At 47.6% G+C, this 65,119-nt stretch overlaps 1 protein-coding gene across 1 annotated transcript; it reads left to right on the top strand.

Annotated features, from left to right (window-relative positions):
* The first annotated feature begins 15,461 nt into the window (after nt 1-15,461).
* Nucleotides 15,462-53,898, top strand: HERPUD2 (HERPUD family member 2). The gene is made up of 8 exons (XM_036739190.1): nt 15,462-15,815; nt 34,360-34,437; nt 36,351-36,464; nt 39,726-39,880; nt 46,838-46,960; nt 51,640-51,963; nt 52,452-52,566; nt 52,957-53,898. Exons 1-8 carry the CDS (start codon nt 15,663-15,665, stop codon nt 53,116-53,118), a joined length of 1,224 nt encoding a protein of 407 aa, XP_036595085.1. The 5' UTR covers nt 15,462-15,662; the 3' UTR covers nt 53,119-53,898.
* The last annotated feature ends 11,221 nt before the right edge of the window (nt 53,899-65,119 follow it).

The following is a 65,119-nucleotide window of genomic DNA, read 5'->3' on the forward strand; positions in this document are numbered from 1 at the left end:
AGGAGCAAGATTCCAGGCAGCAGAGAACATCAGCTTGGCAAGTGAGAGTTGGTCTGAAGCATATTCCTCCCAGAGAAAAAGGCCTGTCAGGTCCCTGAAGGGTCAGCAGTGAGCAGCCTTCATGTTCCCCATGTGTGCTCTGCTACTTCTGTACTCTGTGCCCACTCTTCTCACTGATTCTATGTGCATTTCTTGGAAAAAGTGCCCCAAGTTTATAGGGGAATGTTTTCTTTTACTAGTCTTACTGTGTTTTAATAAAGGCCTTTGCTAAGAGCTAATTGTATCTATAGGATGGTTGGATGGGAAGCACACTGGTAAAGGCTCATGAACCATCATTTTGAGAAGTTTGGTCCCAAACTTCCAGACCATTTAGCTGCCTCAGAGAGGCAGGCAGCCCAGCTCCCACACATCTACTGCAGCAGAAACACAACAATTCCACCAAACTGAAGAATGACCAAGAAATCTGAGAAGAAACTACAGTGAGTGAGTTCTTGTAGCCCAGAAGCACACCAACAGTCAGCCAGAAGTCTGTGGACAAAAGGAAAGGGGACCTCCAGCAAAACCAGCACCTGCCTGTACAAGTAAGACAGTGACCAGATGAGGGCCAGAGACATGACTAGTTTGCAAGGCTCTGTATCTGGAGAGTGGAAGACACCTTTAAGAAAGCCCTTGGTTAGTCACAAGTCCACAGCATGGCTCTGGGAAGCTGCCAGGTACAGGTTTGACAAGTAAACTCAACATGTCCCAAACTGAACTAATTATTTCTAGCCCCAGCCCCAGCCCCAGCCCCAAATCCTCCCCTCTTCCTAACTTCACTATTACTGTCCAGGGCACTACCTCCCAGACACCCAGACTCACAACCCAGGGGTCATCCCCAAATCCTCAATCTCTCCCTTCTCCCAGCCCATAACTAATCAGTGGACGAGTCCTGCAGTTTCTTCCTTCATCAAATCTCTTGCATTCAAACCCCTTTTCTCTTCTGACACAGTCACCCCCTGATGTAGGCCTTTATCACCTCCCTCCTGGATTATGGGAGGAGTTGGTCTCCCTGCTTCAAATCTCTCCACGTTCCAACCCATTCTCCAGGAAGCTGCAAATTAACCCTCCTAAAATACAACTCTGACCCACATCATGCCTATTCAATAAACTCCAGGGGTCAAAGCTTGGCAACAGTTTGGGGTTTCCCTTGCCCCCAACAATGAGAAAGTGATCAGAAGTTAGATTGTACCTGACCATATCCCCTAGAGCAAGACTATTTAAGGAAGCAGATCAGTACAATTACAGCCAAGTAGCCCCTGTTTCTGAGGAAAGCAGAGTGGTCTCCAGTCCCTGCTTTCTGCTTTCCCTCCTGATGCTAGGAATGAAAGCCTCCTTTGGAAAAAGGAGGAGGACAAGAGGGAGAAGAGGCTAGAGATGTCTCTGCTTCCTCCTTTCCTGCCACACAGTGATCCTCCATTCTGTAGGCATAGTTCCTTGCCACACATGAGGCCTCAATACTATGACTACCAAACCAATGACTGACCATGTTTCCAGAGCGTCTATGACAAACCACCCCTCCTAACAGGAGTAGCAGACTCCCTTCTACGAGGAGCTCAGAAAGACACAAACATTTCTGGGCATGGCTAATGTAGGGATTTACTTTTTGCTTGACTATAATAATTGTTACAAATATTTGTTGTTGGTGTTGTTTATTTTTAATTGGGGTAATGTCGTGTTGAAACACAAAAGGAAAGAGAAGAGAAGGGAGGGTCATTGGACCATTTTAAAGTTACATTTTTTTCAGTTAATGAAAGTTACCTTTTCTTCCTCCCACCTCCTTCCCCTCTCCGGCTCTGAAACACTTTTTCTAAAGTACACAGATGGGTACAGAAAGAGACTCAGCAGGAAGCACAGGCAAGGTAGTCTGGAAAGTTAATGGGCTGAATTTATTACATGTTTTTAAGTGACACAGAATGAAATCCACGGCTTCACATACTATCCTCCTTTTGTGTTATATTTTGCATATGGACATTTAAAGTTGTTTTTTTAATTCATAATTTTAAAAAAGTAAAAACAGAAGAGAGGTCTTGTCAGCCACCCCTAGACCCCAAGGTCATCGCTTCCTTGGAGACCTAAACTGCAAACCTCTGTGCTGAGTTTGAGAAGTGACCCAGAGCAAGAGCTGCAGGAGGTTTAGGTTGGAAGGGGGCTCAGGGGCCTTCTGCTCCAACCTATCTACAACCAATTATTGAGTTCAGGGAAGAGGAGAGGAAGAAAAATGGATACATTGCAAAAGGGGAAAAAGACAGTTGCACATGCAGGAGTCAGAGAAGGACATCACTAGTAACAGAGAGGAGAGGGAAAAGACAGACAGTGAGAAAGGGAAGTATACACACATGTCCAGATACTCCCAAAAATTCATTTGTAGAGGCACAGAGGAGAGCTGAAGGGATGGAGGGTGATGGGCTGGGTAAGGAGCGCCTTGGGTTGTTGGCCCTAGAATACTCTCTCATTTTCCTTTGGAATTCTCACCATCTCTCCAGCATCAGGAAACTGGTGGTTGTTTTTCTTCTTAAACTTTATTAATTTTAAGATAACAGCTTATTTTTCCATGGAATTATAAAGTGTGACAGACAGACAGACAGACACACACACACACACACACACACACACTCAAGAGGGAGAGGGAGAGGGAAATTTGACAAATTGTCTCTGACAAATGTGAGAAAGAAGGGGAATACTGTCCACATAAGAAAAAAAAAACTATTTCAGCGTTAAAGGTTCAGAATGGTCCCCCCACGCCACCCCATCCCGGCTCTGCAGGATTCCGAAATACGCTTCGCCTCCAGCTGCGCAACGGCGTCAGCGCCGGGAACGGAGCCCCAGAGACCTCCAGTGGTGGCCAAGGCTGCTTGCAGCAGCCCGGGCGCGGTCCGCCCCTCATCAACCCACGCCTCCCCTTGGGTGTCGCGCGTGTGGCGGTGCCTTCGGCGGCTGTAACTGCTCCCCCCGAGTTTAGGGCTGTTCCGCCGGGCCGGGCCGGGCCTCACCATCCGTATGAAAGAAGTATTTCATGTTTCATCTGGTTAGAAGAACGACGTGCACTAAATACCTCCTGTGTCTTAGTCCAGAGAAGGAGAATGCAGGAGATGAGCTGCTCCGAAGGAGAACTGGGTGGAATCTGTAGGATTTGCAGTGCGTCGAACCTTGAAGAGACAGCAGCTCCCTTTCTGAAGAGCTGTGTGTCGTGGACCCCTTGGAGTCTGGTAACGCCTACGGACCCGGCTTTGTCCAAATGAGGTTTTTAAACCCACAAAATGACATCCCTACAATTATACTGAAATAACGCCATCCCAATATGTAAACACAAGCCTCAGATGCCAGGGTCACAGTTCCTGTTTTAAAGTTCAAAGGTTTTCCTTGGGAAAATCGTCTGTATGACGTCTGTTCAGAGGTTTAAGGGAGTGTTTGAACTTGAAAAATCAGTCTGGACCCTGTCCAGGTTGGCAAAAGATAGTGGCCAGAGGGCTGGGACTTGGAGAAAGGAAGACCTGGGTTCCAGTTCTGCTGACTGGGTGCCTCTGGGCACATCCCTTCACCTCTGTGCTCCCAGGAAACTGGAAGCTTCTGCATTTCCCATTCCAGTCTGCATTGGTAGGAGGCGGCTTTATTACCACTCAGTGAAATCCTAAGTCAAGGGTTTCTCTTCTCTTCTCTTCTCTTCTCTTCTCTTCTCTTCTCTTCCTCTCTCCCTCTCCTTCTCTCCCTCTCTCCCTCTCTCTCTCTCACACACACACACATACACACACACACAGACACAACATATACACAAGCATATTTGTGCCCAACCATCCACATACACACGATTTACCGTCGATATGGGACGAGTGCGTGTAGGGTGCCATTGCCCTGTGTCACATAGGGATGATCTAACTCAATCTCTTCATTATATAGATGAGGAAATTGGGGTGCAGAGGGATTGAAGTCACTTGTCCACTGTCACCTGGGGCAGTGAATGGCACTGTCGGGATTCTAATCCAGCTCCTTTGACTCCACTCCCCATGGAAAGGCTGTGCACCTCAAGGGGCAGTAACTCTCACTGGCTAACAGCCCCAGGGTCCTCCTTTTTAAGCCTGGTACTGAAGGAATCTTGAAGTCAGCTCATAGACTCATTAGTAGTGAAATACAATGTAAGCCTATTTCATGCGCTCTCCCAGAGAAAACGGCTGCATGAAAAAGTCCTTTTCTCCATATGGCAGTATGGGCGAACTCCGCATTTATCTTTCAGCACAAAAGTGAGAAAAGACAATTCTGATGGCCAATGAATTATTTAAATTTTCCATTTGACTCGGGTTGTCTAAATGGCAGCATTAGAAAATCAAGCCAATGAAGGCACCCAGAAGTGAATTTCAGTGTAGATTCTACCCTGGGGAGACTCTAGGACTTAGGAGATTCAGGCTAAGATCTGCAAGGGCCACAATCAAACCTTAGATCTCCTTCCAAGACTGAGCTAAGTCTAGTCAAGGATATGGAGAAATTGAAAAGGTCCTCCCCTCAAATCTTCTGAAACCCTACCATTAGAAATTCATTCTTTCTCTTAGGTATCACCTCTCCTGTCAGATTGGCTAACATGACAAAACAGGAAAATGATAAATGCTGGAGAGGATATGGGAAAATTGGAACATTGTTACACTGTTGGTGGAGTTGTGAACTGATCCAGCCATTCTGGAGAACTATGCCCAAAGGGCTATAAAAATGTGCATACTCTTTGACCCAGCAATACCACTTGCAGGGCTGTATCCCAAAGAGATCACCCAAGTGGGAAATGGACCAGTACGTACAAAAATATTTATAGCAGCTCTTTCTGTGGTGGCAAGGAATTGGAAATCAAGGGGACGCCCATCAATTGGGGAATGGCTAAACAAATTGTGGTACGTGAATGTAATGGAATACTGTTGTGCTATAAGAAATGGGGAACAGACTTCATTATAACCTGAAAAGACTTATATGAACTGATGCTGAGTGAGGGGAGCAGAACCAGGAAAATGTTATACATGATTACAGACACACGGTATCTGTAAGGACTCATTTTGATAGACTTGGCTCTTTTCATCAATGCAAGGTTCAAAGACAGCTCCAAAAGACTCATGATGGAAAAAGCTATGCACATCCAGAGAAAGAATTATGGTGTCTGAATGCAGATTGAGGCGAACTTTTTGCTCTTTTTTTTTCCTTCTTTTTTGGTTTTGTTTCTTCTTTCTCATGTTTCATTCCATTCATTATAATTCTTCTTTACAACTGGACTATTATGTAAATAAGTTCAATGTGAAGGTATATGAAGAACCTATATTGGATTACATGCCATCTTAGCGGGGAGGTGAGGGAGGGAGAGAAAATTTGAAACTCAAAAACTTGTAGAACTGAGTGTTGTAAACTAAAAATAAAGAATACATTTTAAAAAATAAATTCATTTCTTTGAGATTATTCCATATTAAGATACAAATGCCCTAGGGAAGAATGACTATAAACAGTCATTTGTACTTTAGTGTGAATTTGTTTATAAAATCCTTTCCCAACTATGGTTAAATGAAAACAGGTGAGAGTGTAGACAGACTAGAGAGGGTCATGGGGGTGGTGCATATAAAGATGGCGGGGACACCTGAGGAGGAAGAAGGGGTCACAGTTCTGTGTGGCCTAGATGTCTAAGTACCAAGAAACCCAGACTCATGCACAAGATGCTCAGTTGGCTTATGCATCACCTGAACATGCTGAAATTCCAAATTTGTTTACATAGAATCTTGGACTTTGAAAGAGGCTTTAGAATTCATTGGTCTGACATCTACCCTATTTTAACTGATTTCCAAGGTAAAGAGTCTCATTTCATATGTCATATGAAATGGACAATAAATTAATGCATCACAGTGGGGACAGAGAGTATTCCCTCTCCTAATGATTGTAGGTTAATTCATTTGTTCATTCCACCAGCAGCTACCGTGTGTGGGGCACTAAGTGAAGTCATGGGGATACTAAGACAAAAGTAAAATGGTTCCTGACCTCAGGTTCTATTGGGGAATAACATGAATAAAGATTAAAGATGAGTAAATGAGATGTATGTGATACATGTCTATGTATGAGAGACAAAGAGAAGGGGGAGGGGGAAGGGAGAGAGATGGAGACAAGAGAATGGGGAGAGAGGAGAGGAAGGGGGAGGGAGGGAGTGGGGGGGAGAGAGAGATAGACAGAGACAGAGAGCTGGACCTGAAGTCAGGAAGACATAGGTTCAAATCCTACCTCACTTACTTAGTAGCTGTGTGACCCCCAGGAAGTCACTTAATCTCCTTCAGCTTTAATTTCTTCATTGGCAGAATGGGGTATTTGTAATAATGGCATCTCCTCTTTGTAAAATTTTGTGAGGCTCAAATGAGATAATACCTGACAAGTGTTGTGCAAACCTTAAAACTCTATGAATATGCTGACTGTTATCCAAGTAAATGCAAAGTGATTGGAAGGAGGCAATGGCGCCCCCCCAAGGCAGGGCAGGGTATCAGGAGACGCCTCGTTTAAAAGGGAGCCCTTAAGCAGAGCCTTGAGCGAACAGAGACTCCCTGAAGCAGAGAGAGGTGAGGAGGAAATACACTCCCAGAAGGTGTGGAGGCTTGGAGACAGATGGAGCAGCGAGCAAACCACCTGGGCCGGTATATAGTGTGAGGAGAGAAACGGGCACAACACCTAGGAAGACCGGCTGATTCAGGGTGGCGAAGGACTTTAAATGACAGGCAGGGGTGTTGGTATTTGGTCCCTAAGGCACTACGGAGCTATGGAAGCTTCTTGAGCAGGCACGGTCAAACCTGGGCTTTCAGAATTCAGTCTGGCAAGTATGGGAAGGATAGAGGCTATTGTCATAGTCCAGGTGAGGGATGAGGAGGCCTCCACTAGAGTGCTGGCTGGCCATGAGAATGCAATGAAAAGAAATGGGGAGGTCTATAGGCATCCAAGTCAGTAGAGCTTGAAACACTGGCAAGGATATTCTTGACGTTGAGGAGGTTTAGGAATTGTTTGGACAGGTTCTCAACATGAATGCTTAGATCCCCAAGGATGATGGAGAAAATGGTGAGCCAAGTCATTGCATTTGGAAAAGCAAAAAGGATGGGAAGAGGGTTGTACAAGCACATGGGTCTTGGATGGCGGAGGAACGAAGAGTTTGGAAGTAGCTTTGGTGAGTGAAGGAATGGGTCTGTTCTTCCTCTTGCACCCAGCTCCCCTCCGTGGGGGCTCATCACCACAAAGCCCCATAGTTAGTAGGTGCTCCTCTATTTGTGCTTGTCCACTGATGAGTGAATGAAATGAACCCTTGCTCTTTTCATTAGGTTTAAGTATAAAAATGACCGAATCCAAGCTCACAGCTTTGGAGTCATCCATGCCCCCCACCCTCCTTCTGCTGCTATTAATGTCCTTTCACATTACTAGGAATCTAAGTTTGCATGCATGAGGTAGAACTCTGCTTTTAAAATTCTCTCAAGTTACAAAGCCCATTTCAAGGTTTGCAAATCTCATTATCTCTTCTGGAGACTTTTAAGTTGCAGATTCTGGCCACATAACTAAGCTGATGCCACCCTGTAGAACCTCAAGACTGTGACCCACATATCCCTCTTTTCTCAAAATTATGAATTGTACACTTAGCCTCCTAAAGGCCCAGTTGGGATTCTATGAAGGTAGAAAGTTGGCAATTTTTCCTGTGAGTTGGATTCTGTCTTTCCAATAGGAGAAAGCCAAAGTCTCCTCAGCATAACTTATTGGGTTTCAGTTTTCAGAAAATAGTGATGCCTCCAGCACAGAGATTCTCAAAGTGTGTTTGAGGACCCCTGGAGGTACCCAAAGCCCTCTTGTTGAGGTTTAGTGGTGCTGGGACCCCAAAAGAGTGGCATGCAGGTCCTGCCCAAATGAATTCGATCCAAGCTTCCTCTCAGCCAAAGACACGTTTTATTAGAACACCAATAGAAGGTGGGCATGGTTCTAAAAATCTGCCTTATTGTCCATGCTCTTAAGGAATCCAAGCATTTGTATTGCTAATGAAAGCAGGCCAGATTGAATCTGAGCCCTTAATGGAGGCAAAATGGATCTTATATACAGAAAGACTGTGGGAAGGATCTAGGAGTGGCCAAGTAGTCTGGGGTGACTAGGAGGTAACAGGGAAGGGCCCTTGACCACGTGGCCAAGGGAGAATGAGGTGGGTAGCAGCCTGGGGTAATCCCAAGGTAACAGAGAACAGAGGGCTGGGCAACAGAGAATTGGGAGATTGAGCACAGGCCACAAGGAAAGGCCAGTTGAGAGGATTACTGGGATGCCTCGGGTGAAGCCTGAGACTTGACCATATGGGAAAGTTCAAGGAGAGTTCCAGAGCCTGTACCCCGTTGATCTCACATAGCCTGTAAGTGCAAAACTATTTTCCTAGCAATACTAAGACATGCTCATTTTGAAGGCTGTGATTATTATCCACATAAACTAAAGCTCTTTGGGGGGCCTTAATAATTTTTGAGAGTCTAAGAATCTCAGCACTATTGCTCTTGAGGGCCACATTTTAAAAAGGCACTTGTGCTTTGCTTGTGGCATGTTCCTGCTCAAGAATGGAGGCTGTGCCCCATATACATGTCACAGCTCAAGGCTGCAAATAGAGAATGGTACCAACCAGGGCCTGGGAAAGAGCAGGGGCAGGCTAGGGAATGTAAGACATAGGGCTCTGTAGGGGAGCGAGGGGCCAGAAACAAGGAAAGACTGGCTGATACAGCACTTGGCCATAGCTGAGACCCCCACCATACACTTGCATGGGTGTTGCTGCCACTGGCATGGCCCAACAGGCTTTGGCCACCCCTAGCCTGCTCCTTGGACATGGCTGGTTTTCACTTTAATATTGTGTTTTTTTAAATTCGTCAAGGATTTGGACAGAGGACGGGACAGGAGGAATAGAGCAGCTGGCTGAGTTTGGAAGGCGCCAGACTTTGACAGGAAACAAAGCCTCATCTTTTCACTAACAGAAGTGTCTCAGGACTGGTGTATCACTGAACACTAGTCTCAGGAAGAATTAACTGAAGGGCCGAGGGGAGGAGGAGCCAAGCGGCACCAAGGGACCACAGCACTTGACAAATGAGAAATTATAAAGGAGATAAGGAGTAAGGGATGCCACCAAAGAAGCCCCCAAGAAAGGAGATGGGCTCAGAGGTGAGGACACATAGCTGAAGTAGTCACCTTGTGAGCTACACTGGCATCCTGGAGATGCCTCTGGAAACTAACAAGGGCACCCCTGGCGGCACACCTTTGGGAAGACATGGGCAACAGTGGCCCAGGACAAGCAGGCATAGAGGTGTGGCAATCTGCAGGGCTGCAGGACACAGTGCACGTAAATGACATCACTGATCCCTCGGGGTATTGTAGTATCAGGATTTTATTTTTAAAAAGCAACTTTGGGGGCCTAGAACAGACTCATACCAGTCTATTCACTAGTAACTGATGCTCATCACGACATCCCCCAGGTGTGATAAAGACCTGAATAAAAGAAACTGTTGTTTTCAGCATCCTGGGCTTACTAAGGCAGGGAAACGCATTAATACATTTTGGTTACTTTTTCAAAACTGGCTGAAATAAAAAGGGTTATGGTCTTCATGGGTTAAACCTCAATTCACCAGAAAATGACACCCCATGCCCTAAGGATTCCATTTAACTCACGTTCCACAGTATATCTGGTAGCCTGGTATCAGGAAGAAATTTTTTTTTAAAAAAGGCATGTTTTCTTTTTCTCTCCTTGGGACTTGCCTTGCCCTAAAGTCAAGGGGCTTCTTGTTTTAATGTATTATGGAAGAAGCCCAAAGAATTCTTCCTGGGCCCCAGGAACAATACTTGCTCACAAACGTCTGCTACTAGAAAGCCGCTGTCTTAGTGGCTGGAGCAGCCAGGCTTTGGGGTCCCCTGGGAGAATCTCATGGGCTTCTCCCCCTTCTAGGAGAAGCCACCAGCCCTGGAGCGCTACAAGCTGGCTGTGCTGACGGGGCACATCTCCTCGGCTGGTGAGGCCCAGGGAGGACAAAGGCCTCCGTGGCCCAGCTGCCTCATCCTCCTGCCCAGTAGTGGCCTAAGTTTCAGGGGGAGGGGGAGAGGGAGAGAGAAGAAGGCACATACTTGTTTCCCCTCATCCACAGGCGCAGCTGTGCACACCTGTTTGTTCTCCCACCACCCGAGCTTCACATGAGCCGCAGGTCCTGCTGGCCCATGCTCTGGAAAGCTTGTCGCTGCTCCAGCAGGTTGTCCTCCACGGCAGCCCAGCTGCAGCCCAGGCTGGCTCACCGGTGGCCCTTCAGGCATACTGAGGGGAAACCTTCGGGTCCCGCTGCTGCTCCAGTCTCTGCTTGAGGAACACGGGCTCCCGGTACTTCCAGGATGCCTCCAGCCACAGGCCCTGCACTTCCAGGTGGGGCGGCTCCTTGAGCAGGGCCCACAGGCAGTCCAAGTCCCCAGTGTAGTTACCCTAGCAGCAGCTGCCGGGTGGTTCACAGGCTCTGCTGGAGGCCTCTGCTGCCCGCCATTATGCCAAGGCAGTTACTTTGTAGCTATTGGCATCAGCCATCCTGGGGAGGGTAACTGAGACCTGTAGCCAGGCCAATTCCATGCCAGCAACACACAGCGCCAGTGGAAAGCTGGATGGGCGCACTCAAGGTACCTATGCTGTCCCTACAAAGGCCACCACGGGGGAGGGGCACTTCCCTGGCACAGCTTTTGGAAAAACTGTGGCCACCCAGCCAGCCCCCTCCCACCTCTTGCTGACCAGACTTGTGGGTCGGGCTCCATCTGATGGAGACGTGACCAATGCAGAGGCTTGTTTTGTTGGCCTGCACATTTGTTGGAAGGATTTTGTTTTCCTTTATCAAGGAGAGTGGGAAGGGAGAGAAAGTCTATTTTTGAAAAAAATTATATTCAAATGTAAAAAAACACAGACATTCTCAATACGCTCTCCCCTCCCTCCTCTCTCCCAACAAAGAAAAGCAGAGAAGTGAAAACTATGGCCTGTCCAGAGGCGTTCACAGCTTCATGACACTTAGGTGCACACACAGCTCACAATCTAAACAGAAGCTTGCATATTTATGAAATTGCCCTCTAGATGGCAATGGCAGGAGAAAGAATGAATAATCCTGATGGCAAAACCAGCATTCTTTGCCCTAGGGAGTGGCTGGACTATGAAGATGAGATGGTCTGCTTATCAGCAAGGGGCTGGGCTAGTGCAGACTGTCCTGACTGCCAAGGATACCCAAGGTGTGCAGCCTGGGGTACAGACAACATCTAATGTCAGGTGTGGGGGTGGGAGCTTCAACCTCGGTACAGTTTGGGGCCTCCGGCATCCTCTGGGGTGTTTCTGAAAAATCTGGCAACTCAAAAAGACAAGTTCAGGGGACCCGTGACAGTGCTAACACACCCCTGGAGAGGCGTCCTCTTGAAATGGTTATCTTCAGACCTGGTCTGTTTTTTTTAGAAAACAAAACAGTCTCCCAGACTAACAATGCTTTTACAATGCCAAAGGTGCTGAAAAATTTGAGATACTTGCCAACTAACTAGCTATGAATCACTCCATAACCAGTATGGCCCTAATCTTGTCAGCATCACCTCCTTACCTGGGCAGCATCTGAACCCAGCGCCTTCCCTTCACCCCTGAAGGTCCTATGGCACAGTACCTCTGTCTCTTTCTGCTCCTCTTCCACCCAGCCCTTTCCCTTTCCCTAGCTCCCTCCCAGAGTTGGCTTGTACTCACTCTGTATGTGCTTTACGTCCATACTGTCTCTCCAGATTGAGGGCAGGGCCTGCTTCATTTTTGTCTGGTCAAGTGAGTGATAAAACAATGCAACCTTGAAATCCCCAGAGTTGGGTCTGTCTTTATAAATTCCTCAGCCTCTGGCCCCATACTGTGCACACAGCGAACACCTAATGTTTGGTGACCAAATCTAAAGCATCATTTAGGGTTTACCTGCTTGATATCTAATGACATGCTGAACCACCAAGTCACAAGCAGAGAAAGTTTCCAGATTTCCAAACTGGGAAGTACCTCAGTTCCTGAGACTTGAACCCAGTCCAACCAGTCTTCACAGGCCACCTTTTGTCTACTGCCCTGTGCTGAATCCCAGCACTTTAGAATTCTTCTGGTCCGACCCTTCTTTTCACAGCCTTCTCACAGCTGTCAGCGATATCCCTAAAGCTATTGCTTCTAGGATCCAATATTAATCTCCTTGTTTGGAAAGCTCACTAACTTTAGAGTTAAATCCTCCCGTGTAATGCCCCTTCTCCTCTGTGAGCCTCAGTACCACATCTGTAAAATGGGGGAGGGGGAGGAGACTCCACAGGCTCTTTCAGCTCTAGAACTAAGATCCTCGCAACCTACCATTCTAACCTTATTCTCTATTTGTCCTTTCCCCTGAGTCTGTGGCCCAGCCAAACTGGCCTTCTGGGCTTCCTCACTGATGACCCTCCCCCTCTTATCTCTCTGACTTTGCCTGGAATGCAATCATTCCTCACCTCCCCTCTTTGAATCCTTTATTTTCTTCGACTCAATTCAAGCAGCACCTACATGAGGCCTTTTCTGCTCCCCATTAACTCCCTCCCCTTCTTCCTCCTCTCTGCCTCTAAATGGGTCCTGTCAGTGCATTTATTCGGGGGGGGGGGCAGTTTACTCTGTTCCTCAGAACAGTCTGTGTCTCTTTCAGCATTTTTGTCTAAAGGGCTGTGTTTCTTCCAAAATTGATTTTTATCAGTTACCTATGAAAATATTTTTCTGCCCCTCCATACTACATGAGAAAAGAGAAGGTACCTCACATCTGTGAATTCCTTTTCTAAAAGCTAGTGGTGTCTGGCTGACATTATTAATGGGGAGTCCACCTATGGGGGCTCCTGAGCAAAAGTACTAGAAAACTCAGCCCCTTCTGGTTACCTACCATAGACCTCGGAGAGTAGGACTAGTTGGCTGCCTTTTGGGGACTGCAAAACACCAGGGCAAGTGCAGGTTGGGGGGATAGTTCTGGAAGGAGCTGCTGCAGAGGCAAAACACTTTTCAGATTTTAACATGGTATATAAAAATTGGTTAACGAAAGGCAGCAGCTCTGGAACCCCAGCCATCGCGGAGCCTACCCATTCACTCTAATCAGGGGAACCCTCTTGAGAAGTCTAGTCTGGAATCTCTCAAAGCCACCAGTGCTCCTGGATGCCATTTGGCAAAAGCCAACTTGTACCCACTCTTGGGGCTATAACTACTGATTCTTAGTTAACTGCTTACCCAGCATTCCTTGGCTCCAGGGAAGGGGGATGGGTCCTATTGCAGGCATCAGTCCCGCTCCTCCACTGTTTGTGCGGAGGCCACTCTCCTTTGTCTCCCAGGTGTCCTTGGTGCTCTTGACTCTGATCCCCAGACACCCAGGAAGTGGGGAGAGGGAGCTTCCTGTCATGCCTGACTGCCGCTCCGTGGCCCAGCAGTTCTCATTCCCTGGGTCTTTCTTTGGCAGCCCCCAGCGGCATGGTCTAGAGTGTCTTTTCAAGTGGGACATTTTATGAAGTTTTCTTTTGTTTGTTTTAAAGTTCCGGGCACTTGCTCTCAGTTTTGTGGTTCTGAACACGGAGTCCACAAGCACAGATGAAATAAAGGCAAGATGAGTCTGGCCGTGCAGGCAGGTGCTACCTAAAGTATCAGGAGGTGAACCTCTCTGCGCATCACCCACGCTTTGCTCCGCTGGGAGCTCGAGGTTACCTTCCTCTCTTTAGAGCGCTTACCAGTCTTCTCTCACACATCCTCTACCCTTACAAAGGCCAGCAACACCCCTCGTCTAACAGCTTCTTACTCGGTCTCCTTCCCTACAATCCATTCTCCACAGCTGCCAAGATACTTTTAAAACACACAACTGACATGTCAGAACCTTCACTGGCTCCCTACTACCTCTGGGAGAAAATCTCACTCTCAGCCTGGCCTTCAAGGCCCCCACCTACCTTCCAGTCTTACTTCGTACCAGTCCTTTTCAGGCAAGGCAAGCTGGCCTTTGCCTGCAGGACACTCCATCGCTCCATTCTTCCTCCGATGAAGGGATTCCTGGGTCTCAAGGGGGAGCTCTTCCGTCTCTGCCTTGTAGAACCCCAGCCTTCCTTTAAGGCACAGCTCGGGTCTCTCCTCCCGACGCCCAGTTACCAGCACTCCTTCCTCTCCGGCCGCAGACAGTGCGATGCTGGCACTGCCCCGCGGCACGTCCCCTGGGAGCGCGCTGCTGGGAAGGCTGGCCTGAGGACTTCTCTCCCGACTGGCCGCCCCCCTCCCCCGACGCTGTTTCTGGAGGGGTCCTAGCAGAGCTGCTCATTTCCCCTCTTTCTGTCCCAGGCCCGCTCACCTCTCCCGACCCCCCCAGGCCCTCGCAACGCCCCGCTTCAGGCTCGTGCCTTGGGGAGGACGACCCGTGGTCGAGTCCTGCATCAGACTCCTTACTAGCTTCGCGCCTAACCTGCCTGCCTCAGTTTCCTCGTCTCTGAAACGGGGCGGACAGGCCCGGGGATGGAGCGAGAGCCGAGTGCAGGCGATGTCTGTGATGTGCCTCCCTGAGCTCAGCGGGGGGCTGCCCCGAGGCACAAGGTCGGTGTCACCCGCGGCCCCAGCTCCGCTGGCATCCCCCTGGCGCCCGAGAGCTGCCACCTGGAGAGGGAGACCCGGAGACGCAGCCCAGCCGACACCGCTTTTCTCCGCCCCTAAGGGGAGGCAGGCTCCCACCGAGGCCTCCCTGCAGTGACGCACTTCCGCCCCCCGAACGCAATCCGCCCCCCTTCCCTCCCGGGGTGGCCCCAGCGCGTTCCCGGCACGCCAGGGGCAGGAGTGCGCCCATTGGTCACCCTCCCAATGCTCCGCTCTCTCCTTTTTGCGCAGACGCAGGCACCCCCCCCACCCCCCGCCCCGCTCCGCTCCCTCCCTCCGTCGCGAGAGTGCCGGGCGGGGCCGGGCTGCAGCGGTGGAGGCGGAGCCGGGCAGAGGCGGCCGCCAAGCCGGCGTCTTCCGCGAGGAGGAGGCCCAGGCCCCCGAGGGCGAGGTGCCCTCGCCGCCTCCCCTGTCTGCGGGCGGCCTCGGGGCGGCGCCCGCTGGCTCTGACCGAGGCCGCGGGCCACTTCCTGGGCGGAAGCCTCCGCCTTGCCAACGGCCGCCCTGATCGGCGCCGCCGCAGCCTCTGCCTCTTGGCCCGGCCGGGCTTCCGTCCCCGCGGACCCGGCCTCGTTCTGACGCCGCCGCCGTGGGCTCTTGGCCCGGCCGGGCTTCCGTCCCCGCGACCCCGCTCGGACCGCCCGGAGGGAGCGAGAGGCCGGCGCGGCACCCCACCCTCCCCCCCGCCTGAGCCCGGCCCGGCCCTGCAGGCCCCGGCCCGGCCCCCTGCGTCGTCGGCGGTCGCCTTGTTGCGTGGCCGGCGGGGACGAGGGCCGGGCCGGGGCCCCGGGGCCTCTTCCCTCGCCCAGCCCCCGTCCGTCCCCCCGCCGGAGGCCGGGCCGGAGCTGGCGGAGACTGCCCCACTCCGCCCCCGCGGCCCCGCCCGCCCATGGCCCGCCGCTGCTGCGCGTCGTCGGCCCATGGATTTGTGACCGAGCCGGCCTCGGAATAATCCGCGCCCACCGCGCCCGGCCCGGCCCCCGCCGCCATGGAGGGCCCGAGCGGGTCCGAGACGCTGCCCGTGACCCTGGTCATTAAGACTCCCAACCAGCGCTACAGCGACCAGACCATCCGCTGCCCTGCCGAGTGGACCGTGGGCCGCCTCAAGGCGCACCTGGCCGACGCCTACCCCGGCAAGCCCGTGAGTCGGGGCGGGGGGACCCGCGAGGTGGAGGGGCGTGACCGCGGGCAGTGCCAGGGTCCCCATCTCCCAGGTGAGGACGCTGAGGCTCGGGAAGGCGGGCGGAGGCGCTGATGGACGGCCTCTCCCTGAGCCTCGTGGGGGAGGAGGGGCCGAGGGCGGGGTCCGCGAGAGCCTCCCCCCGGGCCCGCCCCCTCTCCTCGGGCCACCTCCCACCGTGGGCTTTGGGGCTGGGGGCGGGGATCACGCGCGGGGAGCCGGTCGCCAGCCCTCGCTGCGAATGGGGTTTGGGGGCGCAGAGCCGTGGGAGAGGTTCTGCGGGCACGCGGTGCCCGGTGTGTGCCAGGGTCTCCCTGCGTCCGGCAGGGATGAGGGAGAAAGACCGGGGACGTCCTTGCGATGGGGCAGCCCCGGCTTCGTGGGGGACTGCCCCCGACAGATGTTTGTCCCGTAAAGACTGCGATCTGGGGGCGTTCAGCGAACCGCTGCCCGCAAGGAGCCTCCTGCCCGAACCCCGGCCGGCCTTCCTGCTTGCTTTCTGCCCCTCGGGTGCCGCTCTCTGGGTCCTTACTCGCCGGCCACGGCCGCTTTGTTGGGAATTTAGAATTAGAAGCGAAGCCTTAAGTGACACGTTCTTGACCCGGCGTCCTCGAGCCTGGCTTTTGAAACAGTGTGACACCTGTATTTTCATGTAACTTTTCTTCTTTCACTGTATGTATCTAAAGAAGACAGGCGCGTGGGCTTCCCCAGCTAGCCAAAGGCCGGGGACCCAAGCAGTTAAGACCCCCTGCCCCTAGTGAAGAAGGAGCGCTGACCAGTCCTCACCAGCGGCCCTCCGTCCTCGTCCAGGATCTTGCCTTTGTTTGGGTTGTGGCCTAGAGTGGGGGGGAGGGGGTGGCCAAGAGGAGCACGTGGACTGAATACCAGGTGGTCTCAAGCCGCCATTCTACAACCCCCCTTTATCTCTACCTTCTCTCTTATTTTCCCAATCTTTACTGAAACTTTACTCTCCATATTTACAATTTCAATCTTTCCTTAGTCTTGACCCAAATTTCAAATAAATAAATTACATACTCACCCAGCTTTCCTTTTTCCCAGCTGCTTTCTTTTTACCTTAAAACTTAAAAATGACCAACAATTTTTAATCACATTCTAAGCAGACCACTGAGCCTCTTTAAAGTGGTCATCCAATTTTTCATACAGACCCCTTTACTTCTCCTCTACAGTTTAAACACTTGCCTGATGTTACATAGGCTAACTCAATACAAAATATACAGATTTTTCCTCTAGAATCTATCCAACCCTTAATTCAGAGCCCCCAGCCCTGCCGACTAGCAGTTTCAGCTCTGATTCCTTATCTAACTATTTTAATACCAAAGGTCTCCTAGAGTTAAACATTTTTACCTGAACATAGAACAAAAAGGCACAGACAAAACATTAGACAGACATTTCACATGAACAATTTAGAATTTGAATTCAGACTCACTTCCAATATTAAACCAAATCACTTTCCTTGGGTCGACCCACGAGTGCTTTTCTTCCAAGCACTAGGAGAAATCCATTCTCCCCACTTAGGTGTACTTTCCCTGGGTCGACTTATTGTCTTCCCAGCTAGCCAACATTCTTCCTAATGGGCGGAGGAATGTTAGGAGGATCCTTTCCATCCTCCCCAGGTACCTTTTCTTAGAGCTCTTATTTCCCGTTCTAGGCAAACCTTACTTCTCAACCTAGAACCCCCAGACTTGACAAGGCAGTACTACTACCCGTTTGTTCCTACCTTGCTCAGGTGACCTGACTTTCGCAGTCTCCGGCCGTTCCCTTTGCGTTCGTCTGCACACTCTTCTTATTCAAACAAGGTCTCGGGTCCTTCAGAGCCTCCAGGAGGTTTTCAGCTTAAGACAGTGGGACTGCTCTAACAGTGAGCGGGAGCGCTCTTCCCTCTGCCCTACCTTACTCACCCTTCCTGGGGTCTTCAGAATCCCGGACGAGCCCCCAAATTGTGAGAAACGTGGTTCTGGGGATCACTGGACTTCCTAGGCAGGGCCAAAGTCCTGAAGAAGAACCCTGTGATAATCCCTAGGGAAGGCTATACAGACCACAGGACTCCCAGAGGAAGACCAAGTGGTAGCCATCCCTTAATCTGTGGGGATCACAGGGCCTCCTAGGGGTCAGACCCTAAGGAAGACCCAAGTGATGGCCCCTTAGGATGGCAGTAAGATCACAAGGCTCCCGAGACAGGGCCGGAAGTCCCATGTGATGTCCCCTTAAGAAGGCCATGCAGACCACAGGGTTCCCCAAGGGAATCCAGAGTGGTAGCCCTCTTAACACCGCAGTGGGGATCACAGGACACCCCAAGACAAGATCCAGGAGTAAGCCTGGCGAGCTTCCGCTGCCTGTTGCTTCCCTTCACTTGACCTTAGGAAAACCCATGTGATTTGCCCATTCACACCCAAAGAACTCAGGACCAGAGTGGGCAGAGGAAGGCATTTTATTACGCTCCCTGGGAGAGCGGGTGCAGTGCTCGCGGGAGCACTCACACTGATACAGCTGCAGGAGCAGGGGTAACCATTCCCTCCACTCCTGCTAGAGTCATGGTTAGTTTACAATCTTTGTTTTTTACATAGTTTTCCTAGGTTATACAGTTTATATAAATAGGATAATAAGGATACAGAAGCAAAAGTGAAGTTAATTAGATTTTCCTTGTCTTAGTTTAGGATTAAACTATATTCTTTTACTTCCCCTACTTTCTCTCTTTAACATATACAAATGATGCAAATCAGTAGGCCTGGATTCTTGACCAAGACCAGACCCTAGATAAGCTTGAACAGGTTCAAGTGGGTTTGGCCTCTCTAATTCCCCAGACTGCCTTCTCAAAAAGTATGCACATGCATACAAGCCTCTGACCTCTCGCCTGACTGACCTTGAGGCCTGGTCTCTGCTAAAGCTGGGGTGGAGGAGGGCAGGGAAGCACACCTTATAGTTCTGTGGAAACAAAACTCCTCCTCCCATTTCTTACAGGACTCTTCCCAGGTTTCCCTTTTTACCATCTCCCATGACCTGGCCCTGCTCCCTTATGTTCCTGTGTCCCATAATTTGTTTGACCAGGCAGCCCCTTCGTTTTTTAGTTCTTTGCCACAACAGAGCAGCTCCAAATACTTTGGTGAGTCTCCCTCCTCCCCCCAATCTCTTTGGCGTATAAGGAGACCTAGTGTGGTATCCCTGCCTTAAGGAGTAGGCCAGGCTGAGCGACTTTTGGCTGGATCCACTCCCTGCCCCGCTGACAGTGCCTTCCTGTGCCTGTCTTCCACGGACCCTCCAGCCACTGTCCTTTTCCCTTTTATCCAATCTGATGGCTCAAGGGGGCCCTTTATTTTGATTTGCATTTTTCTGTTAGTGTCAGTTCCCAGCCTTAGACACCGTTTTCTTCACCAGCTCTTGGCTTCTCACATCTTTTTCTCTTCTGAATCCTTTGCCTTCATAGGATCATACATTTAGAACTGGAAGGAAAGGGCCTTTGTGGTTACTCTGTCTTTTTACCGATGAGGAGACTTAGGGGGGTCCAGAGGAGTTGAGTAGCTGCTAGGGCCTTAGGGGACGGAGCTGGGATTTGAACCATCTGGTGGCCAGTCTAGAACTTTTCCTCTTGTGACAAGCTGCCTCCTGATGCTTTCTGCTGGTAGAAGTCACGAAGCCACTACCTGGCATCCCAAGGCCTTTTGTTTCTTGCAGAAGACTTTCTCAGCCAATTAGTCCATTGGCTTTTTCTTAAGCCTCTCCTCTGGGCCAGGTCCCAGGCTCCTCCCCAGTGATACAGAGACAAAAATGGAGCTTCAGTCTGTCCCAGACAATAGTGAATCAGTACTGGGAAGCTCTACATGCAGTCATTTGTGGGGGCAGCGGTGGGATCTAGGGCAGAGGGCCTTGGCCATTTTTGTGTCTGGGACCCCATTAAGCCTGTGGTTCTTCCCAGAGTCATGTTTTTACATGCTGATTACAAGGGAAACCAATTATGTTGAAATGTAAATCACAGTATTTAAAAAACCATTCATGGACCTCCATCATGAACCTCTGACGTAAGGGGTCAGGAAAGGCCTCCTGTAGAGGAGGCAGCTGCTCACATTGGAATCAGGAAGACCTGATTTCAAATCCTTCCCCAGCAGCTTGCTAGCTCTGTGACCCTGGTGAGGTCCCCTAACAGGCTCTCACCCTCAGTTTTCCCATCTGTAAAGTGGGGATAATAAATACTTGCTTATCAGGGTTGTCAGGATCTAATGGTGTTGGCAAGCTTTAAAAGTTCTATATAAGAGCTAGCCGCCATCATTTTATTGTTCGATTGCTTCTGCCATGTCTGACTTTCAGTGACCCCAGATGGGGTTTTCTTGACAGGGACACTGCAGTGGTTTGCCATCTTCTTCTCCAGCTCAATTTACAGATGAAGAAACTGAGGCAAACAGGGTTAAATGACTCACCCAGGGTCATTAGTAGGTGTCCGAGGCCAGATTTGAACTCCGGAAGATGAGTCTTCCTGGCAAGTTATCCACTGGGTCACCTAGCTGCCAAGAGTTTAGTACTTAATTCACATCCTTCCTCTCTTCTTCATCCTTCTCCCTATCACGCTGATGATCCCTCCAACACCCTGGTCTCCCAGTGACGACTTCCTCATCTTGACCTTAGGGAACACAAAGGGAAGGCCAAGCCCAGGGTGGTGACCAAGTGACGTGATTCCCACGATCAAGGATCTGACTGTGATATCTTGTGCTGCCGTTTTCCCTCTGTGCCACGGTTGATCTGAACCTCTTCTTGAGCTTTCCCGTGACTTCTGATCCCTCTACCTCTTCAGACCTCTTGTAGGCCCTCCCCCTCCTGGCTTCCTTTCCCTTCCCAATCTAGAGTCTGGCCCACCAGCCCCCTCCTCTGAGCCCACTCACTTGGTCTTGAATGGCAATAGAGGAAGTGATAGTTTGCCTGGTTTCCAGACAGGTTTGTTCACGTGGCTAACTCTCACTGCCACAAGGCAAGGCAATCCTTTGACTCTTCTGGTGCTCTCCCCAGAGAGGCTGTTCAAGATTTTCTCTCCTCTGCTTCCTGCCCTCACACCAGAGGACCTCAGCTCATGCTGCCCTGAGAACATAGACATCCTCCTGAGCCTCTCCCCTTCCTTTGGGGGCCCTCCCCAACCACCTCCATTGTCTCCTTTATCCCAGTCTCTGATGAAGAAGCCAAAACCAGTGTCTTTCTTACCAGGCTGGATCAGAGGGAGGGGTCTGGGGAGAGGGGGTGCGCTGAAGGTCCTTCTCAGGTGAGAATTACTCACCTGATGAGACCTGTGAGGAAGTGGTTTCTGGGACCTGTGGAGAAGTCAGGAGCATAGGTGATCCTCACAAACACAGCAGCCTCTCTACTCTTTGATCTTTTCGTCTAGTAGCTTTTCCCTGCCTCTGGACAAGCCAGGTCCTCCACATTGTTAAATTACAACTTGATGGGGCCGTTCCCTAAAACTCCGGTTGCTTACTTTCTTCCCTTTCAGGGCCAAAAACATAGAAGCAGCTGTCCACACTCCTCGCCTCCATTTCTCGTCATCTCACTTCTTTATCAGCCTTTTGCAGTCTGGCTCCTGACTTCATCTCTGCTCTCTCCAAAATTACCAGTTATCTCTTCCTTACACAGTTAGATTGTACATTTGAGTCCTTCTCATCCTTAGCCTTTCTGCTGTGTTTCATATTTTTTCGGGTCGGGGGGAGGCAAGGCAGTTGAGGTTAAGTGACTTTTCCGAGGTCACACAGCTAGTGCCTGTCAAGTGTCTGAGGTCGGATTTGAAATCAGGTCCTCCTAACTCCAGAACTGGTGCTCTATTCACTGTGCTAACTAGCTGCCCCTGTGTTTCATAATATGGACCACCCGTGCTTCCTCCTGGTTACTGACTCCATTCTGGGATTTCATGACACTGCTTTCTCTCTCTTGCTTCTCCTTTCTGTCTGCCCCCTTGTTCTCAGTCTTTGCTGGCTCCTCATCTATGTCTTGCCCCCTAACTGTGCATCCCCAAAGGCTCTGTCCTAGGCCCTCTTCTCTTTCCCTGTTGTCTCCATGACTGTGTTCATTGATCATCTCCATGTAGATGACTCCCCACATCTGTACAGCCCATCATAGCTTCTTACTTGAGCTCAATATCCCCGGCTCCCAATTGGGCATTTGGAACAGGATGTCCTCTAGGCATCTACAACTCAGTGTGTCCAAAACAGAACTCCTTCTTTTTCTTCTTCTTCTCAGACCCACCCCTCTTGTTTACTTCTTTTTTTTGTGGAGGATACCATCATTCTTCTAGTCATCTAGGTTTGTAACTGGACCGTCTTCCAGGGGGTACGGAGAAGTCCTTCCTCCTCCTCCAGATATAATGGGGAGAACAGCAGAATTGCACGTAGTCTGAAGTGTACTGTTCTGGAACCCCACCCTTCTGTCTAGAGAAGGGGATGTTGAGGGAGAAAAACCAGGGATTCAGGGATCCCCAAACTAAAGTTCCCAGGACTGGAGTTCCTGGTTGAGGGGGAGTGCCCCTCAAGGACCCGAGTACTGGAGAGGGTTGGGGCTTCTGGAATGAAATCACGATCTCAAGCATTCTTTAAGTCAAGTTGGCAAAGATTTATTATGCTTTACAGTGGGCAAGAGTTCTTAGGAAACCTGCAACCTTTCAGGGGTTCAGCAGAAGTTTTTATGAAAGGTTTAAGGGGGAAACATGTCAATTAGGTGTTTTGGGGTGGGATTAGGAAGTGGTCAAAGGGTGGTCAGTTCTTAAAGGAACATGCATATTTAATATCTACTGCGCAGGCATATTACCCAGAGTTCACTGGGAAATAGCCCAGGGTGGGGGGCGGTTTACTAGGGGGTGTGGTTTTTACTGTGAAACCTCAGTCACTAAGTTAACTATCGTTCAGGGCTAACAAGCAATCTGTGTGTAGCTTCTCATCTAATGTCTTGTTAGACAAAATACTGTACCTAGGATGCATATTAGAAAGGTCAGTAAGTAGCAAATATGGTCATGACTCAGTATACAGTTAATTATCAGCATCCTGGAATCAATCTATAGATAGGCACAGCTGCTTACTGAGGAAGAAGCAGAGATAAGTTGGGGCATGCTGCCCTTTAGCTAGAGAGAAACTGCCTGGGGCAGTTTTTAGAACTGGATGTGGTTTTGGAATTGGGGTTCAGGCACAGGCACCCAAGCAGAGGCTGTTAGAATTAGGGTCCAAGCACAAGCGCCCCATCAGGGACACTAGAGTTCCCTCCTTGTGTCATTGAGGTATCTAGCCTCTTGGCAGAAAGGGAGGCTTCCTGAGGAGTGTCCACTTGGGAGTTGCCTCATGGTTGGCTTCCAGTTGAAGAGTTCTGCTACAAATCTAGAGACAGCTAATTGCCAGCTATGTCCTGTTTCTTCAAGATAAAAAGCTGACAGTTTCCAGGGCGCTACTGAGATAGGACACATCCAGTGAGAAGGGCACAGACCTGTTGGCCTAGCTCCAAAGCTTGTTGGCCGTCTAAACCACAGGTTGGTGATGAAGCATGTTGGGGAAAGTGGGGTCTTGCCCTTGGGGGAGCTTCAGGGCTCCTGGAGTACTTGGTGTTTCAGTTTTTGTTCATGGGTAGAATTCCAAGGCCTTGACCTTTTAGGCATTTTCTGCAAGGAGTGAAGTAAAGGTTGTATCATACTGAATGATGTTTGTTGTTCATTTGTTTCCGGCATAACTAACTCTTCATGGTCCCATTTGGGGTTTTTTTTTGGGCAAAGATACTGGAATGGTTTGTCTTGCCTTCTCCAGCTCATTTTACAGATGAGGAAACTGAGGCAAACAGGGTGAAGTGATTTGCCCAAGGTCACCCAGTGTCTGAGGTCACATTTGAACTCAGGTCTTCCTGACTCCAGACCTGGTGCTCTATCCACCACACCACCCAGCTGCCCCTGAATAACCATATTGTATGTTGAATGCCTTTGTAGGATTTGGGGATTCTGATGCTAGGTACACTTTGGGAAAACCCTAAGCATGAGCTGTTCCTGAGTTTTGTTTAGAGATTTCTCAGGAGCTTTCCCCCAGGGTGGAGGTAGATCCAGAGAGGACACCTGACCTTTTTTCCCTGGATGAACTTAATCCAAGTGATTTCACTCTGCCTTACAGCCTGAAGAGGGGGGGAGGGGGGGGTCTTCACATCCTTTTATACCCCTCTTCTTTTTTTGAATCTTTTTTTATTTGTTTTTTTTTTAATTATAAATTTATTTTTTGTTTTTAGTTTACAACACTCAGTTCCACAAGCTTTGGGCTCCAAATTTTCTCTCCCTCCCTCTCCTTCCCCCTCCCCCCCAAGATGGCTTGTAATCCAATGTAGGTTCTACATATACCTTCACATTGAACTATTTACATAATAGTCCAGTTGTAAAGAAGAATTATAACTGATGGAATGAATCATGAGAGAGAAGAAATGAAACCAAAAAAGAAGGAAAAAAAAGAGAGCAAATGGTTCCCCTCAATCTGCATTCAGACTCCATAATTCTTTCTCTGGATGCGCATAGCTTTTTCCATCAGGAGTCTTTTGGGGCTGTCTCTGAACCTTGCATTGATGAGAGGAGCCAAGTCTGTCGAAGTTATTCCTTGCAGAGACCATGTGTCTGTAGTCATGTATAATGTTCTCCTGGTTCTGCTTCCCTCACTCAGCATCAGTTCATATAAGTCATTCCAGGATGTAATAAAGTCCATCTGCTCCTCATTTCTTATAGCACAACAGTATTCCATCACCTTCATATACCACAGCTTGTTTACCCATTCCCCAATTGATGGGCGTCCCCTTGATTTCCAATTCTTTGCCACCACAGAAAGAGCTGCTATAAATATTTTTGTACATACTGGTCCATTTCCCACTTGTGTGATCTCTTTGGGATACAGCCCTGCAAGTGGTATTGCTGGGTCAAAGGGCATGCACATCTTTATAGCCCTTTGGGCCTAGTTCCAAATTGCTCTTCAGAATGGCTGGATCAGTTCACAGCTCCACCAACAATGTATCAATGTTCTAATTTTCTCACATCCTCTCCAGCATTTATCATTTTCCTGTTTTGTCATTTTAGCCAATCTGACAGGAGAGATGTGGTACCTAAGAGTTGTTTTGATTTGCATTTCTCTAATCAATAGTGATTTAGAGCATTTTTTTCATATACCTATAGATATCTTTAATTTCTTCCTCTGAAAACTGCCTGTTCATATCCTTTGGCCATTTCTCAATTGGGGAATGGCTTGTGTTCCTATATATTTGGCTCAGTTCCCTGTATATTTTGGATATGAGGCCTTTATCGGAGACACTGCTTGTAAAGATTCCCAATTTTCTGTTTCCCTCCTGATTTCTGTTGCATTGGCTTTTTTTGTACAAAAACATTTCAGTTTAACATAATCAAAATTATCCATTTTGCATTTTATAATGCTTTGTCTCTTCTTGGGTCATGAATTCTTCCCTTTCCCATAAATCTGAAAGTATACCCCTCTTCTAAGAGAGAAAACCCCCAGCCCAGGGTGTAGGAGAATGGATGCCCACACACTGCTCTCCATACTACGTCTGGCCCAGCTCTGGTTGCCATCTTTTCCTTCTTCAGGGATAGGTGGTAGTGTCTCAGTGTCGAGATTCTGCCCTTGGAATCTGCAGTTCTGTATCTCTTCTGTTTGTCCTTCTTCTTTCAGCTGTGATCTTACCTCCCTGCTGGATCTCCTTCCAAACTTTTGACAGACTTGTTCTCCCTCCTCCACTGCATTTATTAAGCACCTCCTATGATGAGTTTGGCCTAGGGCTAAGCCCAGGATGTACAAAGTCCTAGATGAAGTAGCCCTTGCTCTGGTGAAGTTTAAAATCTGCTGAGTGGGAAGGAGGGGCAGCCCAGCCACAGATTAGGACTTGCTGCCGAATTCCGCCTAAGTTATTTCTGGGGAGGGGGATCAGGAAGGCCCTCTGAGTTAGGATTGAAGAAAGGGAGGGATTGGCAGAGGTGGGGATGGATTCCGAGCCCCAGGCACAGCCTGGCCAAGGCAGGAGAAGGGAGGAGCAAGGTAGCCAGTTTGGCTGTGGGGGGCAATTCTGGGTGCGTCATTCTGGAAAGGCAGGTGGAAGCCAGATGACAATGGCCTTTGAAAAGCCAGACCCAGCCCTGTGCATTTGAAACATGAGTTTGGCAGCTATGTGGAAGCATCCAGGAGGCAGTGTAGGGATGAGGATGGAAGCACACTACAGGCTCTGGGAAGGGGTGAGTGGAGACAGGCCTAAGGAATGGGGAGGACTTGAACATGGAGGATTGGGAGGGGGGAGGGAGGAGCAGGAGTTGGTCAGGAACAAGGGGCTTGCGGGCAAAAGGGAGGGATGTGAGAGCCTTGGAGGAGCTAGGTGGGCTCCATAGAGCTTGAGAGCTGCTTGGATATTGAGAGAGAGGGAGGAGTCTCTGAGGGACATGGACGAGAGGAAAGATGCAGCCATGCTCCACAGAAGCAGTTCCGCTTGGAGGAGGAAGAGAAAGAATTCTGTTTTGGATGTGCCGGATTTGAGGTGCTTGTGGACGTCTGGAAATGTGGGGCAGGATGGAGCTGAGGCTTGGTCGAGGTAGATTTGGGATTCATTTGAATAGAAGTCGGCACTGAACCCACAACAGCTGTGTTAATGTGGCAGCTGGAGTGGGAGAAGGAGACAGAAAGGAAGAGGTGGGAGAATGGGCCAAACTGGGCCTGTGATCAGGACAGAGCTACGTGGAGATTGGACCTAGAACACTACGAGAAAAAAGAGGAGAAGTGTCGGGTTTAGGCAGAGATGGTGAAGATCCCATTTTGGACTATGTGCACTCGAGATGTCAGTGAGACAGAATAGAATGCCAGGTGTACACTTTCTCATTGATCTTCCCAGAAATGCCTTTTGTGGATGAGGGAACTGAGGCCATGATAGGCTGTGAAGTGGCATCATAGCAGCTAGAAGAAAGCTGGGCCTGAAGTCAAGAAGAACTAACTCTGACTCTGGGCAAGTCACTCAACCTCTGTCTGCCTTGGTTTCCTCATCTTTAGAACGGGGATGGGCATAGCACCTACTTCCCAGGGTCCTATTTGGAAAGTGCCTAGCCAACCTTCAAGCTCTCTTACCAATGTTTGCCATTGAAAGATTAAGTTGGATTTGTCCATGGCCCCCCAGTTAGTGTCTGAGGTGGTGCAGCTTGCTAGAGCTTAGGGAGATGGCTTCGGGTGGGCTGTAGAGATTTGGGAGTCACCTGAACCCCCAGATTACTGATGTGACTACAGATAATAAGGGTTTACATTTAACATTTGAAAATTTGCAAAGCGCCTTACATTATATTAGTGCCAAACTCAGATAGAAACAAGGGCCATTATGCTAGAGAAGATATGGGAAAACTGGGACACCAGTGCATTGTTGGCAGAGTTGTGAACCGATTAAACCATTCTGGAGAGCAATTGGAATTATGCCCAAAGGGCTAGAGAGCTGTGCATACCCTTTGATCCAGCAGTGCCACTACCAGGTCTGTATCCCAAAGACATCCCCCCAAAAAAGGGCAAAGAAATGGAGATCAAGGGATGCCCGTCAATTGGGGAATGGCTAAGTGAGCTGTGGAGTGTGATTGTAATGGAAGATTGTTGTGCTGTAAGAAATGACAAGCAGGATGATTTCAGAAAAACCTGGAACAGATGCTGAATGAAGTGAGCAGAACCAGGAGAACGTCATACACAGTAACGGCCACATTGTTCGACAAAGGATTGTGAATGGCTTGGCAGTTCTCAGCAGTGCAGTGATCCAAGACTGTCCCAAGGCACTGATGATGAAGCCTGCTATCTGCCTCTGGAGAAAGAGTGGGTACTGTCTGAATACAGCCTGGAGCAGGCTATTTTTCACTTTCATTTTTTTCTTTTATTCGAGTCTTGTACAATATGACTAATATGGAAATGTTTTACTTAATTGCACATGTATAACCTGTATCTGGTTGCTTACCATCCCAGGGAGGCGTAGAATTTGGAACTCAAAACTTAAAATAAAAATATTAAAGAAGGGGAAAAAAAGCAATGGGGGTCACTAATGTGCCCTGAAGAGGATCCCCGTGGGCAGCACGTACAAGCATTGCTCTTGTGCAGTGGAGTCCGGCTCTCCACGACCCCATTTAGGGTTTCCTTGGCAGAGATACTGGAGGGCTTTGCCTTTTATTTTCTCCGGCTCATTTTACAGGTGAGGAAACTGAGGCAGACAGGGTAAAGTGACATGCCCAGGTCACAGAGCTAATAAGTGTCTGAGGCTGGATTTGAACTCGGGTCTTCCTGACTCCAGGCCTGGCACTCTATCCATTTTGCCTCCTAGCTGCCTTAGTATTGTCTGTGTTCTGTTGTATTTTTGCTTGTCCTGTCCATCATTTCCCAGTGACATTTTAATCAGGTTCTGAAGCACTGGGGACACCTCCGCTTGCCGTGATTCTCATTGGAGCCTCCCAGCAGCTCTGTAAGGTAGAGCTAGGGCTGAGGGGACTGAGGTAGATGGAGAGGAAGTAACAGGCCAGGGGCCCTGCAGCTCCTGAGTGTCGGGGGCAGGATCTGAACCCAGGTCTGCCTGACTCCAGGTTCAGCATCCCACTGCACCGGGAAGCTCTTCACTCCAAGACGTGAGATGGGAGCAGAGCGGAGTGGGGTGGGGAGGGGAGATTCAGGAGAGAGCTGGGCAGGCAGAGACCCAATGGGCTCTGGGCTCTCCACGTGGTGTCCAGAAAGTGGCCTTGAGCAAGAGGAGGTCCAGGCTAGAGATGAGGCTGGAGGAAGCCCACCAGGAAGCTGACTGTGAGCCTGAGACTGGGCTGTGGGCCTGCCTGGGTCCAGGGAAAGTTGGTTGGTTGTTTAAAAGGATAGTGGAGACCTGGGGCATGTTGGAAGGAACCAGTGGATAAAAACAAGTTGACAAGAAAAGGGACGGGGGAGACAGGAGAGAATGAGACCAAGGGCACAGGTAGAGGGGTTAATTGAGATCATTTGAGTAGCACTGTAAGATTTGCAAAATGCTTAAAAATATCCTCACAACAAGCCTATTTTACAGATGAGGAAACTGAGGCAGGTTAAGTGACTTGTTCAGGGTCCCACGACTAGTAAGTATTGGAAGTTGGTTGACTGTGGCAGGAAGGAATACCCCTCTGCCTCAGAGACGGCAGCTCATGGAGGAATGGCTCACAGCATAGGGCGCTTGAGGCAGTAACATGCAGCCTGGCTGCCCTCAGTGGGGAAGCTAGGGAGGGGGCTTGGAGGAGCATCAGAGCTGGCATTTAGGAGAGTGCTTCAAGGCTTGCCAGGTGCTCTACGGCAGTGGGCATGGTAGCCTTGTGCCCCAGTTGCCCTCATTGGGCTCATCTTGCCCCGTGGCTTGGAGGGTGGATGGTGGAGCCTCCCAGAGCAGCCAGTTTCTCCTCCCCTCCTGCCTGCTCTGCTCCCACTTTCATCATGCTCCCCGAAATGTGCCAGACGCCCTCTCCTGCCCTTTCCCCTTTTTTGTGTGTGTTGTGTTCATGAGCCTCTGGAGGGCAGAGGTCATCTTTCTCACTTATGTCCCCAGTGCTTAGCACAGTGCCTGGCTCATAGTAGGTGCTTAATAAATGTTTGGCTGTGGCTAAAATATGGAGCGAAGCACTGAGGGGGCTTCATGGGAGGAGAGCAGAGGTTGCTGAGTGGTGGCAGAGACAGTGGGGAAGTGGAAGGGAAGAGAGAGTTCTGGGCTGGTGGTGTGGGGGGAAGGAGGGGAGCCGGGAAGATCTGACCTCCAGGAGTGTCTTCCATGAAGAGAGCCAGGAAGATGGGAGGAGTTTGCTAACAGAGGTTGAGTTTGGGGTCTCCAAAGGGCAGAGAAGAGCCTGGTCCGGAGATGAAGTGTGCAGAGGACATGTAAGGTTTGAAGTCACTTTTCCCCTCAGCAGGTGATGACTCAGAATGCCAGGGCTAGCAAGGAATCGATTTGGCAAACTCAAGATGAGGGATGGCATTTTTAGCAGTTTACCAAGAAGAGATCTGTGGCTGTAGTGGCCTGGTGTCTTGGGATGAATCCACCATTGGGTTTGTCCTGGGACCTCAGACTGCATTGAGAGAGGTCCAGATTGCTTCCTGGAAGGCACACAGAGCCAAGAGGCCCTCTGCTCACCTCTGGAGAGTTGCTTCTGGGGGGACGTTGAGAGGAGGCGGGCAGAACCTCAGCCACCATGAGCTGAAGGAGCTGTCGATACTGAGCGGAAGGACGGGATAGCTGTCTCCTCTGAAGCCTTTCACACTCATTCTGTTTCAGTCCCAGAGACAAGAACCGGCCACACGAGTGTTGAAACAATCAGGCTAGAAGTTGTTGTGGGGCTGAAAGACCAACACAAACTCAACAACAAGCATGCTGCAAAAGCCCAAGTTCTTTTGATCTGCTTTATTAAGGAAAGCAACGTTAAGGGGTTAACAAGCTTATTTTAATCCAGCATACAAATATCACTCACTTAGTTCAGGGGAAAAAGCCAGCACCCTTAACTTCAGAGCAAAATACAAAGTACAAACATCGACAGACAGACCTTGTCTGATTCAAATCCCAGTACATAGTTACCAGAGTTTAACAAAGTCCCAACATCTGGGTTACGAGCTGTAGGGCTCTTAGCTACAGCTGCCTGAAGTCTCTGCATTAGCGCGCCACCAAGAGTGAGAGCCCTGAGCAAAAGGCTCTGTCTTCTCTTCTGTTGCCATTTCTGACATCATGAAACGTCATCTGAATGACCAGGACTTAGGCTCCTGTGATTGGCTCTTGAGTTAGCACCTCCTCTTAGTACCCACATAGGCTTAGCACCTAATAGGGGTTTGGGTCTGGGGCTTAGCACCTAGTAAGACTCAGTGAAATACACCGAATTAATCAAAGGAAACAAAGGCCAAACTCTTCAAGGGCACTTGGTTGAACTAAGTGCTAAGAGCCCATTTTGCTTACCAACACAACGGGGTGGATGTGTAAAGGGACAAATCCGAGCTGAATGTTGGGAAAATGTGGCCACGAGGGGGCTTTCCCACAGGCCGCAGGTGCCTCCTGGCTGGAGGGGGCCGACAGAGGCTGGCTGGCACTGAGAGTAGTTGGGGAGATTGCGGGCCCTTCCCAACTGAGATCCCGAGAGTGGCACTATGCGCGCTTGGATGGTCTCGGAGATGGCAGGCTAGGACGGCTGCTGCTGATTTGCCTGATGACTTGGTAAGTTAGTAGCCGAAAACTGAAGTATGAGCCCAAATTTGGGCATTTTAGGTTCAGAAATTTTTTTCTAATTAATGGAATTTTAAAAAATTAAATGGAAACTTTGTTTCTCCTAAAACTTGCAGGCCTTCATTATAGCGAGAAATTAGACTCTGAAGAGTGACTCTTGTCTCCTAGAGAGATGTTGCTGTGCTGCTTGTGTTCTGTTATCCGTGATGTCTTGAGCATCTGCCAAATACAGGGAAGCCAGATAACTTGGGAATAATGCTTTGTTCATGCAGTATGATGGTGTTCTTTTGGCCAAGCGGGAGCAACTTGTTAATCTTGTGTGCCCCGCCCAGGCCTACATTCCCCCACATTCCAGTTTAGAAAGAGACGGCGATCCTCTGATGACCAGCCTTCCCCCACTAGCTCTGGGCCAACGCATGCCAGACCAGATCCTTAGGTCCTAACCCTAAAGGGGTCAGTTTGTCTTTGGCCCATGCCCCCACCCTAGAGTTTAATGTGAGAGATACAAAAATAAAATCTAGGTGTGGCGAGTCTGTATTTCCTCAAGTGTGAGTAAAAGGCCTCCCATTTTTGTACAGGCACTCATCAGACAATCCGGGCATTGGGTATGGGACAGCTTTTATTTCCCCCATCACAAAAAACTGCTTAAGACTCAAAGGACTCATAGGAGCCAATATAGGAATGGAAAACCCTCCGAGAACTTTCCCCTGGGTAAGGGAAGACACTTTGGGATAGCAAGAACACAGATAGGTCCCATCTACCTTGGACCGATAGGGCCAGAGCGGCTCCCGGCAAGCCTCGAACTCTTCACAAGCTGGCCCCTAGCGACCCGCGCAGTCTTGGTATGCATGTTTTTCTGGTCCTGGACTTCTGGCTTTCCTGCCATTGCTCAGACTCGAGTATTGCGAGCTCTTCAGGTTAGGGGTCATTGCCTGCTTCCCCTGCCTAGAACCCATGCCCTTCAGCCCTGGTTTCCTTCCAGAATCAGCTCCAGCTCCTCTCTCCATGAAGCCCCTCTTGTCCTTTCCTCCTCGTCCACTCCAAGGCCCTCTGCCACAGTCAACTTCTCTCTTTGGGGTGTATAAATGCTCCTTGTAGGCAGGCATTGCTTCCTCTTGGTCTTTGTATTCCTAGGGCCTAGCACACAGTAGGCATTACCTTCCTTTTCCAGAGAGGCAACCATGGAGGGTCTTTGGCTGCAGGTGTATACTGTGAGGGGTCCAGGAGCTCCTGTGTACGCTCCCTTCCCCAGATGCAGATCAGAAGTTGCTTGAGATTCCTAATCTTAGTGCCCGGACTTGCTCTGGCTCACCAGGCCAGGCTACTTCATGTCAGGCAGAAACTGAACCCAGGCCCTCCTGACCCTGGCTGGCCCTTTCTCCAGTCTGCCACTCTATTTCTCATGCTGAAAAAAATCTTGCTTGCTTTTGAGGTTAGACCAGGCATAGTCATAGGACCTAAATGTTAGAAGGGTCCTTGGACACCACCCAGAGCCACCCGATCTGACACTGTTGGGTTCCGTTGTTGATGCTGGCCTTGTTTCCAGGATGCGTCTGTCCTGTAGCCAGGCTTCCCCATCCTTTGCCTCTCAGATTGACTTTCATCGTCCTATGTCAGCCCATTGTTGGGTCCTGAATGGCCTGGGGCAAGAAGAGAGCCCTCCCAAGCCGATGTCAGTCTCCATTAGTGATTATTCTTTGGGTCTGCTTATTTAGGCTGTCCCACTTGCAGGGAACTGTGCCCCCTGAAGCTCTCCAGATTGTCCACAAAGAATACACGAGAGACTTTATTGAAAGCTTGGTGAATCTAGTGTTTCTGAGTCCGCCACAATGCCCTGATGTCCTAGCCCCAGTCCCTGTCCGCATGACTTATTCCTACTGATAAACCCTTCTCCCTCTGAAACTCATATTTATTGTGATGTTAATTTTTAAAAGATTGAAGGAGGGAGAGGAGATGGATAAAACAAATAGAAATGAAAATATGAAATATTAATAAGTTTATAAAATGGATTTGGTCCTGTCATCTCCGAAATATTGCCACCTGGCTCTTGGGGACTTTTTTCATCTTGTCCCAAATTTACATACCCCTTTTATGTCAAAAATGTATGAGACTAAGCATACCTGTGGGGTGGGGTTAGTGAAAGGTTGACGTTGGGAAGGTCATTTCCAACATCTCATTGTGTAGTTAACTAAAGATCAAATGAAAACAATCTAAGTTGTGTTTCAGGCATCGATAAGACTTGTTATCTTTGATACGAAAGGAGAAAAGAACCGGGGCTTGTACAACTTAGGGACTTTCTAAGGGAGCACACCTTCAGACACCTTCCCACTTTCCCCGTCATTAGAAAATTAGTTACTGCTCTGTCCACTTTGGGGGTGGAGGGTCATTTTGATAATGATGGTCAATTCAGTATATTCACAGTGCAGGTGAGAAGGCAGATTTCCACGTGTTTTTAGTTGGTACTTGTGTGGCTGAAGTTGTGAGTCGTCCGTCACCTGGATAGTCTCGCGCTGGTTGGAGGTCAGGGGGACAAGTTCAGATCCAGCCTCAGACTTACTGGTTGTCTGACCCTGGGCAAGTCCCTTAGCCTCTGTTAGTCTGTTTCGTCACCTGGAAAATGGGGATCATAACAGCTCCTGCCTCCCAGGGTTACTGTAAGGATCACATGGGATCCTATCGATAGCATGCCTGGCACATAGTAGGTCTTTCTAGAAATGCCAGCTCCTGTTATCATTAGCTGTCAATAGTTCATTAGGTCGGGCTTGGAATGACAAAACGATGAAATTATGTAAGCGTGTCCCTCGTGATAGTGCTTTGCTCAGTGTCCCTTTGTTTTTTGGAGGGGGGAAGGCAGGGCAATCGGGGTTAAGCGATTTGCCCAGGGTCACACGGCTAGTAAGTATGTCGAGTGTCTGAGGCTGGATTTGAACTCAGGTCCTCCTGACTCCAGGGCCGGTGCTCTACTCACTGTGCCACCCAGCTGCCCTGCCCAAGTTTCTTTTTCAGTAAAGCCATATAGACATTTTAACTACACCCTATCTTCATGTTTTGAATCCAGCTGGGACACTTCCTCCCTGACAGGCCTGCTCAGCTTCGTTTCTGTGGCTCTAATGCTGTTCCCGGCATTTTTTCAACTAATTTGTGTGTGTGGAGCCTGTTACGGTGTTAGGCTCTGCCTGTATCGGGGGTTTTCTAATACTGTAAAAGTGTGTAACATGAACCTAGGGATGTTATTGGCAGCTGTAAAGTCGTCTAATTAGAGGAAGCTGAATTCTTCTCTTTGTCCCATCTTTAGTCTACAAAGGATCAAAGACTGGTGTACTCTGGCCGACTGCTTCCCGACCATCTGCAGCTGAAGGACATTGTCAGAAAAGTAAGGTCTTCTTCCAGCATGGTTCGATAAGTTTGTTTACTATATTTCTTTTTGAGAGGGGCTGGGCTCTTGAGTGTGAAGAGGTTTCCAACTCTTAGGTTCTCATTTTCAAAGAACCTGAAATTATTCCTTTAGAATAATGTGGTAAGGATAGGGAGCATTGGTGAAGTCATAAGAAGCCATCAGATTAGTTTGCTGACTAGTCAGTGAGGTCTTCCTTTCACAGCCAGCCATACTACGTATGTGCGGATTCATATATGTGTGGATATAAAATAGTGTGCTGCCAACTCTGTCATGAGGGGCTAGGCATGGTTTTTCCACTGGTGATGAATTTGCATTGACCCACCCAAATTACCTCATCTGATTTCTCAATGTACCAATGAGAGATGCTGAGACAGCTCAGTGGTGCTGAATATAGGTAGAAATTGAAGTAAAATCTCATTAGTCATTACCTAAGTCAGATTTGGCCCTTAACAGTAACATGGTCAACGAGCTGAGATGTAGATTACTATGTAGGGGAGCCATATATGACTCTGGTTTGAGGGGATCCTTTGTTACATATGTAACTCCTGGTTTGAGACCCCCAAGTATTTTTTAACTTGTGGCAATCATGAAGGTCATGGAAGGCCTACTTTGGCTCCTGAGATCTTTTGGCCTGAGAGGGTCCTTCCCAGTGGGTGGCAGGCCAGTGCCCTTGTTCCCGTCCATCCCTGTCTCCCAGGACGAGGGTGAAGTGGTGGCGTTGGCTGACATCTCACACCCTGAGAGCTCACCTATGGAGAAGGGGTCTCCAAAGCCACTTGGCCCATCATCCCGCTCCCCTTCCCCACAAATTAAGTGAGCTGCCTCCAGGCACACAGGGACTCCACAGGCATCAGAAACAGGCTTGGCCCCCAGGTGCTCTGCGCCAGGCCAGCATCCTCCCACTGCCTCTTTGGGAATGCATTTCTGTGGCGCGGACAAGCTTGTACCCCAAATGGCCGCCGCCCCACGAGCTGGCCAGATTTCGAGACCTCATGGCCTCCCCCCGCCCTGTCCCTCTCCCAGATCTTCTCTCCCTGCCATTCTCTGTGGCTGTTTGCACCCACCATTTCTCCACTTCCTTTTCTCCCTCCCATTCCTCCTCTCACCTGCTTTTCTCTTCTCCTTTTTTGCATGCTCTCCCTCTGTCTCTTTCTCACCGGTTCCTCTGTAGGTCTGAGTAGCTGTTCTTGGAATGTCCATAGGGTCATAGTTGAAAGCTGGGAGGGGTCTTAGAGACTCAGGCGGGCCTGGGCTGTGGCCCCCAGCCTCCGATTCCCCCTCACTCAGATTCCAGGGTAAAGCAGCTGTCCACCCTCTTCTAGCAGCTGATCAGTTTCTAGATTTTTTTTTTTCCCTGTCAAGTGAGGGGAAAGATGGGGGGGGGTGGCTTTGAATACTCTTGAGTACTGTGTTCGAGTTACAGTTTTACACCAAACCTCACTGGCTTTCTAGTGAAGGTTCCTGGCAGCTGTTGTCTCCAAGTGACCTGCTGCCAACTAAAGCCCAGGGAAGGTCATTGAAACAAGTCATTTGCACTTCTTTCCTAATTATAGTTTACGTGCTTTGCTTGCATAACTGGGATATGCCTGCTCCCCAAAGTGAGAGGATGTCAGCTTTGATTCTCGGGGCCTGGGAGTGTTTCTGATGGTGAAAGCAGAGGCTGGCAGCAGCCCTTGCTTCCAGCCGCGTGGGGTGGGAATCCACGGCCTGTTCTGAGATGCTGTAGGGCCTCTGGGCTTCAGAAGATCAGGGACTCAGATACCTGAGGGAGAAGCAAGGAAGGCAGGAAGCACCTCTTCACTCCCTCTGCTGCTCTTGCCTGACCGCCCACCTTCTGGACAACAGGCTTTTGAGGATTGCTTGGTTATCTCCACTCTATTTCATTTTAGCAAGATGAATATCATATGGTCCATCTGGTCTGTGCTTCTCGAACTCCTCCCAGTTCCCCACAGCCCAGCAGCCGGAGAGGCAGTGAGGAAGCATCGACCTCCATCAGCAGCTATGTGAGTGTTTGGCTGGTAGGGGGCGGGGTGAGGGGAGAGTGGTGAAAAAAGGCTCTTGGTTTTCATCAACCCCAAACCCTGGAAATGGAATTGGACCAAGGGCAACCCTTCCCAGAACAGCATCGGGGCCTATCCTGTGAGAAGCCTTTCTTTACCTCCCTGGTTGGTCAGGAGTGCTCATCTCCCCCAGATTCCTTGGTATTTACTCACTGTGTACCTCCTCTGGACATGCTGTTTTCCTCTAAGAGCTTAAGTGCTGGGAAGGCACAGCTCCTTTTTTATCTTGTCTTCATATCCCTGGGACCTACCACAGTGTTGAGAGCTCAGTAAACGGTTACTCCCCTGGGATCCCGACTGGCTCATGTGGAAGCCCCAAGGTGAAAGAGCCTAGAGGCTATGCCTTCTCTGTGCCTGCCCTAGGGAGGTGGGAGAATGCTCTTGGTCATGACAGGTGGTTAATTTTCAGACACTTATTTAATATTTTACTTTATTAAGTGCTGATTTTGAGGGGGACCCTAGGGCCTGATTTACTTTTTAATATTAACCCGCCTTGTCCTCAGAAGGGCAGTGTTTTTACCTTACCAGTGTGTTGGCCTGACTGTAGTAGGTGTTGGCTGCAGTACCCTCTGCCTCCAGGCTTCCCCAGGGAGGACCACTCTGTGTCCTAATGACTTAGGCTGGGTTGGCCCAGACTCTAGTTTTTAGCGCCAAAATTGTTTCAGATTGACTCAGAGAGTGTAATGAAATTCCTAAACCAAAGTTAAGTTTTAATTTGCTTTGATTAAAACCAGATTTACACTTAGAAATTTTTGGAGTAGGATTGTTGTCACAAAATCTGACAAAAGTAGGGTATTGATTGTTATCTTAAGAACTTCTCACTTGGGAGTCCTGGTCCAATGTTTCCATCAGTCCCAGAGGAGAGAAGCCAGACTGTGGCCCCAAACAGGCCTACCTCCTCTCCTTGAAGGGACAGTTCCATTTTCTCCTTCAGATAGTTATCTCATTTTAGGTTATTTTTTTGCCAGGCCTTTACCAACTGCTTATTAGTTGTGTCTTTATTTTTTTGGTTTTCAACATTCACTTTTATAAGATTTTGACTTCTAAATTTCTTCCCCTCCCCACAGGATGGTGGAGGTGCAGTCTGAAATAGGTCATACGTGTATAATCATATTGAATGTATTTCCACATTGGTCCTGTTGTGAAAGGAGAATCAGAACAAAAGGGGAAAACCATGAGAAAGAAGAGAGCGCAAACAGTGTGCTTCGAGCTGCATTCAGACTCCAGAGTTCCTTCTCTGGATGTGGATACCGTTTTTATCAGGAATCTTTTGGAATCAGTTCCCTTGTTTTAATGAGTACCATTAGCCTGTTGCTTATCAGGGTCCTCTGGCCTCTGGCATAGACATAGCCAAGAGAATGCCGAGGGGCCGAGAATTCTGTCCCTAGGACTGCAGGCAGCTCCCAGCGCAGCCAAAGCCCAGCCTTTCCCCAGGGTCACCCCACACGGGGCAGCATCAGCATATCCATTCAGGGAGAGACTTCCCCACATCTGCCTTGCCCAGCTGCAGAGGGCTCACCAGCATGCTCTTGCTCCCTCCTGAGGTCCACCACAGGCCGGTGCAAGGATCACTCACCGTCCTTCTGCATTCTTAGATGTGAAACTGCTACTCTCCTGTGAAGGTCTGCCTTCCCTTACCTCTTCCTGGAGGATGGGGGATTACTCTGCCTCCCTGGGTAACTCAGTGGAGAACCATTTGGGGTCTATCCTGCAAGCTGGCAGCTTCTCCCGAGGGCTTAGCTCTGCCTCATTGCACCCCTCCCAGGCACACTCTGCCTTTCCTCTTGGCCATACTTTGTATCCTTTAGGGTCGTGTGGTACTGTTTGCTGCATCTGGCCTCCCAACCCTGAGCATGTCCATCTAAAGCCAGGCCCTTGGACTGCCATCCTTAGAGCCAGGAGGGTGTGGGGAGGGGAGGGCAGAAGAGCCCTGGACTTGATTCCTTCCCCCTTTGCTTCAGCTCCTGCTCTGAAAAGTGAGGTCTTTGGATTAGATAATCTCTCTAGCACCCCCAGGAGTGAGAGGACATGGGCCAGATAGGGGTGCCAGAGCCCTTGCAGTCCCACCGACTCCTGGCCTGCCAGCTTTGAGCGGCTAAGAGCTTGTGTCTTGTCATGGAGCTTTCTTCCTCAAACAGAGGATCTGCTCCCCCTCCTCCTGTCTTTGAACGGTGAAGACAGCCCTTGTCAGGACTGTGGAAAGGACCGAGGCTGGGCTTTCAGAGACCACTGTTCCTGCCATTGTACACAAATGGATGAAGTGGTCTTCTCAGTGCTGCCACAGGCAGGGGCTGGGGAGCTGCCCTGACTGCCTGCTCCTTTCTCAGCTCAGCCCCGGTGCGCCTCAGCCATCCACCTGCTCACTCCATAACTGCTGAATGCTAGGCTCCCGCCATACAGGACAGGTGGTGTCCATGGCCTAGCTTTGCCCTGGCATTCAGGGCCCCGGGCACCCTCTTGGTTTTCAGTAGGTCCCCATCGAGGACTGGCTAAATGAGATGAATGTCACAGATTATCCCTGTGCTTTAAGGATGAGTTCAGAGACACGGGGAAGGCATAGATGAGCTGGGGGAGCCAGCAGCAGCACAGACGGCAGGAACTCGATGACTTGCTGGTCCTCGCCGCAGGGAGGGCCTTAGTGCCCTGAGGAAACCCCCACCATGCGAAAGTGCCACAGATACCCCAGAGAGGGGCTCCCCACGGCCACCAGCATACCTGGCTACAGCCTCGCTTTCTCCCACCTTCCCAAACATGCCCTTGTGCTGCTACAGTTTATTTGTCCTGGCTTGGATCTGCTTGGTGGGCATAACAAAAAGTGGATGTCCCAGTTGCCAACCCTTCCATCATGTCCTGCCTGTGTTCTTCTGGGAGCAGATGTGGAGAGGGACCCCCCCCCCCAGACAGACATTCTGTGGTTGGTCAGGCAGACAGTTAGCAGCCCTGCCCCTCCCCAGCTCATGGCCCCAGGGACAGACCTTCTTGAGCTGGTTACAGAGAGTTCTTCTAAATGACAGTCCACATAGAGGGAGCCTTCCTCCTTCACCAGCTCCAGCATTCGTGAAGAAGGCCTTGTGCAGGTATCTTTAGCACTCTCATGTAACTGTTGGAACATGACAGGATCACTTGTACTGGTAACATACAGACACAATCCCTGGGATTGCTGTGAAACAAACTTACTTGAAAAAATTCACATTGTATTTTAAGAGTTCAGATAACTCGGGATCATCAACCCCGTCTTCAAGTCAAGAGTCCCTCGCTCCCACAGCCGGTTCTGGCTCCGAAGGACTGAGGTACCGGAGCTCACCACAAGCACCAGCCAATCCTGAGCAAAGCCTTCAGTTTCCTTACGTCATGCAAGGGTAAGTGAATCTGCACGTTGCAGTTGGGCCTTTGAACGAGTGTTTCGGCTCATTGCCCTCCTGTCAGCTGCACGTTACCCTCGGGCCGGGGACTGTGGCGGCTTTGTCTCTGGGAGCTGCTACAGTGTCCAGAGCTGGGCTGGAGTCAGCTAATCTGAGTTCAGATTTGGCCTCAGGCACTTACTGACTGAGTGACCCCGGGTTAGCCTCCCTTGTATTGGACTCTTTGTGAGGGTAAAATGAGATAATATTTTTAAAGCACTTTGAAGTCTTAAGGAAGGAAGCAGGCATTTATTCATCACCTACTATATGCTGGGTGCCGTGCTAAGTGCTTTACAACTATCTCATTTGTTCCTTAAATGCACTTTTTAAGTTTTAGAGGACTATCTAAATGTGTGCCCAAGTGAGGAAATGCCATCTGCCAAGGCAGAACCACTTCTCTTCACCAATTTAGGCATAGTGCCTTGAGGGGCTGTGCCCAAGTGTGCCATAGGCAGGACCTGAATGCAGGGCTTGGGGACGTCAAGACCAGGTCTTCATGCGTTGTGCCACACCGCCTTGCGTGTAGTAGGTGAGTTACAGTAGGTGAATTCATGTCGCAGTTACTACATGCATGTGTGCACATACGCACACACACATTCCTGTGCGCGTGCCTCACACCCACTTGGGAAGACAAGGACAGAGAGCACCTGACGTGGCTGTAAGCCCTTTATGATGTTTGTGGTGTATTTACAATTATTCAAGCACCCACATTGTTATGCTTTGAGAATGATTTTATGGTTTACCTGTCAAATCTGGTAGAACCCCTAGGACAAGATGGATGACCGAAAATGTGTCAGCCCCTCATCCTGTCCAGTACTTGTGTCCTGGAGAGAGCACCTGTGGAGAAAGTTTCCCAAGAAGTCCACTATAGCTTCCTCTCCCCAAGAGGACCTAACACTAGGAAAAATTGCATGCCCCATCAGCCAAAGGCCAGGGCCATTTCTCAGGCTGCCAGTTTGGGGGCCAGTAGTTGGGGAATGTGTGTGGACCAGTATTTTGTCTACAAACAGAATGATCATTTCCTGGGTTTCTCTTGGGTTGGTTATTTCTCTTTGAAGTAAATGCAGCAGGAGAGGCAGCCATGAATGATAGACATTTGAAGGAAAAAAAGAATCTCAGAGCAGAGGGACTTGTACCCTGAGTCAGGAATTTGGTGGGCCAGTGGATGTGCCCATGGAAGGGAAGAAAACCAGATCTACATGCTCTCTCGGCTCTGGAAAGGGCTGAAGGCTCATCCTGCAGAAGGGGTAGGTGGGCCTGCAGAGCACAGGGCATCTGCTTGGGGCCAGGGGAGCCACCAGGAGCGGGCATCCAGGGACGCTAAGGAGAGGAGGAAAGTGTCGAAGGCTGGCAGCTCCCCGGGCATAGGCACCAAGGCAGCCACAGGCAGCCTTGCAAGGAAAAGAAAAGAGGTGTCCTGCCTTCAGGTGTGAGTGATACTGTGGTCATGGCTGGTGGGAGGGGCAAGTATGAGAAAGGACCCATTGGTTCAGATGTCTGAGAACTGGGTTTAGATGTGGGGACCATGGACCTAGGAAGGATGAGCTCTTGGCACAGTTGGAGAGCAGGAGATGGTGAAGACCTGTGAAGGGGAAAGGAGAAAAGTGCCCCCAGGCATTCAAACCAGATGCCAGAGGAGCCGAGATACCTTCGAGACTCTTCCCGAAAGGGAGGGAGCCGGAGCCGGCTGCTCCAGAAAGGAGATGATCCACCTGTTTGGTGGCCACCACACAGGTCGTCAAGTGCATCAGAGCTGCTGGGAGAGCTGAGCCGCTGAGGGCTGCCGATTGAGGACTTGCTGGCGGGTACCAGCTCTCCTTGGGCTCCGTTTTTTTCCTTTTCAGTTTTTCTCCCTCCAATTAACAAGAATTTGTTTTCTTTCTCACCCCATTACCCCGCTGAAAAAGGAGAGAAAAACTCCTCATGACAGATAGATGTATATGTAGAGAGAGAGTGAGAGAGAGTTAAGCAAAATGAATTCCTTCATTGGCCGTGTCCAGAAGTTCACGTCTCCTTCTGTACGGAGTCTGTCACTTCTCTGTTGGGAGGGGGGTCTTCTGCTTCATCAGTCCTCTGCATCCTGGCCGATTACAGCGTTGACATGGCTGTTGTATCAGTTCTCTGCTTCTGTTCACATCACTCTGCCTCAGTCCATGCCAGTTTTCCCTGGCTTCTCTGAAACAAGCATTTCATCATTTTGTATGGCACAATATTGTGTTCCGTCTGTCAGATTAATGGGCCCCCCTTTAGTTTGCAGCTTTTTGCTGCAGCAGCAAGAGTAGCTCTAACCATTTCTGTGTGTGGTGGGTGTATGCATAGGCTCATGGCAGTCGGGGCAGCTTGCTGTCCAGAATGCCTGCAGCAGCCCGCGCGCCGCTCCCCCAGCTGTGGCTTAGTGCGTCTGTTTGCCCACAGCCCCTCCAGCCAATGTGATGGGTGTGAGGCAGCACCTTGAGAGTTGCTTTAATTTGCATTTCTCTAAGTATTGATCCATTGGAGCATTTTTTTGTTGTGTGCATGTGGCTTAGATAGAAGCTGTCTCCTTTGACCATTTATTGGAGGAATGCTGGCTTCACTTAGTTAACCTGGTAACAGTAGATCAGTCTTTCTTGGGGCATGATACATTTTTCTTCCAGAAGGAACTAAGGAAGCGGTGTAAGAGTGCTGCCAGAAATGGAACCTTCAGGGGTTCCGCTGGCTTCATCACCTTTCTCCATTGAAGGGGAAGTGAGTAGCTGGTTAAAAAGTGATACAAGAATATAATTCATCTTCATCCTGGGAAGCAGGCCCTGTGGAGAATTGAAATGAGCCAGCTGTCCATGGCAGGCAGCACGGATCCCTGAGCAAGAGACTGGAGGCAGAATGTGTCATGGGAGTCGGACCACCTCCATCATCTCCTCCGAGTCTCATGGAGAGTAATGGTGCCTTCATGACTGTTCCCCCGCCTCCAGCCCATGCTGCGTGCCCATACGTGTTTCAGGGAGAAGCCACTCTGGAGAAGGGGCCAGCCTCCACCACTACCAACACCAGCTGCTAGGCAGCTGCTGCCCAGGGCTCCAGGAAGTGGTCTTATGACCCCATCCAATGGTCCTGTGTTAGCCGTGGGGCTTGGAAGGTGCCGTCTGGACCACAGTGCAGTGGTGGAACCTCAGAACGGAGGCAGATGAGCAGAATGACATAAAAGAGCCATCTGCTTTGCTGCTACACCCTGAGGCCTCGCAGTGAAGTCTGGGGGTGTTCTCTCTCCCTGTAGAATGGGGGCTCTGGAGAGCAGGGGGCGGCTCTGCTCTTCCATTTGAATCCTGAGGGTTTAGCACAATACTTTCTTTGCACGTTTTGCGTAAGTACTTCATAAATGCTTTTTTTTCTACTTACTTCTAGGCCCTAGCTTAAAACCCGGGATTGACAGGTTCCTGGTCAGAGATGAAGTACAAAGACTGGTAGGGAGCCATTTCCCTAGATTCTTAGGCTTTAAACCAAAGAGGGAGAAAACTCCCTAGCTAGGGTTTATCTAGTGCCTGCTGTGTGCTAGGCACCATGCTAAGCACTTTCCAACCATTGCCTCATTTGGTCCTCACAACAGCCCTGGGAGGCAGCTGTGTGTTGTTTGTGCTGATTTAAGTGTGTTACATCAAAGCAGTCCCTGGGAAACACATTAAGAATTGAATTGTTCCTAATGGCTGATACTTCATTGAAACCCCTAATGAGAAGGACATTCCTATTCCAGCAGGTCACTGTTGGCTTCACGTGAAGTCATAGCGAGGCTCGAATACCAAGCCTTTGGCACTGCCTTAAACTTTCCATGGCCTGGCCTGAACTTTTTTTAATGTTTTTATTGCTATCTTTGGGAGTTTTTTAAAATCACCAGAATTTCCCCCAGTATTTCTTTCCTGCTCCAAGAGAGCCATCCTGTGTAACAGTAAAGAAAAAAGAGAAAATAATTGGTAATACTGAATGATATGTTGAAAAAGTCTGAACATGTGTGCAGAAATACGATGGGCCCTCCTGTCAGTGCTGGGGAGGATGAGGAGGAGGCCTGTGTTCTCCTTTGCCTTCTTTGGAGCCACGCGTGGTGGAGTTTCTGTACAGCTGCTCGGGACGGCTTTGGGCCGGGCCTTTCCATCTCCATTGGTCGCTGTCATTGTGTGTGTTGTTTTCTTGGCGCTCCTGACTCGACTCTGCATCAGATCCCATAAATTGTCGCAGGCTTTTCTGTAGTCGTCATCATCACTTCTGACAGCACAATCACATTCCCTGCTGTCGTGGTCCATCGTTTGTTCAGCGGTTCTGGGCCTTAGCTTCTGCGAGAAGCCTTTCCTGGTGCTCCTCCCAGTGGGCGTCATGGATCGATCCTGTACGTTTCTGGTTTGACATGGTGTTTGCTGGTTGTCTTCTCCATTAGACCTCAAGCTTTGGGAGAAAAGGCACTGTGGTACTGGTGGTGTTGCTGTTTGCCTTTCTTTGTGTCCCTAGGTACCGTAAGTGCTTGGTATCGTGCCTAGTACATGGTAGGTGTTTAATAAGTGTTTGTTGGTTGACTGCGATCACAAAAGGAGCTGCCAGGATGGACATTTTAGTCGCATCATTCCAGATCATTTGAGTTGTTACTGCTGATTCACAGCTTCATCAACAATGCACCAGTGCACCAATCCCCGCCCCACGTTCGCTCTTACATCTTTTGTTCAATGGATTGCCATGGATTTGATGGCTGAGATGGCCATTGGGGCAGGGGGAGAGGGTTAACCCATGAACATGGATCAATTTCAAAATTAATCTGTTCTTACTCTGCTCCAGTGAGGAAAGGTAGGAGGGCAGAGAAAGTGAATTTGGCATCATGTCCACCTTAGGGCCAACAGTGGTGCCAGAAGAGTGGCAGTTGTTCTGTATTCACCGCATCTAGAGCTCTCCCTTTCTCCTTCTTTTCTGGGTCCTTCTGGTCCCTCTCCCCCTCTCTTTCCCTTTTCTTTTCCTCCCTTTCTGCCCTTCCTTTCCTTCTTCCCTCCCCTCTGTTCCCCTCCTTCTCCTCTTCCCCCCAAAGAAGGGAGCCACACTCAGTCAGTACTTTATTTTTTTTATTTTTAGCTTACAGCACTCAGTTCCACAAGGTTTTGGGTTCCCTCTCCTCCCCACCAAGACGGCATGTAATCCAATATAGGTTCTGCATATACCTTCACATTGGACATATTTACATAGTAGTCCAGTTGTAAAGAAGAATTATAACCAATGGAATGCATCGTGAGAAAGAAGAAACGAAAATAAAAAAGGGAAAAAAAAGAGAGTGAATGGTTTGCCTCCATCTGCATTCAGACTCTGTAATTCTTTCTCTGGATGTGCGTAGCTTTTTCCATCGTGAGTCTTTTGGAGCTGTCTCTGAACCTCGCATCGATGAGAAGAGTCAAGTCTATAAGTTAGTCCTTACAGATACCGTGTGTCTGTAATCATGTGTAATGATCTCCCGGTTCTGCTCCCCTCACTCAGCATCAGTTCATATGGGTCATTCCATGTTGTAATGAAGTCTGTCTGCTCCTCATTTCTTATAGCACAGTAGTATTCCATTACATTCATATACCACGGTCTGTTTAGCCATTCCCCAGTTGATGGGCATCCCCTTGATCAGTACTTTAATAGAGCAATAATTATGACATATTTTTAGGTTCAGGGAATTGGGGAATGCTTAAATCACCACAGTTCTTGCTAATGTAAACATTGATCTGTCTTCAGTTCACCCTCACAACATTTACTCAGCCCTGTGTGTGGTGTGGTTTTCAGTAGCCACTGGTTTGCTATCAGATTTGTTACAAGTGGTGGGAAAATCATCTCTGGGGACCTTTCTCATCCAAATGTGCATCCCCTTTGACCTGGAGCTCCCCTTTGCTAGGAAGAAGGATTTAAGAGAGGTCACTTAGAGATAGAAATGCTGATATACAGCAAAGGAGCGGGAACCAGCTGTGATCCACAAATGTAATGAAATCCTACTGAACTGTTAGAACCAGACAACATGACGACACACAGAGCTTGGGGAGGCCTCATCAGGACACAGTGTCTGCAGGCCACAGAGTGTCCATGGCGTCTGCAGCAGAGGGCCATGATAGGCCTGGAAGAAGCTCTTTCCCTTATAGGAAGCATTTCCTTTGCCCTCTGGTGGAGGGGAGTTCTCCTCGCAGAGTCCAGTTTCTTTGGTGTCAGTTTTATTGAGATGCAATTTTTCCTTTTTATTTTTGTCATAAGCAGATTCTGTTCAGGGTGGGGGGGCAGGGCGGGGCGGGATGTATTGGCAAGTAGAGGCAATGTACAGACAAAACTATTTCTTAAAAAATAAAACTGCATGCTGTGTACTTGGAGTGCCTGAGGCTGTCCCCAGGGCCTCCCTCTGCCCCCTTTGCAGAGGTGGGGGGCTGTGTGGATGGAAAACTTAGACACAAATGATTTGTTATTTGGTCTGCTTAAGTCTTTGTTAGGACGGACGCAGGACAGCCTTTCGAGCCGGGTGGTAGGGGAGGGGGGTACATATTAGGAAGTGTGGCTGCTGTCCGCACAGAAGATGCCAATAAAAGCAAATTGCAAAGCATTCGAATTTCATTCCAGATTTTAAATAGAGCTCTGGTAGTTGCTGAGAGTGGCTGAAGAGGACAGAGCTCTTTCTTACCTTCTGTGCTGACATGACAGTGTTTGGGGTCATTAGTACTTGGACTTAACCACTCTATGGTCAAGAAATGAATTTTCCTTTGTTTCCATTAAAGTTGTTGGGTTCGAGTGATGGTGTCAGACCTGGGAGCATTTTGTGTTGTATTGTGCTGTGATAGCTCAAATGTGATGGAACAAAATAGCTGCATTTTGAGAAGAATTTTAAGATAATAGCTTAATAATAATACACTTCAAAAACCCTGAGATTTGTTCACCCCTTTTCTCTTTTAGAAACGTTGGGGATCAGTTTCCTGGGCAAGCTCTTCCAGCTGGATTCCCTGTGTACCCTGCATTCAGCCCCCTTCAGATGCTCTGGTGGCAGCAGATGTATGCCCGTCAGTATTATATGCAGTAGTAAGTTATTTTTCACTTAATAATTTTCAGTTGTCATTGCTTTAAGGTTCTGTGCAAATGAATAGTTAGACATTCCATTTGGGTAGCATTCTTTATCTTGTCCAGTCAGAAAGTTAATGCCAGTCCCCTCAGTGATAATCATTGGCTCTGACCAAATACAGTGACTTGGGTGTGGATCATGAATGGGGTGGGCCCCGACCTGTAACAAGCCCTCGTCAGATGCCCCATTTAAAGTGTGAGACTCAAGGCTAGCCTGTCCTAGTGCCTGCTAAGAGGGATGTGTGGAGACCTTGGAGGTGTAAGCCCAGGACAGTTGGAGAAAAGGTCTCTGTTCCCTTCAGGAAACCCAGTGGATACTTGTAGACTGATGGGACAAAATGTGAAAGAATCCTATGGATGAATGGCGTAGACTCATGCTTCAGGGAAAGCAGCTCAAGGAGGCCCTTTTTGTTGTTGTTTTAGGCCTGTCTGACTCTCCATGGCAGAGGTACTGGAGAGGTTTGCTATTTCCTTCTCCAGCACATTTTACAGACTTGCCCAGGGTCACAGAGCTAGGAAGTGTCTGAGGCTGGATTTGAATTCAGAGAGATGAGTCTTCCTGACTCCAAGCCCGGTGTTCTGTGCCACCTGGCTGCCCTCAAGGAACTCCTAGAACCTGGGCTAGACTAGCCTTCAGTTACCTCTAGAAGATTGTTTGTGAACTGGAGTAGGCCCTTCGGGTGCGGGACCCCAAGGCACACTGGGAGATGGTTAAGGAGGGCTGTGTTGTTCCTCCCCCCTCCCTCTTGTTTGAGTAGGAGGTAAAGTGTCTTAAGGGCTGAGACACTTGGAATTTTTGTTTGTCTCTAGCGCCGTCCATATGGTGTTTTGGTGTTTATTCCTGTGATTTCATTGATGTTTGGGAACTTAGTAAGAGGATCTCCCTTTAGCAGTACCCTTCACACCATGTTCTCTTGCCTGGGGCACCAACAGGTTAAGGGGTTTCCCTAAGGTGACAAAGCCAGAGGGAGCCCAGATCTTGCTAAACCCCCACCTGGCTTTCTGTCTGGGATGTCCCAGATTCCTTTTACCATGTGAAATGTAGATGTTTCATAAATGCTCCATTGAATTGGGTTGTGGTTTTTGTTTGTTTGCTTTTTGGTTTTAGTTTTGTTTTTTAGCTTTTACAAAGGAATATTTACTTCAGAGGTATCATGAGTAAACATATAAAAACACGGTGGAGGATTATGCGCCCCCCCCCCCGCCTCTCTCTCTTTCTCTCTCTCTCTCACTCTGTCTCTCAGGCTCTAGGGAGGAGAGGGCATTTTTAATTCCATTCCTACATAGCCCCAGTCCCACCCAATTTCAAGTCCAACTCTTCTCCAGCTTTCAGCATGGGCCTTCTCTGCTGGTGTGGTTGCAACTTCGGGCCTGGAATCCTGGGTACCAAGGTCACCATGGCTCAAACTCTGGGTTGAGTACTCCACGTCTATACTTAGAGCTGAAAAGATTAATCAAACACACCCAAACCTCAAGCCTGGTCCTTGGGGTCACAAGGCCTAAGGAGAAGGGAAAGGCTTTTCCCCTCCGCTTACACAGCAAAGAGAGAGCCTGTGCCTACTTCAGGTAGAATTAAAGAAGGGAACCTGATGTAAAGGGGCTGTTCCCAGCCCCATGGTAGGCCAACAAAGAATGCCTTCTCCCAGAAGCAGGTCTCTGGCATCTCCCACGTGGGGAATCTTATCTTACATGGTCTGGGCATACGCTAAAGTCCTGTTACATTCTCGTCCCCCACTGGAAAAACTCTAGTGGCCCCCCCAATACCACAAATATAAAATCCTCTGCGAGGCATCTCAATCTCTTCATGCCCTGGTTCCTTCTTCCCTTTCCCTTTCTTCTACCTTATTCCCTTCCACATCTCTCCTACCCAGTAACAGTAAGTCAGTAATCCTTTATAAGCTCCTACTATGTGCACACAAGGAGCTTACAGTCAAATGAGGAAGGCACTATACACAAGGAAGCAGAAAAGAGAGAGGGTGAAGGGAAGAGATAGCCAGCTCCTGAGGAAGGAAGGCAGCGTTGTAAGAAATGAAGAGAAGGCTGGCCTCAGTTCCCTCCTTAAATGGAGATTTGGGGAAGAGGAGTCTCTACCCTCCAGTCTCAGGAAGGGTTGGGCCCCACTGGCCAAGAGGACCGACATGAGCTTCGACGAGGGCTCATGTGATCTTTCAGGTCTGAGTTCTAGAGCTGAAGTGATCTTGGAGGATGAAGAGGTTACTGGGGGCTTAGAGGGAAGAGCCCAGGAGTATTTCCCCACTCCATCTCCCAGCCTCATACCTGGAAGACTTGGCTCAGCCACCTCTGCCTCTTAGCTGTCCTGGTTTCCTTCAGGGTTCAGCTCAGATCCCACCTTTTGGCTTTTCCAATGCCTCCCGATTCCCTTTCTCAGCTGTGCTACCAGTGTCTTTCCTGTTGAGATTACCTTCCCTTTACGCTGGATTTAGTATGCACTCTTCTTTCCAGGTTGTCCCCCATTGGGGTAGGCACCACATACAGATGCGTGCATGTAGACATACACACATATGTGTCTTCCTCTCAGTTATCGTATTAACCCAGTGCAGAATGGCTTCTCAGTCTTATCACTCAGTTGAAATGGTTCTTTCCAAAGTTACTAATGGACACTGTATTTTTTAAATTAATTAATTTTTTGGTTTTTATGGTATCTCCATTTTCTACTGGATCCCTCCTCCCACTCATTCCCAGAAAGCCATCCATTATAACAAAGAATTTAAAATTTTTTTTTTAAAGCAGAAGTAACCAACACATTGCAGAAATCCAGCATGTGGCATGCTTCCCTCCCATGGCCGCTCACCTCCCCACAGACATGTGGGGAAGGGGGTGGGGGGTGGGGTTCTCATACCCCTTTTGCAGGTCGAGCTTGGTTATCATAATTTCACAGTTTTATTGTTAGAGCCTTTTTCATATGGTCGTTAATTATTTACAGTTCTTTGGAGAACTATTTGTTCTTATCCTTTGAGCAGTTCTTTACTGAGGAATGGCTTCTGGTCTTAAGTCTCTCAGTTGTCTGCGTATCTTGTATATCAAACTCTTATCAGAGAATTGGGTTTGAGGTTTATTTTCCCTTTTTATCACTTATTTTCCTCCTTATCCTAGTTCCTTTAGTTGTGTTCATGCAAAAGCTTTGTGATTTTGTTGTTATCAGCATGAATCTTTTGTGATCCTCTCTGTCACTTGTGTGGTTAAGAATTCACTCACTACCCACGATACGCTTATTTTTCCCACTTGTGATGTGATCTTTAATAAATCGGGCCATGTGTCTGTTTTGAGTTTTTGGAGGTAGGAGGTATAAGACTTTGGTCCAAACCTCGTTTCTGCCAGCTCAGCAATTCTTTACTAGATCATTTGGGTTATTGGGGTCAGTTATTTTTGATTCTTCTGTGTCTGATTTTTTCTGTTGATCTACTGTTCTACTTTTAAACTAATACCAAATAGTTCTGACGATTTATAACTCAGTTTGGGGTCTGGGAGTGCTACCCTTCATCATTTCTCTTGATATTCTCAGTCTTTTGTTTCTTTAAATGAATTTTCTCATTATTTTGTCTATCTTGTAAAGTATCCGTTGGGCATAAAATGCTAAATGTGTATGTTAATTTTGGTAGTGCTATCACTTTTATTAGATGACAGAGCCCAGCTACAAGCACTGAACGTTCTTCCATTTATGTTGTTCATTTCTTTAAGGAGCATTTAATGATTGTGTCCACCCTCATATCGTAGGTGTTTGTATATGTTTTGTAGACAGTGATCTCCAAATTGCCCAACTGGATGGCCTCTTCTGTCCTCTCCTGGATGCTCTCTCCCTTCTTGGGTACTTGGTGATGTGTCAGCTCTGATTTTCATCTGCTCTTGGTCTCCTTTGTTGACTCACCATTCACACCCACCTTCCCCAACCTGGGCGCCAAATCCATCCTTTGTAATGTGTTACTCCCGCCGTGCCAGTGGTCCTTGAAAATAGACCCAGGTGGGCTGCTCCTCTGCTTGGAATCCTTGAGTACTCTCAGGGAGCTCCCTTTTTCCTTGGAGGTGAAATTCAAACTCCCGATCCTGGCATTCAAGGTCCTGTGTAATCTGGGAGCAGGTAGTCCCATGCTTCCTACTTTCTCCTGTACCTGTTTTCCAGCTCTTTCCTGTCTCAAGAATGTTTCCCTTCCTATTCCCTGCCTGGAAGTCTGTCCTGAAAACCCAGCCCAGTTGTCCTTTCTTCTGATGGCCTCCAAGCCCCACTGTAAATTGTGGCATCTCTCTTAGACCTCATAGGGCACTTTGTCCCTGTTCTCTACATTTATAGAAAAGTCCCAACCTTATAATGGAAGTTTGGTGAAAGCAAGAGCTGTGCTTTCTCTACATTGTGATCTTGAGAGCGACTTAATAGTGTGGAGTCTCACTGAATCTCTTGGATTCGCTGGTATTTCCAGTGCAGTCTTGTCACCTAGTCAGTTTGAGACTGAGGGTGGGGGACAGAATTTTATTCATGTTGTCATTATGACTTTTCACTTATTTTCACAATTCACAATAATTATTCATAGGTTGCTTCCCTGTGAAATGTATGGAGGCCCCTCAGTTGAGGAAGGACCAAACAAAGTACTATGACTTTTTAATTATCTTTCTTTCTGTTATTTCAGTCAAGCTGCTGTTTCAGCTCAGGCAACATCCAATACTGACCCAGCCCGACCTGCTGCTGCCCAGGCTCCCAACCTGGCCAACGTCCCCGCGCACGAACCCCTGCACGGTCCGAACGCAGGGGCCCAGGACAACCGAGGCTTGAATCCGAATGTGCAGATGAATGCCCAGGGAGGCCCCGTGGTCAATGAAGAGGACTTGAATCGAGACTGGCTAGACTGGATGTACACGTTTTCCAGAGCTGCTGTCCTTCTTAGCATTGTATACTTCTACTCTTCCTTCAGCCGGTTTGTCATGGTGATGGGAGCCGTGCTGCTTGTCTACCTGTGAGTAGGATTCATCCCGCGTGTGCACATTGACCATCACCTGCCAAGCTCTGCCTGGGCTTAGCTGAGGTCCCCCTCCACCAGAGCTCCTTTCCTGCTGAGCTGCTGGGTGCTCTTGGTTGTGTCCTGGCCCGCACGTGCAGCAGCCCTTTGCAGATGGCACTCTCAGTACTAAGTCCTCCAGGCAGAGCTTGAGTCTTTGTGGGCAAGATGACCTTTCATTGGTTTCTGAAGTGGCACTGATATCAAGAAGATTCCTGGGCCTTTGGGCCCAACTGATGTGCTTTCAAAAGCAGACCACAGTTACTTTCTCCCCTGGGAGTGTGTGGCATGGCCCTTGGTGGGAGCCATGACACTGATCCTAGATACCCCTTGGAAATTGTCGGGACTCATTGTTTCACTTGTGATCAATAGGTAATTTCACCCACTGTTAGATGGTACAGCCGTTTCTGATTTCTAATTCTTTTTCTCCTTATGTTGCTGAATAGACACCAAGCTGGATGGCTTCCCTTTAGACAAGAAGGAGGGCAGCTACAGGCCCCCAATAATGCCGATGTGAACCACGATGGGCAGAATGGGAATAATCCAGACCTTGAAGAAATGGTATGTTGGCTCAGAGGCTTGTTAGGTCTCTCATAGTTATTTCTTTCCCCATTCTACCCTGCGTCTGGAGTAACCACAGTGTAGAAGATCATGGGCTTCAGAAAGGGCAGCTCGGTTTCCTCCTCCTAATGTCATGACCTAAGGTTAGACTAGTCCAGCAGGTTGTGCACGTGGTGAGGATGGATATACCACCTTGATGGGTCCCTGTCTGAGTCCCGAGCTCGGACTCTTCTTCGCCTCTTTCTGTAAGGCCGCCCAGGTTCATGGTCTTTATTTTATTTCCCATGGAAGGGAGATTCAGAGCACACTCTTCCGTCTTCCCTCCTGGGTTCCAGGGAGCACTGAGCAGGGCAAGTCCCTCACAAATGTGGTTTTTGTTTGGTTTGAAAGGAGCATCTGATGGATGATGGGCTTGACGATGAGAGTGAAGAGGATGCCGGGGAGGATGCCGGTGCTGGGCCCCAGCCTGGGCTCATGGCTTCGGCCTGGTCCTTTATCACCACCTTCTTTACTTCACTCATCCCGGAAGGGCCTCCCCAGGTTGCCAATTAGACCTGACTGCCTGTGCCAGCCAAGAAAGAACTGTACTGAGAAGTGGGTTTGACTGGAGGGAAGTGTTTTAAATAACAGTGCAATTTCAAAAAAATTTATAACTTTCTTTTGATCATGTTGTAAAAAGGTGTTTTTTTTTCAGCTTCTCATGCACATGAATATTTTCCGCACAAGTGAGCTACAAAACGTGTGCTTTTTAAAACATCCTTTAAGGAGGAGCACAGTGGGACAATGTTGGTCTTCCATGTTTTATTCGTTTCGATTATGGATATTATAGCAAGAAAAAAATTGTTGTTAGTGCTTAATATTCCTTTAAAGAGCTGTTTAAAGTGTAAACGTCTGTAGCCAGGAGCCTGTGGCCCTTGAGCAGCGTGAAGTTTGAGTACACACGCCTGTTTTCTGTGAACAACCCTCAAGGTCACAGAGATAATTTTTATACTCAGAGTTTTTCCCAAGAACGCCCACCACCCAAAATGTGCTCCATCATCTTTTCTTCTGCAGTACAGCAGTGAGCCCCCTGAGTGCTTGTTGAAAGCTTAAACATTTTTAAACAAGTTTTCTGAGGCCAGAATCAATCATGGGAATTTTCTTTTGTAGAATATACCTTATTAATTGGAACTGATCCTTAAAAAGAACCAGGCAGCTCTTCAAGGGAATTAACAGTGACGTTTGATTCATTACAAATGTTTGATATATATACAGTACTTTTTATAAAATGACATGTGCTGGAAATCAATCCCTGGAATTAGGTTTTTTTAATAAAAGGTCAATTATAGTAAACTGTTTGTGGAATATTTATTTAATTATCTTTAGTAGTTTGCCCACATGTTAATCAGTATAATGGTTTAATTGAAGGTGGCAGGAAAAGCCTCGAGGTCAGAGGTCAGCTTACATGATAATTCAGGGAGTGATTGTGAGAAGACCAGTTTAATGATGTTCTAAAGAAAGATGTTTCTTCCTTATGGAGAAGTATTTTTGCAAAAGTTAATTAAAATCAGAAAACTGCTTCCCAGAGATCTGAAACTGGAGCTCGCAAGTGCCCATAGGCACGTCTGTCCCCTACTCGCTGTGATAGTGCTAGACACAGGCTGTTCATGTTCTCCCTAATTTCCTCTTTTATGTTTCCTGAGCCAGCCTTGCATTTCTTGTGATAGCCACATTTACAGTCACAAAGTCTGATTGTTTTAGAGGGAGGCCCCCTCTTAATTTCTCAGTACCTTATGCCTTGGTCCCTGATAACTAGAATTTCCTGATTTTAATTCTTAGTTCAATTCCAACAACAACTTTCACACATTCGCTTGTAGAAGGTTATAGTCTGATGCTTCCTTGAGGTAATCCTGGGTACTCGGAGGTTATACAGTTATAGGGCAGCCTCTGGCGGGGTCTGCCGGCTTGGGAAGACTTCCCGTACAGATTCAGCAACAGGCGGGTCTCCTGGTGTGGAGAAGTTCATCTCCATGAGATGATGGCTTATGGCAACCCACCAAACAAGTGCCAAGTGTCTGTTCTGTCAGGACAGTGGGGAAGTAGTGGAAACGAGTGTGGAAGAAGGGCTTACTACGTGTGTCTCTGCCCTCAAGGAATGTAGGGTCTAAGGAGGGAAGACGGCAGACCATAAGGACCTGAAGAGTGTGTGGAGGTGTGAAGTTCCCAGTACAGGCCCTGGTTAAGCCCAGAAGGTCAGGAATCAAGCCTAAAGCACAACAAAGGCTGGCTGGCCTGGAGCCCTCCCCAGAGTGGAAGCTCCAGGAACATCTCACCAGTGGGGAAGTGAGTGTGCCAGCTTAACTGGGGGTATTTCAAGGTGAGGTTGAATGTTCCAAGGCATGAAGGCCCCAGGCACTGAGGGAGAAGTTCTAAGGTGATGCCATCTATTGGTGAACTTGGTTTCAGTCTACCTTCTCGTAACCTTGGCTGGAAATGAAGTCATCATACAATCCAAGAAGCAAGAGGAATCTTTAGGGCCACCAGCCTTGTCTCCTGGAGAATATTTCACTCTTGGGACTATGATGGAAGTTGGAGCTGGGTGATGGAGCACCATATTGGGCTGTAATGAATTCATGAATGGTGCCAAGAAATGGATTGTGCCGTCCCAGACCTTTTGTTCTCCTGCCATGATACCTTCATTTGGACGTGCAGGTCACAAGAGGATGTGAACTAATAAGGAAGAGATTTGACTGCTCCACGTGTTAGCAAATGTCTGTTAAAAAAGCAGGAGACTTGGGCCTAGTGCCTTGGCAAGAGTGTTGCCAACTCTTGCCGTACATTTGATGGCACCGGGATCCTGGCAGCCTTGGGACCGTCTGTGTGTTGACTCTTGTGGAAGGAGATAAGAACAACATAAACAGCATCCTATTCGTAACAAACATTCACCTCTGCTAAGAGGCCGAGAGAAGTCTGATGATAAGTTAAACTGATGAATCAGTTTAACTTGTGTCCTACTCTTTGTCCTCCTTTGGGGGGTTTTCTGGGGTTACTGGAGTGGTTTTACAGATGAGATAACTGAGGCAAACTGCCCAGGGTCATAATCAGGTAAGCGTCCAAGGCCGGATTTGAAATCAGAACCTGTGGATTCCAGGTCTGGCACTATCCACTGTGCCACCTTGCTGCCCCATCCGCAGGGAGCTTTTCTGTTAAAATCCACTGCAGAGGACATGCCATCTGAGCATTCCAACTCTACATGCTAAAAATACTGAGAAACCAGTGGCCTGCGTCAGCATGTGTCACTTGTAGTCCACGAATTCGTGAAGCTACAGGCTTGATTCCATACCTGCTCGTGTTTGGACACCATTGACAAAGACAGAGAAAACCCCAATCCAACATAGCTTCTCAGCTAAGAGAGCAAGGGAATGGGGCCTAGCCACAGCCATTGCTCAGAAAGGCTCTGTTAGACACAATAGTATAACGATCAGTTTGTTGACACCTTCAATGAGGTGACAGAGTTTGGCTAAGAAGTCTTGGAGCACCTGGCAGACACACGATAATGGGCTGATGGAAAGCCATCCTTTATCGATCCACAAAAGTCCCTTCTCTCCTTCCTACCCCAGTTCCCTTCCCCTGCCCAAACTGAGAATGAAAGAAAAACATAGGCGCTCTTACAAATCATGAAGCCGAAGGGATTTCAGCATTGGCCGAGTCCAGGTGTCTCCTGCCATCTGAGTCCTTCCCCTCTCAGGAGGTGGGCAGCAGCAGCTTTCCTCATGAGTCCTCTGGAATCCTAGTTGGTGATCAAACCAATTGGAGCTCCTAATTCCTTTAAAGTTGGTTCTCTTTACCATATTGTTGCCTTTGTATCGATTGTTTTCCTAGTTCTGCATCAGTTCCTAAAATTCTTTCCAGGTTTCTCTGAAACCATCTCCATTATTTCCTATAGCACAATAGTGTTCTATCACATTTACATACTGTAACTTGTCCAGCTTTTCCCCAATTTAAGGGCACCCCCTCTAGATTCCCATTCTTTGCCTCTTCAGAAAGAGCTATAAATATTTATGTACATCTTGACTCAGAGTTTGTTTTACTTAGGGCTAATCCTGCCTTAAATTTCCCTTCTCCTTCCCTCCTGTTTTCCTGTTGAGCGAAATATATTTTTGTTCCCAACTCTAGAGGTGTGTATCTATTCTTCCCTCCTTTGATCATTTCAGATGAGAGTGAGGTTCAAGTGTCAGATGCTTCTCCCATTCTGCCCCCCCCCCCATTGTATAAATGTCTAATTGAACACCCACAGGTGAGAGTTGGGTGACAGGTGGACACGTAAGGTGGATGAGCAGCCCTGAAAAGGACATGGCAAGCCCTCATACTGACTCTCCACACCAAGAAAACAGGTTCTTTACTAGCCATCAACACACTGTCCTTACATGGAATCGTTGGTTACAGCAAATGGAGAAATTTTGAACGCTATGGATAAGTTCACTTACTTTGGTAGTATACTTTCCAGGGATGTCCATATAGATGATGAAGTTGACGTGCACACGGCCAGAGCTAACTCAGCTTTTGGGAGACACCGAAGGAAAGTGTCAGAGAGAAGAGGTATTAGACTTGACTGCCAGACTGAAGATCTACAGAGCTGTGGTGCTGACCTCATTGCTGTATGCCTATGAAACCTGGACAATCTGCCAGCGTCATGCCAGGAAACTGAATCACTGTCATTTAAGTTGTCTTAGGAAGATTCTGAAGATCACCTGGCAGGACAAAGTACCAGACACTGAGGTCCTCTCTCAAGCTGAACTGCCAAGCAATCTAAGTCTACTGCGGACAGCACAACTGACCAGCCGGCCATGTTGTTCGAATGCCAAGCGTACGCTTGCCAGAAAAACTATTTTGTGGAGAATTCACACAAGGCAAGAGCTCACGTAGAGGTGTATCATTAAGGAGATACATGCAGCTGCTTGAAACTTTTTTAGGAACAGATTGCCCAGTGTAATGACCACTCTTCACACCAAATTGGAATCAGCATAACATTTATTCTGCACGTAAAGACAATATAGAACAGTATTAAAGAAATAGAGGAAGATAAAGATAAAGCTTAACAGAGTAATAGAAATATTTACATACACCAGCAAACTGGGGAAGCACCAACATCTGGGTTCAGGTGCTGGGGAGTCCCTGGGCTTCAGCCCCCAGAGCCCCGGCTGGGAAAAATCCCAGACTCCAAAAAACATAGGGATTTTTCCAGATTATATCCAGTTTCAAACACAGAAGGAATTGCTGCAGCGTGACTTAGCACCTGATTGGCTAGGTGCCAGAGCTTACATCATCTTTGGTTTGGTAACCTTTGGCTCAGCATGATTTAACAACTGATATACTTGGTGTCAGAGCCTACATGACTTAGCACCTGGTTGGCTCGGTGCTAGAGCCTAGTGACCTTTGGCTCAGGTGACCTATGGCTGGGCACCAGAGCCCTCCGGACTCAGCACAGGATGTGGGCCAGAGTTCAAAGGAGTAAGACATCCATGATTGATATGGCAAAATGTGTTGAAAAGGACACAGGATTGATTCCATGTATTTCTAGAAGGGTGGCCAGAAGAGTACTCGATCAGGTAAAAGCTGACCTTTCAGTCCTGGGAATGTGGCCCCTGTTCCAAGGAGAAAGGACAACATATGTAGTACTGTAGACCTGCAGATGTAAAAGGAAGATCATCGGCTCCAAGATCTGATGTTTTCATCACGTAGGCCGAAGGGACTTTGGGGGCAACTTGTATTTGAATAGGAAATCTGGTATGCCAGTGATGATTAGTATATTTAGAAATTGCTGATTCTTCCTTAAAATCTCTTTTACTTCCTTAGAAGAAAGAAGTAAAGATATACAAGTAGTAGGTAAAGGTAAAGAAGTGGGGACCCAAGAAAGGCTGACACCGTCTGCTGGTTCAGGGGAAAGCAGCGTGAAACATAGAGAAATTAGAAACAAGGTATGAGGTTATATCACAGAGATTGGATGAGTGACCAGTAGACAGGGCTCCAGCTGTCTAGTGATCACAGTACACACTACCATTGCTAGCAGTAACACAATCAGATAAAAATGAGTACTATTATAATGATCAGTGTAATTCCCACATATGTGAAGTACAGCAAAATAACAATACAAAAAGAGTAACAAAACAAACGCATCATGCAAGGTGAGAAGGTCTGATAATGAGTTGTGATTCCTACCGTTTAAGTATCTTCATGTTTGAAGTTCTCAAATTCCAAGGTAATCCACTTGGTCTTTGGTATGTTTAGAGAAAACAAGTTACACCATGACTTTGCATTTTGTGAATTTTTTGTGAATCTTTACACGTTTTCTCTTTATATCAAGGTATGTATGTTTTGTAGTGAACAAGCAGTCCAGTTGAACAATTTAGAAACATTTATACCTATTCTCAGATTAGTTATCAAGTGAACAATCAGAAAAAATCCTTCAGATAATTTAAGGTATTTTGGTGGGGTAGGATCGTTGTGAGTAACCATTGGGCATTAGTTGTCAAAGCTTGAGCAACATTTTTTCCAGCACTTTGAAGTCTGCTGGCTCAGGTCTCAAGATCTACACTGTTTACTCTACCCAAACCTGCTCCTGCTCCACCAAGTAGTGTGTCATATCATGCTCTCTTTCTCTGGTAGCATGGTAGGGATTTAGGGAATGTTAAGAGGTAACGTGGGAGTATACTTGTTTTAGATGACAAAATACATAATTGAAGAATGATAAAACAATAAACAATACGTGGTCCTAGGGTTGGGGTCTGAGCACAAGTACCCCATCATTCCCTCCTCAGACAAATGGGATCCAAAATCTTTTGGGGTAAGGGATGAAGGTCTCGGCTTCTGAAACTGCTTCTTTCTGAGACTGGATACAGTGCTCTCTCTGCCTTGAGAGGTCCCATTCAAGGGGTTGGTTCTTTAGCCCATATTCCTAACTTGGCCTGTGCTGGGTCCCGAGGGTGATATTCAGCCTGAGTAGGCATCTGCAAGTGGAGGGCATTGAATCTGGAGGAGACAAATCTGGCAAGGAGGTTAAGCAGACAAAGGCCAAAAAAGAATAGGAGGAAAATGACCGGAAGGGGGGTAAATAGGAGTTGGTATCTTTCAGATAGGGCCATCTCAAATTTGATTCAGCTATTAATTACCAAATCAAGTTACATAATTTTTCTTCTTAAAATGCTTCCTCATACTCTCAACATACTTAAACCACCTGAAATTGGCACAAAGACACCCAGAGCAACTATCCAGGGACAGGAGGGGCTTGGATGATCCCCATTTGTCCCCAGACCTTCTTATCTGCCTTCCATATTTTCAATCAAACCGTTATTTATCTTTCCAAATCACTTGAACCCATCATTCAGATTATTCAACTTCCTTTACATTTCACCCATAAGACAATATGGCTCATAAGTTATTACTTTTCACTAACATAACTGTACTGCCTTAAACAAAAGAGGTTTCTGACTTTAATCTCACATCTAAATAGATAACACATCTTTGTTTCACAAGCTTGTTTATCCTTCTCTAATTATAGTCACTCCCGGAGGAAGATACTTCAGGAATTGAATTTTATACATATGATAAGTTCAAAACACTAATTTAATTCTTGCTTAGGCCATGGAATGACTACCAATTCCGATCAAAATAGCAAGATCTCTTCTGCTTTACAGCTCATTACATTAATTTAGCAATAAATTATCTTTCAAATGAAAGTTTAGTAGGCCTTCTAAAAATTACATGAGATTTTTTCTTTAAAACATTTCTTCTAAAAGTATTTCTCCTTCTTTTAAAACTGTTTAAGATTTATAAGTAGTCACTAAGCTTTTATGAAGAAAATTAGTTGAAAAGTTTTAAAATAATAGCCCTTTTTACCTTAAAGCAAAAAAAAAAAAACCTTTAAAATTGAAATTCATTAAAACTAAATTGATGTAAAATGTCCTTAAGTAACATAAATTCCCAAAGTATTATAACAAACAATTCCTAGTTATTGCAGAATTCCTAGATAGCACAAAGTTTCTTAGTCAAAAAGGTGTTGTAATGCTCACATTGGTAACAGTGAGAGACTGATGACAGGAAAAAAATACTGCTCTTATAATCTCTATAAACAATGGGAACATCTTGAACAGTTTGCAGAAATTTCTGAATATGTTCTAATTCTAGATTAAAAATAATGTTAGATTTCCCAGTAAGACAAAAGAGCTCATGTCTTTTACTGACCACTTGCTCTGATCATAGAAATTTGCTATAGAAGGAAAAAAGCAGGGACATGTGACATCATTCTTGGCTGTTTGAATTCAGATAAGAGTCCCAGTTCTCCAACTATGCAGTATCAATTTGACCTCGTAGCCAGACTTGGGAATAGTCAGATGGGAAACATTCCTTTTCAAATGAACATAATGGGATTGAGGTTAGGATTGTCCTCACATTTTTTTCCTAGATGCAGACATGCACCTGTTAACCGTACAGAATCACATTCCCTCTGAGTAGCTTGTGGTATTTCTCTCAGATACTGATTTAATGCAAACAATTATACCCAAATTCAAACTCAAAACAAAATTAGTTACTGTTCCAAGAGCCTTTTACTTCAAACAGCAAGTCTGACCAATCACACCTTAGAGCCAGATATTTTTACTCTTATGGAGTTGTACAAAATTTACCGGGACTCACAGACGTAGGGAATTCCATTTAACAGCTTTCCTTCTCAAATTTAAACTTGTTCTGCTGTAAAAACCAATCATTAAAATCCTTTCTCTCTGTTGTACATAAACTTGCAACTTATCAGCAAGCCAAATTCATTGTTTAGGAACTACAGAACTAAAACAAATTCTTTTTTCCTCGGGCTAATGACTGTACCTACACAAATGGTTCTAGGGATTTTGGTAAGTTTAAAAAATAATGGACCCCAGGGAGGGGCTGATCCCGGTGCTCCTGCTTCCCTACCCCCATACCCCAAGGAGGACTGTTCTGACTGGGCAGAACCAATCTGGATAAGGTTTTCACCCAATCCCCTCCTTTCCACACACAGTAATCAATGAACAATTTTAGATTTTAGCATTAAAACAGTAACCCCAAATAACGTAATTAACAAACAATCTTACACCTTTAATAAGTGACAGCCAAATTGTTTTAGCTCCGACCTTTAACTATAGGCAAAGGTGTAAACCAGAAAACTGATTTCCTAAATGGCAGATTTATATGCCCTTTGAAGAGTAGGTGTTCCCAAGGGATGCCAATCAACTCTGATTGGTTGACATGCTGGGAGGCGGGCTATAATAAAATGAGGACTTCAGCAGGTGACTTAGGTCACTTAATCCTGATCAAAGAGACATCAGTTTCCCTATCACTTGTCTTAGCAATAGAGAGACATCAACGTTTTCCCTGACCTGTCTGGGCAACATCATGTTTAGGAATAAAGCCATTTACATTAGATCTTAAAGTCCTTCTGAAGGACTGAATGTAGAAAGGGGAATGGGGAAGCTCTGAATTTCCAAGATAATGACTACTATGAAAAAGGGGAAAACATTTTTATCACACAGTTTATACTTTAATAACATCCAAATTATGAAAAAGTTGCTTGACATAATTGATACAAGAGTTTACCAATTTGAAACAATATTATGTGTTTAAAACTTGAAACAAACACATTACCAATTAGATGACTAATTCTGTTGGATGTATTTCTGAATTACATTACACACACAAAAATGAATAAATTCTGACTTAAACATCAAATTAGGAAGGACAGATATCTCACTTAAAATATGAACAGAATGAATTCAATTACCTTTTGGTTGTGGTGATCCCTAAAAGCTTGTTGTACAAAGGAATTCTGACTAATACCTACAAACTCCATACAGTCTATGTTATCTACCCATGCTCCTCAGGCCCCTTCATCACTGATCCTCACCATCCAAGATATCAGTGGTTCTCTAGTTTTTTGGGTGAATCGGTTCAGTACGGTAAAATCCTCAGTTGTCTCCTTGAACACCATTGCCGCCTTGATCCCCCTGTTTTCTCTGCTTTACTGGATGAGCATCCACATCCTCAGGATATTTCTCCTCATGATACTTAAAAGCCTTCTCATCCAAATTTGCTTCATCTTCAGTGTCATCCCATGTATCCCCATCTCGCTTATCTGGGTCTCAGTCCGGTCCCGCAGATGTAAGGAGTGCATATACCTTATTTTTGTTATGATTTCTAGCTTGATCCCCTAAAATCAAGTTCTGACACATTAGTAATATGGAAATTTTCCTATGTAAATCAGCTAATTCCTTTTCCATCTGAATCTTTTCTTCCAACACATAATATGGTAACCCACCAATAATGCCCATCCTCTTCTACATATCCCTGCATTTTCCCCTTTTCCAAAGACATTTCTTGTAAATACTGTACTACTTAAATGTGTTCTCCCTTCCATAGTTTCATTTCCCAGTTTTCACAAGCCCCTGTACTTTTAGTACATTCTGTCACCAGGGAGGAATAGGGCAAAATCCTCTCATCAAGGAATACTTATTACTTTCACTAGAATCTTTTTTTTTTTTGGGAGGGGACAGGCAGGGAATTGGGGTTAAGTGACTTGCCCAAAGTCATACAGCTACTAAGTGTGTCAAGTGTCTGAGGCTGGATTTGAACTCAGGTCCGCCTGACTCCAGGACCAGTGCTGTACTCACTGCGCCACCTAGCTGCCCTCACTAGAATCTTTTTGTTCCCAAGGAGTGGCATTATGCCTTGCAATCCTGTTCTCGATGCCAAATGATATCATTAAGAAGATACCTGCAGCTGCTTTAAACTATGTTTTTAGGATCAGATTGCGCAGTATAATTGATGAGGATACAAATGGTGCCCTAAGGGTTAAGAGTTGCTTTTCTACTACTTTGTGAAGCCCCCAGTTTATTCTCTAACCTGAAAGTGTCCTAAAGTCTCTTCGCCTCATCTTGAAATACCATAAAACTTTCCTTTTGCCCTGGACCATAAAATTCCTTGTCTCACCCCATCCTGGGTCATAAAATTTCCCGTCTCCCTTATCTTGTGTCATCCATCTTCCTCATCCAGTCCCTAATCTTTAACCTCCATAAAAACCTCTAGAACTACATCATCATTCTGAAAGCTCTATATAAGCATAACTTCCCCCAAATATTGGGGTCTCACTTAGCTTTCTTATTAGGAGATCCATACTGCTTTTGCATCAACGAAGCTCCCACTGCCTACAGAGAAGGTCTAAGCGAATTCTTTCACACCTGAGCCAGCTCTACCAAATCTAAACCTCATCATTTTGGTGGCCCGTATAGGGACTCCAAATAGTAATTGGACTCCAATGATCTCCTAGGCAGTGGGATAAAGGTAAGCACCCTTTTCTTTGTTCTCTTCCCCAGACTTTTCTGCTCCTACTGTCTCCCTGGCTGAGAGAGCCCTGGAGTGCCCAGACACTGCCAGTGGCGTCTGAAGCTCCACTGACTTCTGGGTGGTCAGTTGGACTGTGGACCCTTGTATAAGGGCACACACCCTTGCACTGGGTCAGTCACATTTTTTTTCTCCCCTCTGTCCTGGGACCTTGGGACAAGCTAGCAAGAGGTTGATGGGAGACTGCTAGGAGGGAAATTTGGGCAGGAGATCTTAAGTGAAAGCAACTAGTGGTACATTGTAGCACAGCCTGACTTCAATATAATCTAGAAAAGTAAATTGTGAAGGGGATTTCTAAATAAACAAGCTTAGTAAGAAATTTGGTGTTCAAAACTTAAAGAAAAGACACCCTGCTGTGTTTGAGCAGACTTTTTACCCTGTGTTGTTCCTTCCCCTACCCTGTGGGACATTGGGGGAGGTGGGCATGTGTGCCTGGTTTTCTTTGGAGGTCCCTGTGCTCTGGTTTCAGAGTCTCTGTGCCCTGTGGGCCTCTGTGCCTGGTTTTTCTTTGGGGGTCCCTGCATCCCAGTTTCTAGATCTCTCTACCCTGTGTCATTAACTTAAAACTTTATATGCATTTTTCTAGTACATGCAGCTCAAAATTCCCAGGATGATGGGAATGGAGAGCTGAATGCTCTTTATCTGATAAGTAAAGGGATAGGGAACTCCAACTCAAGGAAGTAAAAGGTTGTTTGGAGCTGGGAATTATCACCACATACCTTCAAAAAAAGTGAATTTATGGATAATAATTTTTTCTTTTAAAGTGCAAAAGAGTATTGGGCCTTAGAAATTAAAATGTTTCCAGATTTGATTTGCTCCTCCAACTAAGTTACTGTCATCTGATCGGTAATTAATTGGTTCTGTTTCAAGTTTTAAATACATGATAATTGCTTGTGGTATGGTTGTATTTCTAAATTTTCTTATATTGTGCATTTTGGTTAACAATTGTATCACATGTGTTGTTAGAAAAGCAATTTCTCTTATAATCTAGATGTTGCTAGATTAAGAATTGTACTATCAGATTGTGAGGTTGTTAACTAAAACAAGGATTTTTTGAACCATCTAGTCATAAATTCTTATCAACCCTGTGTAAAGTCTTCTGTGTAGTGGAATTCCTACTACTAAATTTGTAAAGGCCTGGTAAACTTTG

This window comes from Trichosurus vulpecula, chromosome 9 (assembly GCF_011100635.1).
Source record: "Trichosurus vulpecula isolate mTriVul1 chromosome 9, mTriVul1.pri, whole genome shotgun sequence".
Taxonomy (NCBI): Eukaryota; Metazoa; Chordata; class Mammalia; order Diprotodontia; family Phalangeridae; genus Trichosurus; species Trichosurus vulpecula.

Bases quoted from the DNA above. Each gene is read 5' to 3' on its own strand.
- HERPUD2 (XM_036739190.1), top strand. From the start codon at position 15,663: ATGGAGGGCCCGAGCGGGTCCGAGACGCTGCCCGTGACCCTGGTCATT. The intron at 36,465-39,725 runs GTGAGTGTTTGG...TTGTATTTTAAG, and splicing joins CGACCTCCATCAGCAGCTAT to AGTTCAGATAACTCGGGATC. The intron at 39,881-46,837 runs GTAAGTGAATCT...TTTCTCTTTTAG, and splicing joins TTTCCTTACGTCATGCAAGG to AAACGTTGGGGATCAGTTTC.